The sequence below is a fragment of the Cyprinus carpio genome, chromosome A1 (genome assembly GCF_018340385.1).
Source record: "Cyprinus carpio isolate SPL01 chromosome A1, ASM1834038v1, whole genome shotgun sequence".
Taxonomy (NCBI): Eukaryota; Metazoa; Chordata; class Actinopteri; order Cypriniformes; family Cyprinidae; genus Cyprinus; species Cyprinus carpio.
Window position 1 is genome coordinate 14098745 of NC_056572.1, and position 64585 is coordinate 14163329.

General features: G+C 35.1%; 3 protein-coding genes and 1 long non-coding RNA gene across 6 annotated transcripts; 2 read left to right on the forward strand and 2 right to left on the reverse strand.

Annotated features, from left to right (window-relative positions):
- Positions 1-168: 168 nt before the first annotated feature.
- LOC109073522 lies at positions 169-3129 on the forward strand. The gene is made up of 4 exons (XR_002014873.2): positions 169-302; positions 438-503; positions 2619-2822; positions 2908-3129. It is a non-coding gene; the product is annotated as an uncharacterized LOC109073522 (long non-coding RNA).
- Positions 3130-6109: 2980 nt separating this feature from the next.
- On the reverse strand, positions 6110-32106 carry LOC109073524 (calcipressin-1-like). The gene is made up of 4 exons (XM_042746879.1): positions 31738-32106; positions 18351-18524; positions 9242-9401; positions 6110-8232 (listed from the first exon to the last, which is right to left on the reverse strand). The coding sequence occupies exons 1-4, from the start codon at positions 31855-31857 to the stop codon at positions 8060-8062; spliced, it is 627 nt and encodes a 208-aa protein (XP_042602813.1). The 5' UTR covers positions 31858-32106; the 3' UTR covers positions 6110-8059.
- LOC109078819 (chloride intracellular channel protein 4-like) lies at positions 32066-46096 on the forward strand. 3 transcript variants are annotated; one of them, XM_042746623.1, is made up of 7 exons: positions 32066-32203; positions 32907-34669; positions 41541-41650; positions 43589-43714; positions 43811-43917; positions 44089-44270; positions 45322-46096. In XM_042746623.1, exons 2-7 carry the CDS (start codon positions 32924-32926, stop codon positions 45481-45483), a joined length of 2433 nt encoding a protein of 810 aa, XP_042602557.1. In that variant the 5' UTR covers positions 32066-32203; positions 32907-32923; the 3' UTR covers positions 45484-46096. The 3 variants fall into 3 exon arrangements, with proteins under 3 accessions (XP_042602557.1, XP_042602491.1, XP_042602632.1); XM_042746557.1 differs by lacking the exon at positions 32066-32203 and having other exon boundaries at positions 32723-34669; XM_042746698.1 differs by lacking the exons at positions 32066-32203; positions 32907-34669 and adding an exon at positions 40353-40598.
- Positions 46097-46144: 48 nt separating this feature from the next.
- LOC109078850 lies at positions 46145-52221 on the reverse strand. The gene is made up of 5 exons (XM_042746795.1): positions 51839-52221; positions 47918-48445; positions 47051-47091; positions 46816-46969; positions 46145-46724 (listed from the first exon to the last, which is right to left on the reverse strand). The coding sequence occupies exons 1-5, from the start codon at positions 51954-51956 to the stop codon at positions 46693-46695; spliced, it is 873 nt and encodes a 290-aa protein (XP_042602729.1). The 5' UTR covers positions 51957-52221; the 3' UTR covers positions 46145-46692.
- Positions 52222-64585: the final 12364 nt, after the last annotated feature.

The window sequence follows — 64585 nt, forward strand, 5'->3', positions numbered from 1 at the left end:
CTTAATTTAAATTACTATCTAGTCGTGATAAACATATACTGCAATCACAGTTAGATCCATTTTCACAGCGCTGAGAAAAGTAACATGTACCAAGTGACACGTTGCCATCGCATGATCAACTCCGCCTACATCAGAATTCGTTTTGTTTTCGTTCTACCCTTTAATGTGTTCTCGACACGCCTCCAGACGTCATTTTACTGACCCATGTGGCGAATAACTAGAAGGAACTCGAGTTCAGTTTAGTGTCGGACAAGATTTACCTTCATTGTACAAAATAAATAAACATCATGGTCAATTGGCGGGTAAGTCGCATGGAACATTACGATATATTTGATAATTACAGCGTCAGCTTTTCTAGTTGATAGTATCTCGTTTATAATACAGTCACTACAATAACAATAAATACCCATGATAATACTATGTTTTTGGGCTTTCAGCAATACCATGATACTGCGGGGTACTACTATGGTATTCTCTGATGTAACGTTACTCTGCAGCTCCATGTAAATACCACACAAATACATAAACATACACACGTAAAATGTGTAGCCTGTGTGTGTTAACTGTTATATATTATATGTATGTATGTATGTATGTGTGTAACTACAAACACTTACATATACATATGATGGACCACTAACAAGAATACCATGGTATCCATGGTCCATGTCTAAAAACATGCAAAAACTTGATATTGTGCTTAAAATATGATGCTATTATGGCATATTTGTTAAAAACCAAAGTATTATAATCAGTGCCGGTCAATGAATAAGTCTGCAGTGATTTTATATGTGTGTGTGTGTGTGTGTGTGTGTGTGTGTGTGTGTGTGTGTGTGTGTGTGAGATAAAGCAGCTGCTCTTGTCATAAATCCTGAAACTGGGCCGGATGTGGGGGAAGGAAGGTCTTGCAGGCCAGTCCCATCTGTGAAGTGACAATCATTCTTTCTATAGGCCTGTAGAAGTAATTGCATTATTGTGCCTTACAAACATTTACCACGGTAATTGTATTTGGTTCCTGTTATGCAGAACCTTGAAATTGTAAAGAAAGTAATCATGTCTGTGTTGCCTGAAAAGTATATGGCTGATTTTCTGAAATATGATCTGGTCAAACTATAATATTTCAAGTTTGTCGAAATAATTTAATTCTAATTTACCAAATGTTAATAAAGCGCTGAGTTTCTCATATATAGGCCTATGTCTTACATGAATTTAAAACCCCAAAACATAGCAAAATCCATTGATACTCACTGATTGTTGTGCAGCTGTTCATTTTACTCCAATGAATGATGTCACTTCCTGCAGGATGAAGTTAAGGAAGGTGTTTGATATTTATTTATTTATTTTGATTTGTTAGTTTGGAGAAAGTTACCAAATAATTACCAGCTTGTCATGTTTAGCAAAAACGACAAACTACGGCAAAAAAAAAAAAAAAAAGTACACTACAGTACATGTTCAGAAATAATTTTATTGAATAATAAACCTTACGTTCCATTCTTTATATTATTTTTAAGAAAATTATTAATCAAAATAATAATGATAATAATGAATAATGATAAATTATAGGCATTTTATTTGCTCCATAAACAATTGTACATAGGCTACCTTATTATCCAAAGTTTTTAGAATTTACATCAGCTTGTTTTCCATTCACTGGTTAAAGGGATACTCCACACCAAAATGAAAATTTTGTCATTAATCACTTACCTCCATGTCGTTCCAAACCCGTAAAATCTTTGTTTGTCTTCGGAACACAATTTAAGATATTTTGGATTAAAACCGGGAGGCCTGTGACTGTCCCATAGACTGCCAAGTAAAATACACTGTCAAGGTCCATAAAAGGTATGAAAGTCATCATCAGAATACTCCATCTGCCATCAAACGTGCAATCCGAGTTATATGAAGCGACGGGGACACTTTTTGTAAGCGAAGAAAACAAAAATAATGACTTTATTCAATAATTTGTTTGTCAACAGTCTCCTCTGTGTCTCTCCATATCACCGCATGCTGCGTATGCTCTTCTGTATCATCTGTGCCACAATGATACGATGTTTTTATGTGTATTTAGCTTTGATTTGAAAGAAAACTGCGAATCCTTGTGGCGCGGCTGATACAGAAAAGCATATGCAGCATACGGTGAACAATGAAAAAAAAAATTATCACAAAGAAAAAGTAATCACGGTAATCAAGGCAGTGTTATTTTAGTATTATTTATATACTATTATATTACTTATATTATGAATTAGCTTTTATTTTAATTAGTTTTAGTAATTTTATGTGCTTTTGTAATTCTAATTAGATTTTTTTTAATTATTAGCTAATTAACAAATTTTTCAGTATTCGTTTTAGCATTTCTGATTTTCATTTAGGTTTAAGTTTTTTGTCTTTTTATTTATTTATTCATTTAAATGAACAAACATGATTTTTAATACTTTTGGTGAATGATACAGCATCAAACAGAGAAATAAAACCTGTTCTTCTTAAAATACTTGTGATTTGCATATTCGGTTATAATAATTTTCAGCCGTATCAATAACTTCTAGTACTGATGCGTATGGTATGGTTATGTTAAATTGTAAGGGGTTACTTGTGTTCTTATTGTCATATTCGTGTGTGCTCAGGCTCTGGATAATGTGCCGGTGCTGCTGTACATCCTGGCATTGAAGACGCTTGTGTTGTGTTTGGCGTTTTCTGGAGTGAAAATCTATCAGAGTAAGAAAGCAGAAGCAGCTCTGAAACAGCAGATGGAGATGAAGAGGAAACTCGCACAGCAAACGCAGGCGCTCATTGATAACAAGAAGGACGACTGACATGTGGGAAAACAGGTGAATAAATGAGTGATTGACACATGAAGACAAATGTGAGCAGAGTAAATTGCAGTAAATGTTTACTGGTGTGTTTGTATTGCAGGAGTGCTCTCAGCATGATTCAGCTGTTGAACCGTATGCCTGTCTGCTGGACTGCTGTACAAGTCTTTTTTTTTTTTATACAGAGTTTTTTATTTATTATCTCTGATGTATGTAAATAAAAAAGATTTTATAGCTATGTCAATCCTTGCAGTTTGTTCATAATTCAAATAGTTCAGGATAATAACCAAATCAAAACCGTGTATAATAAACTGGGTAAACAGAATATTTTTCTGTGTGTACTTGCATTAGTTGCATGCATCGCCAGCAGGTGTCGCTGTTAAGATCCTCTTGTTAAATGAATTGATTGTGAGCTGCATAACTGAAATACGAGCAGGACAAGGTTACATCGACCTGTTAACCAACACCTCATTGCTTTCTGGAAGAGCACCTGCCACAACTGACACTTAATATAGATACAGCTGTGTTTAACATGCTTGAGGTCTGAAACTGTATATGATGGAATGGAATGTACATTATGGAATGTACAGTATATGAAAATTCAAAACATAGCAGTGATATTGTACAAAATGGGATAAGTGAAGAGCATATATTACACACAAACACAGCATAAATGAGTACACCCCCCTGAATAAATACAAAAGATGCACTTTCTTAATAATCACTAATATAAACCGAGAAATATATGTCATTAATATCTGTAAAATAGGTAAAAGAGCCAATTTTGTTTAAATGAAGGATTGCAGAAATGAGTACGGTTACAACCCTGTCTAGGGTGAGGCCACAACATAAACTAGAATTGGCAGTCAAATATTCTTTATACATTCATTTAAAAAAAACTAAAGTTGAAGCACAACTTCAGGGTGAGCAGAGACCAAAACAACATCAACAAAAACTAAATTCACTAACAAAAGAAAACAAAATAAAAATACAATAAATTGCTCAAACTCCCTATCTAATGAAAATCAGGAGAAAACAATATTTCTAAATGAAAACTGCACTCACTCCCTACAGCTTCCAAGTGTGGAACATGTATTTACAATACTTTACAAAAAGGAAATTAGATTGACAACAACTTGTCAACTCAAAACCAAAATTCACATTGCACACAACAGGCAGATCAGCACATGTGCAACAGAACAACAGGAAACAACAGGTTGAGCAGAGCTCCCTGCAGATCCTCTTATTGCTGCTCTAGGTCCCATTAGCCCCATTCAGATCTTGAGATCACTTTAGTACTAGGATCCAATCCTGTGAAAGAAAAGGTGGGACAAAGACAGAGAAAGAAAAGACCAGCAAAGCAAGACATATACACAATATGTCTCAAGACGTAACACCCTAGATTTAATTCAATAAATGTATAATATTCTAGTACTTAGTATATCCTCCATAATCTTTAGTATATTGCTCTGACCCTTCTTGGCACTGAGTGTACAAGTTCATGACAAATTGTCACATCTGTCCTGTTTCACTCCTGGATGATGACCTCCTTAAATGCCCTGATCTCTAATGGAGAATGTTGCTCAACTTGTCTCTACAGAATCCCCCGCAGGTGCTCAAGAGTGTTAAGATTGGCTGAAATACATGTCCACTGAAGGATTTTCAGTCATTGTCATGTTGAAAGAAATGCCCAGCGACGCAGGGAATGAGGAGAGTGTAGCATCTTCTGTTCAAGTTTTTGTTTTACATCACACAGTGGTGTGTGAATTCATGACAGCACTGATAAATCACAAATCCCTCACACCTTCAGCACTCATACATCCTTACTACCACTGAACTTCACTGTGGGAACCAGGCACTTCTCACTGTACTCCTCCACTAGCAACACCAAAACATTTAGAATGATTTTAGATCTGAAATGATTGACTTGGTCTCATAAGACCAGAGTATGGATTCCCAGAAGTCCATATTTTGTAAATATGGGCCTTGGAAAAGGCTAAATGAGTTTATTGTGCTTTGGCTACAGGTAGTTCCAGTGTGGACAACAACCATGCATGTCACATCTGATTATTTCAGGGGCCTTGCCACAAGTCCATTGTTTTTGAATTTCTGTTACTTTTACTATATTTTCACACTTAAAACTATTATTAGGTATTCCTCTTGGTCCATTGTCCTCTTTTGTGCAATGAAATAAGTCTCCTGACAGTTCTCTCCCATGTGGTTCCATTGTTTTCAGCATTAAGTCTCAGAATGATTGGGTGGGCTATATAACAGTTTTATTAGGCAAGAAATTACTTCTTTTGCAATTTATCAAGCAAACCTGCTGGAACATTATATCTGTATTAAAATAATAATAATAATAATTCTTAACCATTTCTAAATGAAATTATCTATATATTATTGTATTGTTATATATAGTTTTATATACAGTATTTTAATTAACAATAAATTATAATAATAATAATGATTATATTTGTTGTACTGCCACATAAAAATGTCTAAAAATGTCAATAAAGTCGTCGCTTCATAACGTTACGGTTGAATCACTGATGGCAGATGGACTATTCTGATGATCTCTTTCATACTTTTATGAACCTTGTCAGTGTATTTTACTTGGCAGTCTATGGGACAGTCACAGGCCTCCCGGTTTTCATCCAAAATATCTTAAATTGTGTTCCGAAGACGAATGAAAATTTTATGTGTTTGGAACGACATGGAGGTAAGTGATTAATGACAAAATTTTCATTTTGGGGTGGAGTATCCCTTTAAAGCATCATTGCCTGATGTATTTTGCTGTCCTGACATCATTCAAAAGCAATTATAATTATAAATCAGATCATTCTTAAGCTGCTGATCCTGCATCATCATGCAGAAAATAAGCAACAGTGAACGACAGAGTGACACTGAATCTAATGACATTTGGTTAATATCAGCATTATGCTTAAAGAAATGAGAAATTAAAGCTTGAATCTTGGAAGATTAAAATAAACAAATAAATCTAACATTGCAAGATTAAATGCAACAATTGCATTGCATTTGCATACTAAATTGGATTGGTCTTCGCATTGTTTAGACCTTTGACAAAATATCCAATCAGATGTAGTTTGGATGAATTTTCAAAATAAACAAATACTGAAATGTAGAGTCAAGTATTATTGAGTTTCTTGCAAGACTTTACACAGATCTATGCCAGATCTAAGTAAATGATGTGTATCTTTCAGCTGCTGTATGAGGTTATACAACACAAACCCATCATCTGTCTGTCAAAGATCAGTTCATAGGACAAAAATAGACGCTGGATCCAATTCTTTGGTCAAGATAGTTTTATTAAAGGTAGGTTAATGCTTTCTCTTTCCATATTCTTGCTACCTAATGAATAAGATTTTGTTGTTGTTGTTGATAGAAATCCTCAAGCGTTTTCAAGATATTGCCTACATTCAAATACATCAAATATACACAGTATGATATAGTTGCTTAAAATCACTGGTTGACAGTAGAACTTCTCCTACAGTAATGAAAAAGAGGACAACATCTCCAGAGACAGTAGAACACAACAGAGCGGTTCATTTAACAAGCCAAAGAGCGCAACAGTAGACCTCTACCAGAGAAATCACATTCATTTTCTCCAACGAAGGTTGTTAAGTGATCATGTGTGCTTCTGTGGATTTATTTTTTAAAAATCATTCAGTTCAATTGCTAAATCCTACACCAGATGTACAAAGATTCAATGAAAGTCGCTGGAAAGGAAATGGGAATCACAACGAAACGGATTAAAAGCGACCACTCAGTCCCATGATGCACTGCAAATGACTTCTGAAATCTGTTTGTGTTACTTATCATTGTTTGTTTGTTTTTGTTTTTAACGGTTTGTAATTTGTGTTTTAGCAATTTCTGAGTTAATTTATTTCCATGTATAGCAAATATTTTTATTTATAAATAGAGCCAATAATTTTTATTCAATATTTTATTTTACTTGATTTTATTTCTAAATACATCGAGTGATTTATTTCACTGCAAAAAAAAAAATAAAAAAAAAAAAAAAATAAAAATTATTTTACAAGAAAAACACTTTCCAGTTTTTCTGTCAAAAGTTCACGTTTAATTTAATGTGTTACTTGCGGTTTCTTTATAAATGTTTGCTAACTATACGAGCAATTTCTAAATGAAAATTGTTTATACACCAAATTTGTTCAAAGTATAGTCAATATTTTTTTGTTTTATTTAATTCTATTTTTATTTATACATACAGCCAAATGATTTATATCACTGCAATTTTTTTTTCTCCAAGTTGTAAATAAAGGTTTTTGGAGCAAATTTGATAAGAAAATACCATTTTTAGTTTTTCTACTTCAGAATGCCACATTTAATGTATTATATGTGGTTTCTTTTTAATTGAGAAATTTACTAGGAATTTATGAGTGAAAATGCTTTTTTAAATGTATAGTCAATATTTTTACTTTATTTATAGATGAAACCAATGATATATAGTCAATATTTTATTTTAATACTGACTGTCATTTTTTTTTTTTGTTTATTTGAACATTTATATAATTCACAAATATTCATGGATTGATTAGTTTAACAGAATTTGAGAACACAGGTGTTTTTTAACCAATTTTTAAACACTTTTTTGCATCAGTCGAACGTTGTGAATGATAGAGAAAATAAATGGGAAAAATACTTGCGTTATCAAGGCGGAAAAAGTCAGCAGTCACAGTTGCGCTCTATATACAAAGACAAGTACTTTGTGTTGTTGTCAGTTTACCACATTATAAGGCTCTATTTTTAAAGTGCACAATACTTGGAGGAGCTCGTGAAGAACTTCAGCAACAATAATAATGACTGTATGAGTGCTTAACTGACTAAACGTAGAGACAATACATGATAATGACGATGAGTACATATTAGTGGCCCCGAATGATACACACTTCAGGCAAAAACTCTTTCTGTAAATCAGATATTTCTGTTGCTTTTCTCTCGGATTATTAAAATACACAGATGTGACGTCAAGCAAATAATGACATTCGTAAGACGAGAGAAACTCTCCCAAGACCTCAAAGTCTCTGACTCCATCAGAGATGGATGCTAAGAAATGAAACATGAGTTTATGAGCATGGTCGACCCCCTCACTAACTAGGAAGAGGATTTGATGCTCGCCGATCTCCCCGGTGGTGAGGATGACGAACTGCATGGCTGCATGTATCCTAGTAATTCCCGTGTTGGTCGCGAAGAATAAACGGCCCAGAATTACCCGCTCACTGGTTCACGGATGGGACATAGTCTGGGCGACGGGTCTGGATGATCTTGGGACGCATGCGTTTGCTGCCCTCTGCAGTTTCATCTTCACCGTCTGAGCTGTCGTCCTCACACACATGTACAATCACACTGGGTGTGTTGGTGGTTCCAGTGTGGAGCTCATACTGCTCTCCTAAAAATGCATGCAAGCGTCATGTTACGGAAACACAGCAAGTTCTACTAAGTAATATTGTACAGATACAGATTTCTTTGTGTTTTTGAAAGTTTCTGCTCACCAAAGCTGCATTAATTTGATCAAAAATACAGTAAAACAGTAATACTATAATACAGTTTTCTATTTCAATATATTGTAAAATGTTATTTATTTCTGTGATACAAAGCTGAATTTTCAGCATCATTACTCCAGTCTTACATGATCCTTCAGAAATCATTCTAATATGCTAATTTTAGACTCAAGAAACATTTCTGATTATTATTAATGTTGGAAACAGTTGTGCTGCTTCATATTTTTGTGGAAAATGTAATACACTAACATTGAAAAAAGAAATTACTTTTGTTTAGCAAGGATGCATTAAATTGATCAAAACTGAAAGTAAAAACTAATGTTACAAATGATTTCTTTTTCAATAAATGCTCTTTTGAACTTTCTATTCATCAACCAATCCTGAAAAAATAAAATGCTTTCCACGAAAATACAAAGCAGCACAACTGTTTTCAACATTGATAATAATCAGAAAAGTTTCTTAAGCAGCAAATCAGCATATTAGAAAGATTTCTGAAGGATCATGTGACTCAGAAGTCTGGAGCAATGATGATGACAATGCTGACATTTTACAATATATTCACAGAGAAAACAGGTATTTTAAATTGTAATAATATTAAACTTTTTACCGTATTTTTGTTCAAATAAACAGCCTTGGTTTATTATTCCAAACTTACACTGGTCAACAGTGTAAATGGATTTAATGACACTTTTGTGTAATTTAATTTATCACCAATGCATAAAAGTATTATTAATATATATATATATATATATATATATATATATATATATATATATATATATATATATATATAACTGACCCTTTCAGACTGCATATATTGTTGATATATATAGTTCAGAACTCAAAAAGGTTTTCAGTTTCAAAGTATACCATGGAAATGAGGGAAGTAGGTTATACCTGGTCCTAGTTTAGTCACGGCACACAGCAGGTCATAGTTGAGGACTGGCATAGCATCCTGCGACTGCGCCCAGCCAACAGGGGGTGATGCCGGAGGAGAGATGAGGAACTGCTTCTCTGGTTTAGGAGGCTCAAGGCGATGACTGCCGATATGTACCACCTGTATGGTAGAAGTGAAATAAATGGAGGAAAAAAAAAAAAAAATCAGAAAGAGACAAAACATTTGCATTTATATTTCAGACAGTTTTATAAAAAGTGACTCATACTGCACTCAATATATATATGAGCAATATCACACAAGTAGTCGTGCGATATGGCGTTTATACAACAGTTCAACAGTTTAACAGCTGAGTTCAAGATCCGTTACTAAATCGAAAACGTCACTTTAGATCTAGTAACGCAGGAACATCGAGTTGCTTCACTGAAAGCTTGTATTAAAGTATTAAAAGAGTGTATTATGTGGAGTCGAGTATTATTAGAGAGAGATGGACTGAGCGAGTGTGATTACCTGCAACTGATACAGCATTCATTCTTCAGCTCAATCTCATATTCAGCATAAAACATTAGTTTGAATGTCCGCTGAGGAAAGCGATATCTTTGTCGTACTATCCCTTCATCTGTTAAGGTAGATTTCCGATGACGGCGCTGCTCACTGCATTTGTTGGCTGCATCTTACAAGCTGTTGTAGAAAGTAGAAATAACTTTCTTGTTTACAACTCTGTTTCAGTCTCTTTCAATATAAAATTATTTACTGTTGACTCACTCATTAAAAACTCTTGTCGCCATCTAATGGCAGAATAATGTAAATGAATAATATTTAATAAACAACAACAGCCTTCATAAAAGTTGCTAGGCAATTCAGTCAAAAGCACAAAGTCAGCGCTCTGATATACAACATTAACCCTCTGGAGTCGATTAACGCGTATACGCGTTTTGGGGTATTTTCTCCTGATAACCCCGAAAAGAACTTAAATTACACTTTCAGTTTTGATCGTACAGATAAGTGCAATACATCAATCGAATCTGTAAAGGGTCTACTTTTTTTTGTATACAGACATAATAACAACAAAACTTTGTGCACTTATAAAATAAAGATAACAAACAAGGAGTGCTGTCTGCAGCCTTTGTCTGCGCTGATCTTCAGATACAAATGCGTCATTAAAATGAACTGTAACTGAGTGAATACTCAACGAAGAGACATGAGAGAGATATCTATAGAAAGCCTGACATGTCTACTTTTAAACTAAACAAGTGCTGCTGAAAACAAATATTCTGTGATAAAGTAATCCATATGAAAACAACGCGATGTCCGTTTTTTCACGTCTCCCTTCATTATCTTCTAATGCGACCACGCCCCCGCGCCGAGCTCGCTTTTGAGATTCAAATGTTTCACTGAAGCGCGCGGCTTTTGAATACGCCCACACAACAGAAGACAACGCAGCGAGACTGTTCTTCAAGTTTTTATTATTTTACTGTTTGCTTCGCGATGAGAGGAATAAGACATAATTCACCCCAAAAAGATGTGATGTGGTTGAGGATTTGAGATTTGGATTTCCTCAGAAAAAAGAATGAAGCACTTTATTCAGAAGAGATCATAAACATGAGTAAGTCTCTTTTTATTTATTTATATACTTGTACTAGTTTTCACATAACGTGTAAACATTTTACTAGTTAGACTTTTTCCAAAGACTTTTTCCAAACTATAATTCCTGAATAAATGTATAATCAAGTGAAATATTATGAAGTTTCAATAACAATATACACTACTATACCATTCAAAAGCTTGATGTAAAATAATATAAATGTACAAATAAATGAAACTGTAACAAATGCAACAATCATTGCTGTTCTTTCAATTTATCCCCCCTAAAAAACCTAAAAAAAAATATTCTCAGCTCTTTTCAACATTAATAATAATAATAATAATAATAATAATAATAATAATAATAATAATAATAATAATGATGATGATGATAATAATAACAATAAATGTTTTTTTGTAGAAAATAAGATTGTTAAAAGGATTTCTGAAGGATTGTGTGACTGGAGTAATGATGCAAAAAATTCAGTTTGAAAGTCAGCTTTGATTGTTCCTAATAAACTGTTTAACTGCACTCACAAGTGAATATTAAATTATGTTGTGGGGTAATTAAATATATTCTAAATAAACTACAAACATAAAATTATATACATTTATTTTGTCCTCACATTCTTTCTTGTAACTCATCCCTCTCAGTGACACAGCTGACTGAATGGCTCATTATGCAGCTCATTATGCAGGCCTTTGTCTTCTCAGGTGTGAATTCATGATAGTTGACGCCTACTCGCATATGACTTTTACCAACAAAAAAGTGTCTTAGAAAATTTAAATCAATATATTGTTTTCTGTAAGTGAGTAAACAAGATGATTTTCACATCATTTAGAAAAAAAAAAATTCTAGGCTACAAGCTCCAGTTCTCAAAATTCCTGGGAACCAATTTTCTGTATGTGTTTTATTGCCTTATTCAAGTGATTTAACATTTTTTGTTTTTCACTAACCACGCATAACATTTTTTTTCTCAAAAACACAATCATGTACATACATGCTGCTCACATATTATTATAGCCTAGTTTATGCTGATTACAGTGAGATTAGACTTTAGCCATTTAGATATTTATAAGAAACTGAAAAAAGCACAAATGTCAGGGCATGACAAAACTTCTCCAGGCCCCAAAAATACCCTTAGACTCCAGAGGGTTAAAGGGATAGTTCACCCAAAAATGAAAATTACCCCATGATTTACTCACTCTCAAGGCATCCTAGGTGTATATGACCAGGGGTGCACATAATTTTTTCAGCCTGGTTCTCATAAGAGAACCTGGAGATTTGGTTTGGTCCTCACACTGCATATAGCGTGACCCATTAAATATAACTATAAAAATTAATTAATAACAGTTATAATATTATTGCACTTTATTTAGCTTTTTTTTTAAATAAAATAATAAACTAAATAATAATGTGAGATAATATTATTAAAAATAAAAGGTAGGCCTAGTATTAAATACAAATAAAATGATTTTATAGTAAACTTAAAAATAAAATGCTAATATTTACTACTACTTTCTTTGTTTGGCTCTTTAAGAAGAATCGCTTTATGTATTCCCCAATTGTAAATTGCTTTGGATAAAATTGTCTAAAAATAAATAAATAAATAAAAGCATTTTTATCATTTTTAAACTTAAAATCAGCAGGCTTTTATTTTGGCAGGTTGTCGGCAAGTAAGTATACGCGCTTCCAGATTTAGTACTGCTGCTGATTAAAGAGCGTCAGTGAATGAATGTCACAGTTTTGCATTCTGCATTGAAAACCCCATATTTATGCTTACATTTATACATACAGTTTGAAAAGACATCTTATATAGTACAGTTTGTCGATCTAAAATGGCAATTGTGTATTAACTAGGGCTGTCAAAAAATTTTTTGAATTTCGAATATTCATCGAATTTAAAATAAAGATCCACATTCGAATGCGAAAACGTTGCATTCGAATTTTAGGTGTGCGTTAAGGAGGCTGCTTTAAGGCCCAGCCCGGGTATACTTCATATTCTGCGTTCCGTTCCATCCTGCGCCCAGCAGCATCCGCACAGCTTTCAAAAGGCGGACGAGCTAGACACGCAGTACTACGCAGGACGCGGACGGCCAAAGTATGTTTTGGCCTTTATCAGTGGCCACGAGATGCGATGACAATGTAAGTGTAACTGCATTATAATTTTTCTGTTAGCCTATCCAGCTGAAGCCACTAGATGCAGCGCTGCTGCGATGTTCTTTTAAAATATTGCTGAAAAAAAGAGAACATCAATGTGGAGAAGATCTTGTTTACATCAAAACTGAAACCAAGCCATTCACATAGAACGCATATTTTGCGCATTTTCTAGAGACACATCCATCACTGTTGCACTCGCATCTTGCACAAGAGAACCGCATGTTTAGAAAGCCATGTAAAATTAATGTAAGTTCAACTTTTTAAAAACATATCTCGAGCCTTTATGTTGGATTTTTCCCCATTCCACTGCCTCTCATGTTTTTTAATGAAAAATGTACTCTGTGTGATTGGCTTTCTGCCCTTTGTATTAAACTATGCATGCATACATGATGCTGTTTTGTTTATAGTTGTTTAAGCATCTTAATTATAATTGGTTTATAAACTTTATTTTAAATATTATTCACTTCACAGTCATGTATTCTAATGCTTTGAATAAACGTGCATTAGTAATATATTACTAAACGTGCATTAGTAATATACTCGATACGCCCTCTTGTGGCCTCAGGAGAGAAGCCAAAAGCTTTTCTTCACCCTAACTGAAATTATGCATTTTAAATTTGAATATAATTTGAATTTTGATAAAATATAAGTACAAAATTCGAATATAGTTTTTCAGCCATTTTGACAGCCCTAGTATTAACAGCTGTCAACCATGTCGGTACGCAAATGCTCTGTCAGAACTTACTTATATAGCGCATTTTTTATTTTGGTCATGCATGCGAACCTGCAGACCACTTATGTGCACCCCTGTATATGACTTTCTTCTTTCAGATGAATCCAATTAGAGTTATATTCAAAATGTACTGGCTCTTCTAAGCTTTATAATAGCAGTGAATGGGTGTTATGTTTCAATGGTCCAAAAGAAGTCCAATAAAGTGCATCCATCCATCATAAAAAGTGTCCCACATGGTCTCAAAGGGGTAAATGGGATGATTAAAGGCCTCCTGAAGTCAATCAATGCGTTTTTGTAAGACAAATATCCATATTTAAAACTTCATAAACTATAATCCCTAGCACCCATTCACTGCCATTATAAACTTGGAAGAGCCAGGACATTTTTAATATAACTCCATTTGGATTTGTCTGAAAGAAGAAAGTCATACACACCTAGGATACCTTGAGGGTGAGTAAATCATGGGATAATTTACATTTTTGGGTAAACTATCCCTTTAAAATTACATAACAAATAACGTGATGAGATTTTGCCCTCAGTCAAATCTTAGGGTGACCATATGTCGTCTTTTTCCCCGACATGTCCTCTTTTTGGACCTAAAAAAAGTTAAATTTACATTTCTAAATTGCCCAAAATGTCCGGGATTCACCTTTTGCTTTCTACAGTCACCATTCATTGTGTGAGTTTTTGCAAACTTTATATATTGAAGTTCAATAACATACAGCGGGGAAAATAAGTATTTGACACATCAGCATTTTTATCAGTAAGGGGATTTCTAAGTGGGCTATTGACACAAAATTTTCACCAGATGTAGCCATCAAGCCAAATATTGAATTCATACAAAGAAATCAGAACATTTAAGTATACAAGTTGAGTCATAATAAATAAAGTGAAATGACACAGGGAATAAGTATTGAACACATGAAGATAACAAGGTGCAAAATGGCATAGAAAGCCAGGAGATCACCTGAAATCTGTCAGTATTGAGAGAGAAACCCTGCCCCCTATCAGTACTAATTGATATCAGCTGCTTTAGTCCTAACTGATGGCCTATAAAGGCTTCTCATGACCCAGGAGGTACACAGGAAAGACTTCATGATGGGTAAAAGCAAAGAACTCTCTCAAGATCTTCGTAATCTTATTGTTGAAAAGCATTTTGATGGGAATGGTTATTGGCATATTTCCAGAATGAAAAATGTTACTGTGAGCACTGTGGGGGCCATTATCCGGAAATGGAAAGAGCATCAGTTCACCATAAACCGGCCACGATCAGGTGCTCCACGTAAGATCCCTGTCCAAGGAGTTCAAAGAATAATCAGGAGAGTTCTCCAAGAGAACTTCAGGAAGACCTTGCATCTGCAGGTACTGTTGTTTCAAAGAAAACTATAATATAAGCAATGCACTGAACCGCCATGGCATCCATGCACGCTCACCATGCAAGACTCCATTGCTGAACAAAAAGCATGTTGAGGCTCGGTTAAAGTTTGCGAAAGAGCATTTGGAGAAGCCTGTGGATTATTGGGAGACTATAGTATGGTCAGATGAAAGCAAAATTTAACTTTCTGGCCGTCATTCTACACACCATTTTTGGAGAAGAAATGGCACTGCCCACCACCCCAAGAACACCATACCAACAGTTATGTTTGGGGGTGGAAGCATCATGGTTTGGGGCTGCTTTTCAGCAAGGGGTACTGGCAGACTTCATATTATTGAAGGCAGGATGAATGGAGAAATGTACCGGGACATTCTGGATAAAAATCTGCTGCCATCTAACAGAATGCTGAAAATGAAAAGAGGGTGGACATTTCAGCAAGACAATGATCCCAAACACAAGGCCAAGGAAACAATGAAGTGGTTTCAAAGAAAAAAAAAACAAATTGCTTGAATGGCCCAGTCAATCACCTGACCTAAATCCCATAGAAAATCTATGGAGAGAACTGAAGATCAAAGTTCATAAAAGAGGCCCAAGGAACCTTCAAGATTTAAAGACCATTCGTGTGGAAGAATGGGCCAGAATCACTCCTGAGCAATGCAGATGACTGGTCTCTCCATACAAGAGGCGTATAGAAGCTGTAATCACCAACAAAGGCTTTTCTACAAAGTATTAAATAAAGTGTGTTCAATACTTATTCCCTGTGTCATTTCACTTTATTTATTATGACTCAACTTTTATACTTAAATGTTCTGATTTCTTTGTATTAATTCAATATTTGGCTTGATGGCTACATCTGGTGAAAATTTTGTGTCAATAGCCCACTTAGAAATCCCCTTACTGATAAAAACGCTGATGTGTCAAATACTTATTTTCCCCGCTGTAGTTGCATGGTTGTGAACACAATGGGTACCCTAGCAACTGCTCTAACAACCACCTAGAAACACATTAGCACTAGGTACCCTAGACAAAACTATTTGCTCTGGAACAAATAATAGATTAATGAGACCAACCTACTATAGAAACATAAAATTCTAGAAGAACTGGCCAACGTGAGGCTCTGTGGGTTTATGAGTGTTGAATGGCCACTGATGCCCTGGAACCCACATCTCCGAAAACGATTTTCAAATAGTAGGGATGTAATGATTCACTCAACTCAAGATTCGATTATGATTTCACGATTGGATTCACGTTTTTTTTTTTTTATGATTATTTAAGATAAATTATGAATTAAATGTGTCCTTTTATTATTGCTTAAAATGCTTTACATTTCTTTGTGAAATTCAAATATAACTGTAATAATATACTAATATTGCACTTGCATATTATTGCTCTTTTTTTGTTTTTGATTGCTTCTATTGTCCTATTGTCGCTTTGGATAAAAGCATCTGCTAAATAACAAAATTTAAATAGAATGTAAAAGTAAATAACAAAACTAAATTGACATTTTAAAACAAGCCCCAAATCAAATAAATAACACAAATAAAATAAATCTCCGCATATAAACAAAGTAAATCTTTGTTTGTGCTCTTTCTATTTAAAATTAGAGACAACTACTGCATTTTAATCATGATCCAAACAAAGATGCTGCATACATGCAACATGAGCAGATTTTAATTTAAATTAGATTGTATAATTTCGAAATTTTGAAGCAAAAACAGAATGGTTTGACTTCAGTTTTGTGAAACTATACATAAAAATATCTGCATGAAACAGCGGATGAGCTGAATGAGCAGGTTGTGCTTAAAAGCATTTCCTTGGTTTCTGCTGTAAACAAAGCAGCGCTGCACTTATGAACTTTAATATGCATTATACAGAGGCAAGATGAAAATAAATTATACCATCTAAACTTTTCTAAAGACAGTAAGTTCCCCTCAGACATGCATTCATACAAACTCCTACCCCTAAATTAATCGCGATTTGTTTAGCATCTCAATCGATTTGAATCGTCACATATTTGAATCGATTTTCAACCGGCTCGCGGTTAATCATTATATCCCTATCAAATAGTCATTATCTTTATTAACAAACCGCATATTTGAAGTCTAAACATGTACATTCTCTCGTAAAAACTCTTAAAACTACATTTTGTGACACAAAACAGTATTATTTATTAAATTATAGTGGATTCAGGCATCCTCCATGACACTTGCTGTGAGAAATACCGCAAGCGGAGTGATAAAAATAGTTAAATGGTTGGTGTTCTGATATCACTTGAATATTGCACTCCTCTCAGCCAATCAGATTCGAGAACTAGAAAGAACTGTTGTATAAAAGTTTATAGATCATGCATTCATGAGAATCAAACAATTTTTTTTTAAATGTACTCAACCTCAGACCATCCAAGATGTAGATCAGTTTGTTTCTTCATCTGAAGAGATTTGGAGAAATGTAACATTGCATCAATTGCTCACCAATGGATCCTCTGCAGTGAATGTGTGCCATAAGAATGAGGTTCCAAACAACTGATAACATCATCACAATAATCCACATGACTCCAGTGCATCAATTAATGTCTTGTGAAGTGAAAAGCTGCATGTTTGTAGGAAACAAATCCATCATTATCCATCACTTCTGGCTAAAATATGAGTTCATAATCTATAGTAACAATTCCTCTAATGAAGAAGTCCTTCCCCTGTTGTCCTCTCACATCAAAATTCACCCACATATTTGTTTAGAGCTTTTCTGGACAATTTTGTCTTGTAAATGGTGCTTGATCTGTGCATATTTCTCTTTTGATTGAGACGAGACAACTTTCTCACTGGAGAAAGCATTATTATGGATTATGGACACGAATTATGGACAAAGTTCTAAAGTTAAAACATCATAATTATGGATTTGATTCTTACAAACATGCAGCTTTTTTGGCCTCACAAGATGTTAATTGATGGACTGGAGTCGTGTGGATTTTTGATATATTTTTATCAGCTGTATGGACTTTCATTCTAACGGCAACAATTCTCTGCAGAGGATCCACTGATGAGCAAGTGATGTAATTCTACATTTCTCCAAATCTGATGAAGAAACAAACTCATCTAAATCTTGAACGCCCTAAGGGTGAGTACATTTTCAATTAATTTATTTTTTTTCCGTAAGACTATATAATAAATAAACTGTTTTCATCAATGAACAAAAAGTATCATGCTAATTTTTAGAGCAACTTGGAGTACCATGTAATACTTCTTTGTTAGGGTTATTTACCTGAGCAAAATACAGACGCATCTCCTTTCCATTGAATTCGCTCTTATGGAGTTTGACTCTGGCCTCGGCTGCTGCCAACGCATTGGTGAAGTTGATCCGAACCCGTCTGAAGCTTTTAAAGAACTGGAAGGATGTGTCAGGATCAAACGCACGGAATAAAGCCTCAAACTGCTCCTGATAATTCAAAAAGAGGAAAACCATGTAAAATAACGGGACTGAGATGAAACTAGAAATTCACACTTGCATTTGATGGAGAAATACAGAAAACAACAATTTCCTCCATGAAAAACATTTTACAAGAAGGTTGTGAACATCATGTATAAAAGAAGTAGAACGAGTAGAATGAAAATCATTTGTAAAACTTGTGTAGATTGAACTGAACATGTCACATAACAGTGATTTTATGAAAAAACAAAGAAAAAATCCTATTGAAAAAAAAAAAAAAGCCTGGCCAGGTAAAACCAGCAAACCACCTTAGGCTGGTTTAAGTTGGTTTTCTTCAACAGGGCGCTGCTGAAGCAAGCAAGAAATTCAATATTTATTAAGACATCAACATTTCTGTCAGCTCACTAAATATTGGATTTCTTGCTAGCTACAGATGTATGTGGGATGTTATGTAATGTGAGGACTTTTCATTTAGACAAATTCATTCTGCTTGAATGTCATGAATGAGGTCCAACATACACTACTGTTCAAAAGTTTGGGGTCTGTAAGATTGTTGATGTTTTTGAAAGAAGTCTCTTCTGCTCACCAAAGCTGCATTTATTTGATCAAAAATACAATAAAAGCAGTAGTACTGTGCTATTTTTTTTTTCAATTTAAAATGCTGAATTTAAAAAGCTCAAAGGTGAATTTTCAGCATCATTACTCCAGTCTTCTGAGTCACATGATCCTTCAGAAATCATTCTAATATGCTGATTTGGTGCTCAAGAAACATTTCTGATTATTATAAATACTGAAAACAGTTGTGCTGCTTCATATTTTTGTGGAAACTGTGAATTCATTTTTTTCAGAGCATTCCAAGCATTCTGTTTCAAGCTTCAGGCCTTAAATCCTTTTGTTGCAGGTAGTCTCTATAGCAAACAGGCCATTGAAAACAGGAGAGCTGGAAAAGTAAGAACTGAAGATCAGTAGACCAACATAGCCAGATTATAGTTTAGGCATTAGAGTCCTAAGTATGAAAGAAACCAAACCTTTAAGTTGTGGAAGACCAAATGTAAAAGCAAAAAAAACATGCAAAGCTTAGTTTAATGTAAATTAGCACCAGAACCGGAAAGAGAAATGCATCCGAATCACGTCATTAATGAACAGTAATGAACAGTCGGCCACCAGGCAGTGGCTGTTGCACTTTGTAGTCTTAAGATGCATAATTCAGTTTCAGTAGAACAAGAAACTCTGCAATGAAGGCTGTGCAAATTACATGCGATTACTCCACCTCACTCGCCAGCAGAAGTTTCTAGCGTGCAATCAGCAGTGCTGTGAGGTCACGGCTTTACTCGCAGGTTTATCTGCTGCTGCTTATAGCAGAGCTGATAGTGTTGAGCACCGCCTTTCTCTTTAAGTTCCTAACCTTCAGCCCCTCCCTTCATTCCTCTCCGTCTCTCTGTCTCTCACTCTTCATTGCTGACTAATCCTAATGAGGAACTGGAAACTCATGACATCATTCATTTATGGGCCACAATCCAACATCATCATCTCTCCCTTCAGCATGTTTCCACAAGGCCTGGGCAATCCTATTGTCTCTCACTTTCCATTAATATGTAATTTAAACATTTTTTAACATCATTCATTACCATTCTTTGACAATGTGACATTCCTACTTCACAAAGTCTCACCTGTTTCACCTGACACCAAAACTATTTCACTATAACCTGACTACAGTAGTCAGATTATTGTGAAATAGTTTTGGTATCAGGTGCAGTTCCTGGTTTCCAAACTGTAAAAATATTTGTAACCTTACCATACATGGCGAAAAACTGTAAATGTTTAACATGACATTATATGTCATTTTACTTATTAAACACTGTCAAATTTATGGTTTTTCAAAGTGAATTACCATATAATTTACAGTAAAAACAGTATTAGCATTAGGCATTAGCAGAGAAAATGGTAAAAACTTGTTAAAAACCTGTTAATTGGTTAACCATAAGTAAGCGTATCATATATGGTGAAAATCAGTAAACTGTTCAACATGACATTATATGTAATTTGTTATTATATGTAAAATACTGTGAAATGTATGTTTTTTTTTGTTTTTTTTTTTAACAAGTGAATTACTATATAATTTACAATGAAAAGCAGTAAAAGGACATTCGCAGAAATAAAAAAAACCCTGCCAACTGGTTAATTGTAAGGAACCTAACCATAAAAACTGTAAATGGTTTAGCATTGTATTATATGCAGTTCTACTGTAAAATACTATCAAATTTATTTAGTTTTTAGTTTTTTGCCCCAAGTGAACTATAATATAATTACATATAATTTACAGTGAAACAAAGTAAAATAACATTCCTAGAAATCCCTGGGTTTAATGCAACTGTTGCATTATATGGTGTTGTGTGTTAATGGTGTATTGTCTTTGCATGTATGCCACCCAAAATACTTTAGCAACCACACAGCAACCATTCAGAACACCCTAGCAACTTCCTAGCTGTGCACAATCTACGATGAACTCTGATTCATCATATGGCTTTCTATTACCACCTGTAATACTTTTATGGTGGTTATCAGAAGTACTACTAATATATATATATATATATATATATATATATATATATATATATATATATATATATATATATATATATATATATATATATATATATATATATATATATATATATGTTAACATTTTTCATGATTTTCCAGGCCTGGACAAGAAAGTTTTAAAAGTCCCTGCCATTTCTCTGTTTTCAATGACCGTGGGAACCATTTACACCAAACAGCAACAAAAAACAACTTACTGTTGTGAACTCATTCTTGTTTGCGTATGTAAATGTGTTGATGATCAAGACTGCATGGCTAGACACAAATCTTGTTTAAAGATTACACTGATCAGCGGTTTGAGTACATGCTCTGTGTGTTCACTGTGGAAGGATGGTGCATCTCTGACTCAATGGAAAAATGGAAATATGAAACCGAAATAAGTTGATGGAAAAAAATGCAAAGGGAAGGACACAGTAGATGGGTGTTACGCAAAGACAAGTGGAGGTGAGGCAGTGGATAGTTGTGCTGATATGTGACCAGTGGTACACATAAGCCCTCAGATGATATTTATATCAAGCTGCTACACAAAAGAGCATGATGAAGCAACACATGAGCTATCTTCATTGTAACACTGTAGCAACCACACAGCAAAATCCTAGTAATTACCTAGCAACCACTCAAAACACCTTTGCAACCACATAGCAACAACCTAGCAACCACCCAGAATACCTTAACAAATGCATAGCAACATAGTAGGATAAACAGCTCAATAAACAGATTTTTAGAGGAAACAGCTTATCATTTAATGAATTGACAGCCTATTGGCTAATCTTCAACATGTTTTAAACAAAACAATACTTTTGGATTTAACTATTTTTAGAGCTTGCACCAAAAAAAAAAAAAAGAAAAAAATGCAGTTTTATAAGATAAGCCTATCTATCTGTCTTGAGAAACTTTTTGTCTAATGCTTAATTTACACTGTAAAGGTTGCACAGAAGTGATTCTGAAGTGACGTTCAGGCATCTTTACACAGACTGTTTATTACTGCTTATAGGTGGCATAAATGCATTTACACATAGCTATACTTTGATATAGGGGATGAGGTGGGTCAGAACATGCATGATTTAGTCTGGCTTTGTGTTTTTACACTGAATTCTGAGCAGGCACAGAGCAGCCTTGGCTCAGCTGTGTAATGATGCCTAACATTTTGTATAAAATGTGCAACTCACTTATAGTGTATTATCCTGTATTTATTGTACTAAATGAGTAAATATATATTATGTGTACTGTAGGCTTCTAATGCATCAACTTAAGAAGTATTTCATGTTATCTGCCCTGTGGTACACATCACATCAGACATATATATTCACCTGGTATGAAAGGCAACAGAGAAAATGCAGAACCAAGAGGTTTATGTTGCCGCACTGGAGGAACAGACGGAGAGCACTCATGCATACGGGACTGAGTCAATCCCGGGACAAAAGCAGAGTCACGTGTGCAGCCATAGTGCAGGGCAGCTTAAACATTTCCCCATGCTGAATGGCAATGGTATTCTCATTTGCACTATGTTTTCTGTCTCTTTAATAATGATTAAGATGTGGCTTTGGCTGAGGCAGAGTTCAGTGCTAGTGGTCAAATATCAGCCAGGCAGACATTTCCACTACAGACACAGAAACAGGCAAAGCTTTACATTTCAAAACAAGCTGGTGGAATAAAGTGACCTAAAATGTCTAATACTTAACCATAACACATACACTGCAGTTCAAAAGTTTGATGTCAGTAAGATTTTTTTAATTATTATTTTTTTCTAAAAAAAATAAAAAAAAAATAATGATAATAATAATAATAATAATTCATACTTTTATTCAGCAAGGACTTTTTTTGTATTTCTTTCTTTCTTTTTTATTCAAAAACATTAAATAACATACAGACTCAATTTCAGCCACCTGTCTCTAAAAACAAGGGTTCATTTCTGGCTATCATCATTATTAATACACAGTCATGTAGTTCCAAACTCATGTGACTTTTCATCTATATAATGCAAAAGAACACAAAAAAGCACAATCTTCAAAAAAAATTAATTTCGTACAAAGTGCTCATCGCTTGAGAAGACTTGATTAATTGGCAGGTGCGTGATAATTTGACTATGTGTGAATTCAGTTTCTGTTGTTGCTCTGTTCTGTATCCTGCTGCTGTTTGCACATTAAAAAAAAAAATAAATAAATAAATAAAAAATAATTGTAGGCTATTTGTAATAGGTCACAGACACTCATCCATTCTATTATTTATTAAATACTTATTTAATAATCTAATTGTATCAGTTAACGGTTAATGTTCGGACAACGAGCAACGGTTGTCAGTGGGAAAATTAACCAAAATGAGCATCCCTAAGTTACATGCTATCTTTAAGTCAATTTTTATTTCTGAATGAACTATCCCTTTGAGGACAAGATGTTACGCACAATATTAATCACTACATGGATTCTTTCACTTGTAGAAGATGATTTAACGAGCCAAACATGGTACAAAATGACAAAGATATTAAAAAGGCTTTGTTTACTGTTGAAACAGCTGTAATAGGCTATTTGTAAAATCTGTTTTTGTGAAATGAGCAGCTCGCTCACAAATGTAAAACTGCTAGCCTACTGAGGATCGCGTAGCCTAATGTGTGTGTTTTCAAAGTCTTCATTGAGTAAAGAAAATGCTAATAAATCTGTATGCTGTTTTTAATGAAAACTAGTAGGCTACATCATAGGTCAAAGCATTGCTTTAACTGAGAAAATACATCCTGAAATGCACCTGAAATGTTGAATCATCAAACACCAAATTCATGACATTTAAATATGTCACAATTAAGTCACTCAACAGTATCAGATATATTTAATTATGCTAAAATTAAAGGTAACAGAAATATCTTACAATCATCTCTGCATATAAAACTGAGATATGAAGAAAAAAATGACAGACTTCACCTTCACATCACATTTGGTCAGTGCATTGTCTTATGGAAAAGTGCAGCCTGTTTATTTATAATTAAGTAAGCCAGACAGACACCTGGCCTTCTTGGCTAACATTTTCCATTGTTTTTATGGGATAGTTTCAAATTCCACATTTAATCAAAGTTCCTGCTAAAAATAAACCTCTTTGGAAATGGCGATACTACATAATAAGCCTAATTTTAAACAACAGCGGGATGAAAGTCATGCATAAAAGAGAAAAACAAATGTTTCATAAGTTGCTTCAAGAGATACATATGAGCTACAGTATATAGGACAGCAATCAACCTTTGACCTCAGTGTCAGTAGAAACATGAAAAGCAAAAAATGCTCTTCTTTTCCATGAGAACAGCTGAGGTCAAGGATATTTCTAGGAGGTTGGTTCCTCACTGAATGTCCCTTTGTAGCAGTAAAGCAGGTGTGGAGCTAAAATAAGCCACGGCTTTGTGGAAGCTTCAAACACGCTCACCAAAGAGAGACTCCAACGGGTGATAGTCATATTATTAGAATGGAAAATGAGGGAGAAGTTGGAAAATGGACCGTGTCCATTGGTTACCAAATCACAGCACTAAGGGCTTGTTTACACCTGGTCACTTCATGTGGTTTCGCTGATCGGATAGCTATCTGATTTGTTAAAACATTCCATTTTCCCTTGGCCACATAAATGTGTCTCCGCAAAATGGATATAAATCCGACCTTCACTTCCTGCGATATATGCATGGGCTTTGACATATAGCCTATAACAGGGTTCCTCAAATCTGGACCTCGAGATCAACTTCCCTGCAGAGTTTAGCTCTAACCCTAATCAAACACACCTGAGGAACCCTGGCCTATAAAATGCTCTCACATGTTTATTATTTTAACATTTTGGGAGGAGTAAAATTTACATATGTGGTTTCAACAACCAGATGCATTTACAGTTATTTTGCATTACCGAATGCATCCCATACCATTCCTGAATTGGTTTGAGCGATCAAATTTAAATCTGTCATAAAAGCATTTTGGAGGGCATTTACACCTGGGGTCTCATTTATAAAACCCTTTGTATATTTCATCCTAAAAGTGTTTGTAAGCACAAAAGCTAGATTTTGCATACACACAAATGTTTTCAGATTTATAAAACCATGCGTACGCCAGAACCTGCGCAAAAATCCCTTTATAAATCCCAATCAGGGGAAGATTGTGCGTATGTGCATCTCCACCCCGTTTCCTCCCCGAAATCACCATATATGGAGCTTACAACGCCTAGTTTTACTAAGTCGTGGCCTAGTGGTTAGAGAGTTTAACTCCTAACCCTAAGATTGTGGGTTCGAGTTTCGGGGAAGCAATACCACGACTGAGGTGCCCTTGAGCAAGGCACCAAACCCCCAGCTGCTCCCTGGGCGCTGCAGCAAAAATGGCTGCCCACTGCTCCAGGTGTGTGTTCACGGTGTTTGTGCACTTTGGATGGGTTAAATGCAGAGCACGAATTCTGAGTATGGGTCACCATACTTGGCTATATGTCACGTCACTTTCACTTTTTTTTACTATGCATAACCTCATCTGCATATCTTTCCATGCACATTCCATCCACGTGACACCATGGTTAACACCGTCAAAGGTACAAAACATTAAGGGGATACAGACTATAAATGTAATTTTTTACATATTCATTTGTATTGCTAAAAATCATCCAGTATCCTTATGTTTTAGAATAAATATATAAAAAACCATAAAAACAAAACTGTTTAAAATATTTCCCAGAGAAATATTGTTTTGCTGATAAGGTGAACATCTTTAAGCTTTTTTTTAGCCTATATTTATTGCAGTCTGCAGAGGAGACTGCAGAGTCTCCAGGCCAGGACCAGCAGACTGAGGGACAGCTTCATTCATCAGGCTGTCAGGAAGCTGAACTCCCTCCCGACCTTTGCATTACCTTGCACCCCCCCCCCCCTCTTCTCTTCTGCCCCATGCACCACTGAACTCTGACCCTCAGACACCATACCCCCTGCCCACATCCTCAGGTCCTTCCACTCCCTACTCTCTCTAACACACTGTGACCCACACCAGTCACTTTGTGTAGCATAGGTCTGCTCACTACCTCGTTCAGCATTGAACTGACCTCATTCAACTACCTCTTCTGACAGTTTAAATAAAAAACTCCTCTGATCAACTGATAAGCTCTTTTGCACTACAATCATTACATCTGCACTGTTTGTTTATTTCACTGGTTTACACTTTATCTGCCATGTGCCTTGTGCTACTTTATTATTATTTTTTATTTATTTATTTAAGTCATTATTTGTATATTTGTATAGTTGCATTTTATATATATGATGATATTTTGAAAATATTTTCTCAGTTTAATTTAAAGATGAATCAAGCACATCGTCTTCAAATAGTCTATATCTAAATTCATATCATTTTGATTTAACTTCTGCGTAATGACTTTTTGTAATTTCAGTGCTTATCTCCATTAATGAGAGTGAAATATTTAAGTAAATGTGTATTTTTTTGACATGAAAACAGTTTAAAATCATTGTTCATTTCATTACTTTTCTACGGAGCCCCTCTGGTCCCACTTTGTCAAAAAAAAAAAAAAACTTATCTTGTGGCCTCAAGATACTAACTCGTGGCCTCAAGATACTAACTCGTGGCCTCAAGATAAGTAACTCGTGGCCTCAAGATAAGTAACTCGTGGCCTCAAGATAAGTAACTCGTGGCCTCAAGATACTAACTCGTGGCCTCAAGATAAGAAACTCGTGGCCTCAAGATACTAACTCGTGGCCTCAAGATACTAACTCGTGGCCTCAAGATACTAACTCGTGGCCTCAAGATAAGTAACTCGTGGCCTCAAGATACTAACTCGTGGCCTCAAGATAAGTAACTCGTGGCCTCAAGATACTAGCTCGTGGCCTCAAGATACTAGCTCGTGGCCTCAAGATACTAACTCGTGGCCTCAAGATACTAACTCGTGGCCTCAAGATAAGTAACTCGTGGCCTCAAGATACTAACTCGTGGCCTCAAGATACTAACTCGTGGCCTCAAGATAAGTAACTCGTGGCCTCAAGATACTAACTCGTGGCCTCAAGATACTAACTCGTGGCCTCAAGATACTAACTCGTGGCCTCAAGATAGTGAAGTGTCTGACACATGGACCCTTTGTTATTAAACTGGACCCTGTACTGTAGTGCAATGTAAAACTTCACATTCTGTGCAATATTCTCTGTTTTAATATTCAGTGTAATAAAGTTTGCTGCAGTTCTGCTTCTATTTATTTACTAGTACTGTTCATCACAATCAATTCAATTCTGTTAATACAGTAATGTAAATCTTGTAGGCTGCATATCCATAGTCCTTTATAATTCTTCTTCATATTTTATAGCATATATTTATACTTTTTACATGTATATGGGCTACTTGTTTATTTACCAACTTCTATTATTATTTATATTCCTTTAAATGTCTCGATGTGCACATCAACTGTGACACAAGAACTGTCCCCCAAATTATCAATATCAATAAAGATCAATAAAGTATTTCTGATTCTGATTTTAAGTTAGCCTATAGTAGTGTGCAGACTGGTTCATTAATTATTGAAGTGTTTCACATTTTGGAAAAGCATGTCCGTGTAGCCTACGATAAAACGTCACCAGAGGGCGTTCTAGGCTTAGGTCATGGTACCTCCGTCTGGCTGTATGTATTTATGTGTATTTCCCGGTATTTCCCAGCCAGTACTTGTGACGTTACAGTACGGGCAAAGTATGAATTAATAGGATCTTGCCAGGACGTTGCCAGTTTTAATATATAAAAGTTGGTGTTTTGAGGTGTAAACAATCGTCGCCTGCATGGCAGATAGTTGTTGTGCGATTGGATGCACACTTGGATGCATTTTGTCAGCGTTTGTTGCACGCCAGGTATCCATGGTAGTCACGTGACTGCAAAGTATGAATTGCGTGTTTACGTTAATCACAACAACAAAATTGTCAGGCGTCTATCTGAGGAGATTTACGTTACAAAGATTAACCGAGTGTTGTATTATGTATCATTGCAATTACTTGGTTTTGTTTAACTCAGAAACATATGCTATAAAATATGAAGAAGAATTATAAAGGACTATGGACATGCAGCCTACAAGATTTACATTACTGTATTAACGGAATTGAATTGATTGTGATGAACAGTACTAGTAAATAAATAGAAGCAGAACTGCAGCAAACTATATTACACTGGATATTAAAACAGAGAATATTGCACAGAATGTGAAGTTTTACATGTGTCAGACACTTCACTATCTTGAGGCCACGAGTTAGTATCTTGAGGCCACGAGTTAGTATCTTGAGGCCACGAGTTAGTATCTTGAGCCCACGAGTTAGTATCTTGAGGCCACGAGTTACTTATCTTGAGGCTACGAGTTAGGTATCTTGAGGCCACGAGTTACTTATCTTGAGGCCACGAGTTACTTATCTTGAGGCCACGAGTTAGTATCTTGAGGCCACGAGTTAGTATCTTGAGGCCACGAGTTAGTATCTTGAGGCCACGAGATAAGTTTTTTTTTTTTTTTTGACAAAGTGGGACCAGAGGGGCTCCGTACTTTTCTCTTTCCAGAAAAAAAAAAAAAAGTCCATACGCATGGGTCAGAGTTTGCATGCAGGTGCGCAAATGTTCCTGTCAAGTTTGTTTTTATAAATCCCACCTTTGTTTAGGAAGTGCTGTACGCATCTTTCAGGGCAGGTTTTGTGTATATGAAACAGTTATAAATCTGGTCTTTTCACGATCAGATAGCTAGCCAATCAGAGAAAATGCATGAAGACACCAGGTGTAAAAAGGTTAAATGAGAAGCACCAACTGAGAGTCTGAGTCAAGCATCAGGATTACTACTGCTCAATCTAATTATACTTCAATGCATAATCATTTGTGCTATGGGCTTGAACACTCTTGGTGAGGAAAAGTGTGCCGTTAGCTTTTGTCAATATTTTTTTCTGAATAAAGATAAACATGTAAAGCAATGAAAGCCAAAATATGAAATGTCATAGATGCATATTTACTGAGTAATCCACAATTTTCACCTGAGATTCAGAGTCAAATTTCAGGGGGGTAAAAATCACTTCAAAAAGGCAGCATTATTAAATTATTTTCACACAGAGATTGGTAGATCTGTTAGAAATATCTGTTGACTTCAGCAATCTTTGTTGCATTATATGCCAATGGTAAACGTTCAAAAATGGGAAAAGCACTTTTCATTTTTTATTCTCTCCAAAGTTTGCAGGCCTGTAACTCAAGAAATATTACAGATATTTTAATGCCCTTTTAGATTTTGGGTTTCCACAACAAATATGCAAATAATAACAGTAACCAAGAATTTAGGAATATATATATATATATATATATATATATATATATATATATATATATATATATATATATATATATATATATATATATATATATATATATATATATTAGGAATACACTGAAATGAAAATTCTTGGCCGAAGCCAAACAAAATGAAACACTGGACCAAAGGCCGAATACTGAACACAGTTTTTTTTTTTTTTCACATTTTACCCCCATGTAGGCCTATGTTGCCTTTTTTTTTTCTTTCACCACTGCATTAATTAAATTTCCAAAATATGCTTTTTACTGTTTTGTCCTGCTTTTCAAATAATAATAAAAAAAAAACAATTACAAAACAACAATTTAAAAGCACTGAACATTTATTTTTTTTTTTTTACATTCTAGCAGACAATATGCCAACAAAGCACAATTTCACTTAAAATGAATAAGTTAGTAAAATATTTTTTTTGGTAATTTTTGAGACTTGGATCAGGCATGTATTTTTTACTGTACAAATAAAGGCAGCCTTGCTGAGCAGAAGAGACTTTTAAAACATTTTTTTTTTCACTTAGCTACGCAATATCGCGTTCATTATCGAAGGCGATTCATCTGCGATAATGAACGTGATATTGCGTAGCTTGTCAGTGAACTACGGCTCTGTCTATTAAATGCCGCTCCATCTGAAAGCAGGTGATGGTGATTTAGCGGTAATCAGGGAACCGGCTTTACTGACAAAATGCGCGTGACAATTGGATGCAATATATCTCCCAGTCCTATGTAGTTCACATTGATGCATTACGTTAGACTAGTAGATACTAGTAGATAATTGCATATTATTTGCTCTTTACAGATGCAGAAATGAAAGCTCTCAAACAAAGATGTCACCGGAATAAGAAGTGGAGAAACATGTTAACCCACAGCAACCATAAATCCTGAACGATTTGAAATTTGGCAATAACCAAAGAAAAGTACACTGTAAAAAAAAAAAAAAATAATAATCTGACATTTACGGTAAAATACCGGCAGCTGCAGTTGCCAGAATTTTACCGTTAAAAATATGGTAGCAAAATTTTTTTTTTTTTTCACTTCCAAAAACCATAATTTTAACAGTATTTTACTGTAAAATTGCATTAAATGTAATTAAAGTTATTCACCGTTTATAGTATGGAAACTTATTGATAACCAATTAACAGGTTTTTACTGTAGCATTTTTACAGTCTTTTACTGTTAAAATCACAATCATTTTGTTTCACTGTTTTCTAAATGTTTTTAATTTTAAAACTTTGCCATTTACTAATGTGTTTTTCAAAACACTAAGTTTTGGTGCCTCTTTACAAGGTATCATTAGTTAACATTAGTAAATGTTGAAATTAACATTAAATAACAATGAGCAATACACTTGTTACAATATGCATTAATCTTTGATACTGTTAAAAAAACAACTGTTCTTTTAGTTCATGTTAGCTCTGATCCATAAAATAATGTTAACAGGCACAGCTTTTGCTGATAAAAACATCACAATAATCCACGACTCCAGTTCATTAGTGAAAATCTTGTAAAGAGAAAAGCTGTGTGTTTGTAAGAAACAAATCCATCTTTACATTTTTAACATTTTTAATTTCTCCAGTAAAAAAAGTAATTTGGTCTGAATCAGGAGAGAAATATGCACAGATCAATCATTTACAAGTCAAAACAGTTTTACACAAATATATGGGTGGGTTTTGATGTAAGAGGACAACAGGGGATGGACTTTTTCATTGGAGGAAGCATTATGGACTCAAAATATTAGCTGGAAGCAATGGTTTCTTCATGGATTTGTTTCTTGCAAATATACAACTTTTGGCTTCACTAGATGTTTTTTTGTTTTTATTTTTTTGTTCTTTACCAATCTGAAATGAGTAATTTTTCATTTTCTGGACTGAGACTAGGACATGAGCATTGCACAAACAAAAATGACTGTTTTTTTAATATGTATCACGGTAATACTGTAGTTTTAGTCATGTATCCGGGTAATACCATTTTTACATGTAGCTACCTTGGTAATGCCGTCAGAATGAGTCCAAACAATTGATGGTACATGACTAAAACTACAGTATTACCGTGATATATATATATATATATATATATATATATATATATATATATATATATATATATATATATAATATATATATATATACAGTCATTTTTGTTTGTGCAATGCTCATGTCCTAGTGAAAAATTACTCATTTCAAATTGGTAAAGAACAACAATTTAGTTATTGTACCTATACGGCTTTGTTGGAACACTCTTTCTTCCGCGAGGTCAGGTCTCACTGCTGTGGTAAAGAGGGTAATAATCGGGGTAAAGCAGAGCGAGTGCACGCCTACCTTTAACTGCTGCTCATTAAAAACCTCTTCGGGCACTTTACACGCGATGAGCGCGTTGGACTGGTCGTTGAGCTGGACTTCAGAAGTCGCCGCCCCTCCGCCGCTCTCTGACTGCTGCATGGCAACAGATGTAACCGCGGCGTCCGGTGCCTCTGAACTTAACTGCGGTGCCTTTGATCTCAAACGTTTCAGAGCTCAGCTCATGGCGTCATGCTCTGCTTTCTACTTTCTGCAAAAGCAGCGTCTCCAAACAAAGCACCGCGAACCCTCAAGTTGACACGCTACTGTTCATGCAATGCTAGTACACATGAAATGAGCTGCATAATGATACTAGTAAAGCCGTGATGTATTCCTGAAACGAAAATGACGTCTACAGTTGCGACAGACTGCACTGGAGGCCAAACAGCTGATATGACGTCATGATTTCCGCGTACGCACGAGCGCTGTGCATGAAGCATTGGTTGATGTAAGTATCATTGTGAAAATTATTTACAAAAATCTAAATGTAACAAGAAGCATGGAAGTCACTGAAGACACGGTTAGGTTTGTGTAAAGTGTGCAATGCATTCTTTTTAAATGTGATTATGACAGAGATTTTCACTGTTAAGTGGTCTTTGAGCGCCCTCTTTTGGTCAGATTTGTTGCAATGCAGCCACATGGAAGAGCTGTGGACAAACTGGACATTGAATGAATTGCAAGTATTCTGAAGTTACAGTTATAGTTATCCTATATACCATTTTTTCTGTTCTTAAAACCTGAATACTTTATGATCTTTCCCAAATAATATATATATATAATATAAATATTTCAGTTCATTTGAGGTAGCACACAGGATGGAGAATTCCAAATCACTTTAAATACATTCTCTACCCTTCCAATCATCTTGAGCTGACCAGGCTCCCAAGGAGCGGATTTGAGCGGGCAGGCAAGTCATGAGGGGATCAGGGGTGGGGGGTTGGTTGGGGGGTGGAGAATAATTCGTACATACCTCTACAGAACACATACTGGAGAGGTAGACAGAACAGCTTTAGTGTGCTAGTTATACAACAAGGTCTACAGAGTTATAGCAAAATCTAAACAGTTTTCTAGCTTTTGAATTATGGCCCAGCCCAAAAGTGATATGACAGTCAACATGGAGATTTCTAACGGAGCTGTCATCCACTGTCCAGTAGGGTCATGCATAGAAATGGAAGATCGGCGGACTGGGGAGGAAGAGGAAGATGAGGTTGAACTGGCCGAAGAGGTAGACGAAGATATCCACAATGGAGATGATAATGATGAAGAAGGCAATGCAATGCCTTCAACAGGTGTGGTCATCTTAGAGGAGGGGGATATTGTGGAAGATGTGGAGAGAGCAGTTCTTCAAAACAAAACTACAAAAGAGCTAAATGCTGGAGAGATGGAGGAAGAAGTGGACATAACTGCCAAATTAACAATGCCTGAGCTGCAGGTAATGGTTGAACTGGCAACAACAACGCAAACACAAATTTCAGAACTTCTAAATGAAGCTCAAGCTCAAGCTGAAGAGTTTGCAGGAGTGTTCAAAGAAGTGGACAAGTATCAAGCAGATCACAAGCTGCTGGCAAAGCTGTACGAAGAAGAAAAGGAAAGTGATGAACCACAAGTGCAGACCTTGAGTGAAAGGAAGACAGAAATGCAGGAATGCCAGGAGCTGCTCCACTCTGGCCTCCTTGAGAAAATAAAAACGTCCAGAGAGGATAAAATTCAGCAGGTGAAAAGTGACATACTTTTGCAAGAAGAGGTAGAGGTGAAGGTGGAGAGCTGGGATGATGAGGGTGTAAAAAACAATGTAGATGAAAAGCCAAGGACAGTTTTCACAAGTGAAGCAGAATCATTTGAAGACTTTCAGAGTCTTTGTGAAAAGGAAGAACCAGCAAAATCTGATAATGTTGGCGAAGAACAGTCTACAACCAAGATGTCTCTATCCAAGATGTCTCTATTGGAGGACTGTAAAGCAGGGGGAGAGCCAAAGCACAAAGATGCCTTAGCGACAAATAAAGATGAGGAGACGTCCACCACTTACAATGCAGCAGAAGAAAAGGCAATTGACTGGACTGCACCAGAGCAACCATCAAATGATATGATTGGTGAAACCATAGAGGAGATGGTCCAGAATTCAGATCAAATAGTGGAAAGCATTGTGCAAAAATGTGAAACACTAGAGCGAATGCAACAGGTGGTGGGGGACACAGATCTGGAAAACTTTGAGAGAATAGTAGCGGATATCCAATCAGCCATTGTCAATGGACCCGAGGAGACAAGAGGAGCTGATAAAAAGAGCATTGAAAGGATTCAAAATGAGTCACAAAGATTTGTAGAGATTTCTGAGAAGCCAAAGCAGGTGAAGAAGGAGGAGCTTTCTGCAGAGGAGGGAAGCTGTACAGAGATAGAACAGCCACTTGATAAACCTGAGGTTGTAGAAGAGGGGGTGTGCAAGAAGCAAGAACAAATCGGCAATGACAAACGGGAGGTTGCAGTGGAAGATGATGCTGTAAAGGAACAGCCAAAACAAGTCAACCAAGAAGTGCCAACATCTATAGAGGAGGGGGCGGGGAACTGGCTAGAAGAGCTCAAGGGTGTCATTGAAGATGAGCCCAGGAGGAAAGCCCAGGGGGGATGTAAAGTGACCATACCGGCCTGGTCGAAGGCCAGTGAGAGCTCGGATGACCATTTCCAAGAGCCACCGAAGCCCCTTGGCTGTCAGATCAGAACTGTAAGTGGGGGCAGTGAAAAGGAAGTGAATCTCAAGGCCAAAGTTCAAGAGGTCACCATGGTGAATGGATTCCCTGGGCTACCAGCTGCTGTAGTTCAACAGGAAGAGGAAAAAACCCTGGTGAAGGAGACAAGGATGGCAGCTCCAGCTCAACAGAAGGGCAATCCTCATGGCCAGCAGATCTCCCTCTATGTGAAGGTAAATTTAATGTCACTTCTAGGCATATGGTGATCAAGATTTATCTGTATAATGGACAATTAGAAGGCAATAAGTGTCACAAACACATAGGTTTTCTTTTTTTTATTGTGGCTACAGGTTCTGCTTAAATACTGTAGGCCTACAAAGTCATTATGCAACCTGGAAACTTAAAAAAAATAAATATTTAATTTGATTTCAGTGATGGCTAATACCAAGCTATAGCAATAAATTTAAATTAAATGTTTCTTCAGTAGCAAATCAGCATAATTATATTAGTGTAATATCTGAAGGATCATGTGACACTGAAGAATGGCGCAGTAGCTACTGAAAATTCAGCTTTACATCACAGAAATAAATTACACTTTCAAATATATTCAAATAGAAATCAGTTATTTTAAATTGTACTAATATTTTAAAATGTATACTGTTTTCTTAAATAAGCTACTGCAGTTTTACTGTAGTGATAATCAGTGTTGTTTTTGTTAGCTAAAGCTAAAATTATTAATAACAGTTTTTGCAAAGATTCTATAACAATATATAAATAATACTAAAATAACACTGGTCATAATAATAATAATAATAATATTATATATATATATATATATAATATATATATATAATATATATATATATATATATAATTTTTTATTTTTTTGGTGGGAACTATGATTACCATGGTAATTACCATCGAGGCTGGATGTTACGTATAATCAGTCAAAAAGCAAATAAATTAATGAATAAAGACACTGACATAAATAATGAAGTAAGTATTGTAAAGTCTCAGTTTTAGGAATGACAATGACGAGGCTGTCTTGTTAGCACTGTTAGCTAAATTAGCATATAGTTTCTTACAATGACAGCATGTCCTGCTCAGCAGATGGTGATACTATCATCTAAACTTATTGCATTAGTGTCTTTGCTCTACTGGTCAGTTGGTCATCTGTCATCCTGCTTCTAGAAAACCAGACTGTAATACCAAGTCCACAGCAATGTAACTGGAACAAGTTGGTTAAGCTGGTTGTTGTTGCAGGTGCACCAACTCTGTATTGTTGCTGGGCGACCTGCCAAAATTAGCATGAAAGTGCCAAAAACATGCCTTATACTGGTAACTAATGCATTTTAACTGGTCTTTTAAGCTAATCATGAGCTGAACCTGCTTAGGTCTAGACTGTTATTATTCAGCAGCCACTGACCTGACGAAAAACTTCAAATAGCTTAGACTAAGTCGTAAACAAAATAAAAGTATACACTCACCAGCCACTTTATTAGGTACACCTGTTCAATTGTTTGGTAACACAAATTGCTAATCAGCCAATCACATGGCAGCAACTTAGGCATTTAGATGTGGTGAAGACGACTTGCTGAAGTTCAAACCAAGCATCATAATGGGGAAGAAAGGGGATTTAAGTGACTTTGAACGTGGAATGGTTGTTGGTGCAGGACCCGCAAAATCGCTAGCCTGACGTCCTGGGGCTATTGTGTTTTCCAGTTGGGGTACCAAAATGTATCAGCACTCTGCTGACCTGCTATCTTATATACGGATCTCCCGTGGGTCCTTAAATGGATACTCCATCCCAAAATGAAAATTTTGTCATTAATCACTTACCTCCATGTCGTTCCAAACCCGTAAAAGCTTAGTTCGTCTTCAGAACACAATTTAAGATATTTTGGATGAAAACCGGTAGACTTGAGACTGTCCCATAGACTGCCAAATAAATAACAGTGTCAAGGTCCAGGAAAGTATGGAAAGCTTCATCAGAATAGTCCATCTGCCATCAGTGATTCAACCGTAACATTACAAAGCGACGAGAATACTTTTTGCACACGAAGAAAACAAAAATAAAGACTTTATTCAACAATTCCTCTCCTATGTGTCTCTCCAAATCAGCTTAGCATCATTTTGGCAAATCTGAGCAGTACGCAGGCGGCGTACGCTCTTCTGTATCAGATACGTTTTTACGTGTATTTACGCTTTGGTTTGAAAGAAAACAGCGCATCGGCGCAATGCAGCTGACACAGAAGAGCGTACGCTGCCTGCGTACAGCTCAGATTTGGCAAAATGGCGCTACGCTGATTTGGAGAGACACAGAGGAGAGGAATTGTTGAATAAAGTCGTTATTTTTGTTTTCTTCAAATACAAACACAAAATACAAATACAAATACAAAAAGTAAAACGTTATGGTTGAATCACTTGACACTGTTATTTATTTGGCAGTCTATGGGACAATCTTAAGCGGTTTTCATCCAAAATATCTTAAATTGTGTTCCGAAGACAAACAAAGCTTTAACGGGTTTGGAACATCATGGCGGTAAGTGATTAATTACAAAATTTTCATTTTGAGGTGGAGTAACCCTTTCAAAACTCCTAATATGAGTAGTGTCAAACTTAAGGCCATAAAAAAATGTAAATACGTTAAATGGAATAAGGAATGTCTTAATTATAATTTCAAGAGGTCTTACAGTTGGGGACGGAAAGACGAGAATCATGATACGGCTGGATTAAACTTCAAAAGGCAATGATGTCATTGAATAAATATGAGCGCTGCACATTTCAAGTCAAACAGCGGCGCGGATGTCTTTATTTGAATGTATCTGAAGGGAACCGACTGTCCACAGAAACGTGTCGTTGGCATTTTTATTTGATTTCACCTATAATTGCTGATAAAGCAGCGTTTATGAGCGAGAGCTGCTTTGTGTTCCACCGTTACTGGGAAAACCGCGATATTGCAGTGCTCCTAAAGCGCCACTTCGTGGAGAATGAATTTGCATTTCCAAGAAGCCTTTCTTGCTGTTTATGGTCAGATCAATGCAAATATCAACAATGTTTTTACGCACCAAACACATAGGCCTGGTTTCGCAGACAGACTAAACCAAGATTAAGCCATAGTTCAGTTAGGACACTTAAGTAATTTTTATAAACGTGCTTTAGAAAAAAACATTAATGATGTGCTTTTTGAGATAAAATAAAGGCACTGATATATTTTAAGATCAGTCAGAGCAAGTTTCTTTCAGTTGAAATGGCTCAATCTTACATTTTAGTCTGGGACTAGTTTTAAGCCTTGTCGTGAAACCAGGGGATAGAGTTGTTAATGAGAAAGAAGTTAATGTGCCTTCTAAAAATATAAACAATTAATACAAATAACATTTATACGTTTTAAACTGACATAATAATTTATATGCTCGATTTACCCCTTTTCTTAAAAAAGTTTTAAAGGCTGAAATGCTGTTGTATATGATTTTTGTTTTTGTGAAAACTGAAATTGAAAATTCCTTCCTTCATATTTGTTGATATTTGTGTATTAAAAATATTTTTCATTGACTTTTAAACTCCTATCTGATTTTATATATATATATATAATATATATATATATATATATATATATATATATATATATATATATATATATAAATGTTGGAATGTATTCCATACACCTTGTTGAATATCTATATGCCACAAAGAAATGTAACACCTTGCAATAACAAAGGGTGGCCAAAAAGGGTGTCCAACCCGGTACTAGCAACGTGTACCTAATAAAGTGGCCCGTTAGTGTATATGAAGTAATATATTAAGAATTAAGGTTCAAGACAAAAGTTCAAGAAATAAGGTTCAAATCATAATTCCCACCCTGTTTGTGATGTACTTCATAAATGGCTGTTGCTCGTGATATAATGCATTTAGTTAATTGAGATTATTGTCAGCAGGGTTTTGAGCTGATGGATTTATCTGTGAGCTAAAAATGAATCTGACACCACCTGCAGTGTTTCTTTCTTGATTCTAGAACATTCCAGTAGAAAGTGCCATACAAAGTATTCTTTTCAACTAACAATAGGAAAAATCTAACTTATTCAGATGTTGTTTTAACTGAAACATAGATGTGCATTTAATATTTTTATTATGCACATTCAGGTGTTTTAAAAGAACGTTTATTTGTTTATTTATTTATTTATCAGTCTGTCATTTAACTATTATTTAATTTGAATTTTTTATTATGTTATATATTATTATCGCACAAAACCAAACCCTTTAAAAATGACCTAAAATCAACAACTAAAAAAAAATTTGGAACAAAGTGCACACAGCCAAATTCTTGTTCTATGATGGAGGCTGAGCAGCGGGACATTAAGCCTGGTAAAAATGCCCTTAAATCCACCAATAAGTTTTTGCAGAGTGACTCCTGTAACAAAGACGGCCTTTGTGTGTGTTTCAGTAGAGCAAAGTGAGAAAGTGCAACTTCCATATTTTTTTTCTGTACATTTAAGATCACAAACAAATAAAACCAAACCTCATTTAGCATCTGGTCACAGGTTTGTGTTCATTTTGTAGTTTTTCTTTAGTCAGCAGGATCTGAGTGATGGCATTTGCACACAGTTATCTCATTAAAGACGCACCTATGCCTGTTATTCAGTGATAAACGGCAGATTCTTGAGTGTGCGTTTTGCCTCAGTTCTTATATATATAGAGTAATGAGTTTGTGCTGTCATCTCTATATCTCTGTCCTGATAGTGGACTGCATTCCTCCACACACCAGTCTCATTATCGTGTTTGTTGATCTGAGCTTTTGAATGTTTAAGCAGTGAAGTGGACTGACCCTGTTCAGCAAAATTCTTGCATGTGCAAACCTCACCCTCGTGATGCTAGCTAGAGTGTTGTGTGTGGCTGCCAGGATGTAACTAAGGTGTTCTAATGAGTTTAGCCTGTTGCTGTGAGGTTGCTGTTGTGTTCTTAATGGTTGTTAAGATGTTGTAAATGGTATTTAACATTTTGCTATGCAGTTGCCAGGGTGTTCTTAATGGTGTTTAGCTTGGTGCTATGTGGTTGCTAGGACAGCTAGCGTTTTTCTGTGTGGTTGCTAGGGTGTTCTGAGTGGTGATTAGCATGTTGTTGTGTGGTTGCTAGGGTATTCTGGATTGTTGATATGGTGTTCTGGATGATTGCTAGGGTTCTCTGAGTGGTTTTAGCATGTTGCTAGGGTGTTAGGAATAGTGCTTAACATGTTGCTATGCAGTTCCTTTGCTATTCTGGATGGTTGCTGAGCAGTTGTTTATTGCCCCACAGTAAATTTGACATAAAATGTGACCCATTATGCAATTTAATTAATGTAATTGCAATGCAGTTACAGGCATGCTTATATTCAAATTTGGCTTGTTAAATCAGGTTTTAGAGTCTAAACTGACACAGCCTGATTACTGCAGTACTCATTAAAAAGATGATGCTCTGCCCTCTACTGGCGTTACGTTGGTCTGATTTTCCCTCAGCACATGGAAGCCATTTTTAGCCTTTTAATATGGGCAGCTTATGTTCAGGTGACCAGACTTCACATAATCATTCCACAACCTCCAGACTCATGAATGCAGTAATACAGATGTAAATCAATTCAATCCTAAAATCGAAGCTTTTACCAGTAAAGCAGCAGACACATATGTACACCACTGCAAAAATTATTTGTTTTGTAATTACTCTTCATATTGTTATTCATACTCACACAGTTAGAAAGGTATATTGTTTATTTCTAGATTATTGTGCTGGAAATCATAACAGAGATTCCCATCATCATAAAAAATATGTTTTACAATGATGTTCTATAAAACTGTTTCATAACACACATCTCATGAACGGCGTCTCTATAGCTTTTAACAATGAACAAACGTTTCAGTGTCTCGTCCTGCGTGTTTGACCGTTTTTTCCACCCCAAACACCCACAGAACCCGACTCTTACCAAATTAAATCAGTCATTCTGGCTGCACAAAAAACTGAGCAAAAGGCATTTTTATACACGTAGAGTTTTCAGAAAAACATCCAGTGTTATCTGAGACGTTGATTTGATTTGTGAGTCATGTAAAAGCAGCATAGCAGCATTATTTCATGATGGCTTGGTTCGATGTAGCAGCTAAAAAATTGGGATTTCCTAGTATTGAGCTGTTTGTGAAGGTAAGACGTTCTCACATTAAACCTTTGAATAAATAAAACATTTATTCCTATTAGATTAAAAAAGTAGGCTGACACAATATAAATAGTTTTAATTTAATTTCATTATAAATTGAATGTCACAAAGAGACTCTTGATGATTAATTTTCTTATTATGTGCTTTATTCAGCTGTAGTCTCATTTAAGATTAAAGCAATATGCAATCAAATACTTTTCTTATTTAAAAGCATTTTTCCAGATAAAATTAAACAGGAAAATTATGAAAAAATATTAGTAATGGCTTTTCACATAATTACCCATTTGTCCAAACAAGCTGCCTGCTGACAAATAAATTGAATGGCCTTGTTTTTCATATTTTGAGCATATGAATAGGAAACACCAATATTAACGTCTATGCTAGGGTTGAGTATTCACTCAAAGTCTCAAACATTATTGACAGAATTCCTGGTACTGTGCTCTGAATAAACATCTTGTGATGTTGTTTTTTCTGTAGCTGAACAGATTAAGCTTATTTTGCGCCTTAATGGTTTTCCGTAATGTATTGTGGGGTTCGATGAGGCTGAGAGCTCACTTAAAGGGATAGTTCACCCAAAAATGAAAATTCTGCCACCATTTACTCACCCTCTGAAGTTCTTCCAAACCTGTTTGAATTTCTGTTGAACACAAATTAAGACATTTTGAAGAATGTTAGTAAACATACACCAAACGGTAGCCATTTACTTAAAAAATACAAAAAAAATAAAATACTACCGTCAACCCTTTGGCAACCATCACATTACTTACATTCTTCATACTGATGAAAATATATATACTGAATGCACTGTAAGTCGCTTTGGATAAAAGCGTCTGCTAAATGCATAAATGTAAATGTTAAGTAAAATGTGCCTGTTTACTTTTGTCTTATTCTGTGGGACAAGGTGATAAAAGAATCTGTGTGTCTCCCAGGCTGGCAGTGATGGAGAGAGTATCGGCAACTGTCCGTTCTCTCAGAGACTCTTCATGATCCTCTGGCTGAAAGGAGTCATCTTCAATGTCACCACTGTGGACCTCAAGAGGTGAAGCACAATATTCACAGATAAAGACCCGGTGTGCTCATTTAACACAAAGAAGATCTCGGAGAACACATATTTCCATTCGAACATTCTTGTAGCTCAAACCGTAGAGCATGATTCAAGTAATGACAAGGCTGTTGGTTCAGTTCCCATCGACTGTATAAACTGTATGTATACCTTGAATGTGGATGCTTTGGATAAAAGCATCTGGCAAATTCATAAATATAAATGTAGTACAATTATGATTCCTAATAAGATAAAATACGCTCACAGATTTATTTATTTATTTATTTATTATTCTGATGAACAAAATCATGGATAACGGATGAATGATGTATATCAGCATCTTATTTAAGGGGTCATATGACGTTGCTAAAAAGAACATTATTTTGTGTATTTGGTGTAAGGTTTAAGGTTCTAAAAACACATTATTTTCCACATAATGTACATTATTGTTACTCTTCTATGCTTCTGAAATGCGTTGATTTTTACAAAGCTCATCATTCTGAAAAGCGAGGTGTGCTCTGATTGTCCAGCTATCCAGTGCATTGTGATTGGCCGAATTTCTTAAGTGTGTGATGAAAATGTTACGCCCTTTACTATACTGCGATGCCGTGTCCCGGCGCGACAAGACAAAAACAATAAAACCCATTGCAAATGAACATTTGTTGCATCCAGTGGGGACATAATTACTGATTATAATGACTTATACTGTCTTACACATTGCGTATCGTGCTGCGTAAACATAAAACCATTTCTGCATTTGTGATCGGAGAAACAAGCACTACTCTACACTGCTCAAAACTCGTGTTTGAATCATTATTGGCAAATTCTTTAAATATGAAAATGTACTTACAGACTGTGAGTCAGAAGTGCCAGACTGTCCTTGCAAAGTTGGAACTGCCCCACTTTATAGAAACACAGACGGCATTGTAGTCTACTCTCCCAGGATCAGGAAACAGTCCTCATCCTCCATAAAATGTGCTGCACACATCTGAATATTTGGGTTGAACTGTTCTGGAACAGTGTTGTAAATACAACTTAACCTCTGATTTCTAGTTGTGTCCTCTTTTGGAAGGCCAAACAAAGTAGTTTCGCTTTAACAACAAAACACACAGCGTCTCCACAACATGGCAGCGGCGGCGACAGTGAGAATAGAAGTTACGCCTTATTTTTTTTGTGTGAACATTTGGGTGGCGCAAATCTTCCCACATCGTGACGTAGAGATGTGGGGGCATGTTAGAATGAGCCGTTTTGGGGGGTGTGGTTGACTCTTAACTTTTATAAAGAATATCTTTGGATTTGAGAATTTAGTGTTTGCAACTTTACAGATCTTCTTTATGCACCAAGAGCTTGTAACACTCCAAAGAGAAAGGAAAAGTTGAAATCGCATCATATGACCCCTTTAAATTCTATTGAGTTACTTTTTGCTTACAAAATAATGATAGGAATTTCATTTGCAATCCTATAACTATTGCTTTAGGACTTTTTGACTACGGTTACTGAGGATAGTGTAGTGTTGTTTTGTATTATTTATATATAATTATAATATTTATTAATTAGTTTTTAATAGTTTTCATTTTAATTTGAGTTTTTAGCAATTTCAGTTAACAAAAAAATATTTTTAATAGCTTTCGTTCAGCGGTGCCCAAACTTTTTAATGTAAAGGGCTAAAAAATTTGATTTAGGGGCGTGGGCCATAAGTAAATGTTGCACTATATCCAGCTATATTATATTAAAATGTATTAAATAAATAAAAAAAATACAACAGTAATTTAAAAAATGGCATGTTTTTTCCCTCTTCTTGTGATATGGCATGGCAGGCTAAATCAAATGTTATTATGAGCCAAGTTTGGCCCCCGGGCCATGGTTTGGGCATCTCTGCTTTAGTTAACAATAACAACACTGATGATGGCAGGTTTGTTGATCTGTGTTCCACAGGAAACCAGCGGATTTGCAGGATCTTGCTCCAGGAACCAATCCGCCATTCATGACCTTCAATGGAGAGGTGCTGGTGGACGTCAACAAGATTGAGGAGTTTCTTGAGGACCGACTGGTCCCACCACGGTACTTACACTTCACTTGTCATAGCTTCAGATACGTTACATTTCTTTAAATAACTTTATTTACATTTTATATTTAACCTTGGTACATTTTTTTAAGATACCCAAAGTTGGCTGCAAAGCATCCAGAATCCAACACAGCCGGAATAGATGTGTTTGCCAAGTTTTCTGCCTTCATCAAGAACCCTCGTAAAGAAGCTAATGAGGGTGAGTTTAATTGGTTTTTATTAAAGATATTCCCTGCTGGTTGTGAAATTAAACTTTTCTTCTGTAATTCTGTTTTGATTTGGTGTTGCATATTGGTCTGCAAATAGTTGACTTACTACCTCATCATCACCATAGTTACCTCTAACTTTGAGCTTTGACCTTTGCCTATAGGTCTGAAGAAGGCTCTTCTGAAGTCTCTAAAGAGGTTGGATGAGTATTTGCAGACGCCGCTGCCTGAGGAAATAGCTGCAAACAGCGTAGAAGATCCTTGTGCATCTACACGCAGTTTTTTGGATGGACCAGATCTCACACTGGCTGACTGCAATCTGTTGCCCAAATTGCACATCATAAAGGTGTGTCTTTCCTTTCCTTCACATTCTATCTCGCATTTTGTCTATAAATCTTCCTCTTTCTGAAAGCCCAAGACCTTTTAAAAGATTTATAAATGTAATTTAATCGAATCTAATGAATCAAATTTAGATTTTAATCTCAATGAAAAGTTTAATTGAAAAATTTACCTAAATACATACATTTGATAATATGAGTGTAACCCTTTTGCTTTATTACTGACAGAACTAAATATGATGGTCATATTATCTAGCATCACTAATAGTGCAGAATCTAAAATATTTTATTCATTATATACTGATTTTACACAATAACATTGTTTTAATTTTTATGCATTTAGATTTTTCACAGTTTGAATGATGTATTTTTCCAAGTTTGAATGATTGAAATATTAAATTATTATATATAAAATACTATATGTGGTCTCAAACTGTTATAATTAACTAAAACTAAAACCAAAACTAAAATTAATACCATTAAAAAATACAATTTGAAATACATGAAATAAAATAAATGTTAACTGAAATAAAATAAAATAAGACTTTTTATTTCAGCTAGTTTCCAAGACAACATTTGTTATTTTATTTAATATAACCTACTAAAATAACTAAAACGACAAAAACACAGCAAAATTACTAGTTAACTTTAAAATAAAAAAAATAATAATTGGAAAATATAAAAACTAATTATATATATATATATATATATATATATATATATATATATATATATATATAATAGTATAAAAAATAACAGTCAGACTCTCTCTCTATGTTTTTTAATAAATAATATGTTTAATATTTATGTAATTTATATAAATAATAATTTGAAATAATGAATATATATTTTTACATTTTCACACACACACACAACACACACACACACACACACACACACACATACACACACACACACACACACACACACATATCACATATATATATATATATATATATATATATATATATTTTGCATGCACAAATGCACCAGTTAAAATGCATATGCTGGATTTTAAATTACCAACCAGTTTTACCAGCTCAGTACTCTGTGTTGTAGATTGTTGCCAGGAAGTACAGAGGTTTTGAGATTCCTGCTGATATGACTGGGATTTGGCGGTATTTGAACAACGCCTACCAGAGGGAGGAGTTCATGAACACCTGCCCTGCTGAGCGCGAGATCGAGTTTGCTTACCTGGACGTCGCCAAAAAGATCAAATAGCTCAGGATGATGAGACAAGCTCTGCTAGCTCCATCACATGCTTGTGTGTGTGTGTGTGTGTGTGTGTGTGTGTGTGTGTGTGTGTGTGTGTGTGTGTGTCGTATATATGTGTGTATGTGTGTGCGCTCACTGGTGGAGATGCATTAATACTGTGGTATATTGATCCTGAATCAGTAGATTGGCACCCATTTTCTTTCAATCAATGGCAGGACCAGAAAAAAAAAAAAAAAACATCTGTTATTATTAACAGCTTTGTAAGTATCTATCTGTCTTCATGAATGATATAGATAGACTAGATATGTTTTATTCATGAAGTTCACCAAGGCCTTGACCAAATTCCTTCGTTTATTTTGCAATATGTTTAATGAAACCATCCTTTTGTATCATCACATGAGACTATTTTCCACACGTTTACTAATTACATTTCTAGGTCATTGTTTTTTATCTTTTGTCTAGGATGCTTCTTCGTTTATTTTTGATAGTTTTTTTTTTTGTGTTTGTTTTTTATCTGTGCACAGAACTTATTGAAATGTGCCATTTATGCAACTATGTAACCCTGCATAAACGCTTTATGAAGCTCTGACGAGACTTTAATTAAACTAATCAGATTTCATCAAGTCTTTATGTTTTTTTAATTTCCTATTCCCATCATGAACGAGGGTTGTGTGAAGAATGAGATTTTGATATGCGAGTCATTGAGGATGGTTTGGCTTGTTCTCTTGCATTTTTTTAGGGTCTCATTAAACGTCCCCCAAGCAACAGCAGCTCTTTGAGCAATCAGATCAATTTAGAAGGCATAACGGCAACATCCTGTCTTTCTAGTCGACTTGCTACCTCATCATCACCATAGTGACCTCTAACTTTGAGCTTTGAGAACTTGTGCAAACACTAGTACAGTGACCCCAATCACAGTAATGCACGTCACTCTTAAATACTGTCTTATATTGCAATGATCACCGAGAGAGATATCTATAGAAAAATAAAGTTCTCTCTTTATTATCACAGTATTTTTTGAATGCTTTGTCATTTTTATTGGTGCTTGCAACAACAAAGATGTTGTAGATCGAAAATTAAGAGCATTTCGTGCACAAAGTCAAAGGTACACACGTCACAGGTCAGAGGGGTCAGTGATGTTATTGATGGTCTGCATCTATGTTTGAGAACAGGATTTGTGGCTGGGTGAAATGATGGCTAAATGGGTTGCTCAACTCAGTTCTGAGAGCAGTACTTCCAGAAGCACACTGTTTTTGGGGAAAGATAAACAGTTTATTTTATTATTTTATCATGCACTCAGCATTGTTTGTTATCCAGAACAATTGGTTTGCATCATACCTCTCTTGTTGGTTTTCTTAGCTGATGGAAGAGACTTTTTAAGGGCTTTTCCGTTGAGTTTGGGATCCATTTGGTCAGTGCTGGCCTTCGGTGAAATCCAACCGCTGTCTATAGTGGTCGCAGTGGTGGATTTCAGGTTTCCATCTGTCACTACCTGAAGGTTAACAAACAAGATTTCTAGCATAAAGCACAAACTGAACTTTTTTATATATATTTATATACAATTTGAACATACCATTTTGTTCTTCTTCCCGGTACTTCGTCCATTGCCATTTCCTTTAAAGAAAGAAACAACACAACAAGAGGCAAGATTTAATTCAATTAAATTGAATTAAATTTTATATTTTTCAAAAGTTTGGGGTTGATTTTTTAAATCTCTTCTGCTCACCAAGGCTGCATTTGTCTGATCAAAAATATTAGTGTTATTTTATTATTTTTGTGACATTTTTTATTTAGCTTTATTTTTTATCTCAGCTTAATATCAGTTAGCCACAAAGACCACTTTTTTTTTCATCTATTATTTCTATAACATTTCAGCTTTATTTCAAATAGCAAAAATATTATTAATAGTTTTAGTTTTGTTTACAACTACACCGATTTTATACCAAAAAACAAAGAAAAAAAAAAAAAACCTTTGAAAATGTGAAAGATTATTGCAACTTCAAATAACTCTTTTCTATGTGAATATATTTTAAAATGTAATTTATTCCTGTGATGCATCATTACTCAAATTTTCAGTGTCACATGATCCTTCAGAAATCATTTTGTGATATGCTGATTTGCTGCTCAAAATAATAATAATAATAATAATAATAATAATAATAATAAAGAAATAAATAAATAATAATAAAAAAAAAATTATTAACAATGCTGAAAAAAGTTGTGGTGCTTCATATTTTTTGTAGAAACAATGATAGATTTTATTTCATGTTTTTTTTTGAGGAATAGAAAGTTCAAAAACTTTTGGAATTATTTTAAATGTACTACTTTGGATCAATTTAAGTTTTAATCTAATCAAAAAAAAAAAAAAAAAAAAAAAAAAAAATCGGAAGTACGCCTATACAGTATATCATTTGTAAAAGTATTTGAGGTTTTGGCTCACCTCTGGTCATGATGGTGATTCGATGGCTCAGTGTGCTGTTCATTAACTTGTGAAGCTCTTCAAGTGCACTCAGCATCTTCAGCAGCTCCTCTCGAGCACCCGGCTCCCCCGTGATGGGATCAGATCGTTCAGCTGCTGATGGAGTGTCGTCGTACTTGTTTGAATCAATCACCTTTGACAGTCTGAACAGTCCGCTCTTCTCCGTTTGCCGCTGGGAATCAGGTGAACTGATTATACGGTCAATCCTCAGAGATCCATCACTGCTGCCCGGCACTGGCGGAATCTCCTCGTGACCATCAGAAAGGAGTGTTAGTGTCTTTAATGGATTATTGACACCCGTGTCTAAGGTTTTGTCTCTGATATTTGGGTTACTTGTAGCTGTAATTATTTCGTCTAACGCTCTCATCACTACGGTCTTTCCATCTCCATCGGGAAATGTCGTCATTGGTCTGGTCTTCAGTATTTTCTCAAAAATCCTTGTCACTCGTGCTGCATTATCCTGAATATCCGCGACAGTTCTCCTTGTACCTGGAGAGAAATACTTGCATTTTAGGGGACGTTTAAATCTGTTAAAGCAACTTGTGTGGTTTTGCCTATTTTTAAGACTTTTGAGCCCCTTTCAAGTATTTATTTCCGCTATTTGTTGATCGCGGTATTTCGTACTACTCGATCATCACGTTTGGCGGGAAAGGTGCGAAAGAACGAAGCAATTCGAGAAACAAACCTTTTGGAAGCATTGAATCAATTGAACCGATTAATAAAAGAACACACATCGATTCACTCGAAACTCAACACACTGGTGATGACTGCTGGTCAGGAAATGCAACAAAACCTCAGGCCAAAACATTTATAAAAACAGCTTTTACAAACTCATTGCAAATGTTCTACTGAAAATTTTAAATGCAATTAACAAATAACCAAATACCAATTAATCACATTAATTAAACATGAAGTGTAATGTGTGTTCTTTTTTTTTATTAATTTTGCAGGGCTTGTTTTGTTTGCTTTATGGAGGAATTGTCTAAACAGGCCAGTAAACGACTATTAACTACTACTCTTCCTTTTAGTTAGTCTACACAAATGTATTACAGAACTACTGCTTTGAAACAAATGATTCGCAAAGGATTCAAGATTCGTAAAGCAGCTGCTTTAAAAGTTTAGTTCCCCCCAAAATTAAAATGTATTCATCAATTACTCTCCCTTATGTCATTCCTAACCTGAATTTTGGTTCCCATTGTCTTCCATTATATAGACAAAAATTACAATGGAAGTCAATGGGAACTGACCAACTTTCTTCAAAACATCTTATTTTGTGTTCCTTTAGTGCTCACTGGAATGCAATTTAATTCGTTTCAGCTACAGAAAAGTTTATGCATGTCTTTAAAATTCCAGTTTATGGTTGGTACCAGAGTGATGCATCCCCTCTGTTCTGTGAAAGGGTTTGTCTTATTTAGTGGTGTACCGTTGAAATGGAATTGTTCCCATACCCATAGAAACAAGTCAGTGGGAATGTCAGTGCACTGAAACATCCTGAGAACCTTGAAAAGAGAGACATCCCGAACTTCAAACATCCCCTTAACAGGCATATTCTTGACTTGGACAAACATACACAACATAACAGATGATAAATGCCTTTTGTCTGAGGAACTTTCCTCATCATCATTCTGATCTTAGAGGCGGATGCTGACAAATGGCTTGTTCACACTCATGTACAAACACATGTGGAGCCGCTCACTGCCTGCAGCCATGTTGACAGAAGTCTTGAGGAAGTCAAGGAGTTGTTAGGACGACCACAGGGCATCTCAGTGATGTCATAGGCAGGGTTTTTGGTCTCATAGAAATACAAAAAAAGACGTTTGCAAACACTGAACTTGCCATCACTCCATTAAAAACTTTTTGAAGGGTCTCTTGATAAGATAATAGTGGTATTATCATCAAGCAATCATGACCATTGTTGGAAAGAAAAAGTGCACTACAACACCAGAATCAATTTATGCATATAGTACTAAATTAGCATGACATGAATTGTAGTAATTATTTTATCAGTTTAAGAACTGTTTGTGCATGTGCATTTACTTTGATAGTCCACAGCTAAACAAAAATGTTCTAAGAACGTTTTGCTAAATATATATATATATATATATATGAGTGTGTGTGTGTGTGTGTGTGTGTCTTTTTCTTTTTTTTTTCTTTTTCTTGTTTATGCAATGTTAAGGGAACATTCCATTTCATGTTTTGAGAACATTATTAAGGCCAGATAACTTCAAATGAACATTCTATTAATGATGCTGAAAGAACATTTGTTCATAATCTTGCCAGAACGTTCTGAGAACATTCAATATTAGCTGGGTTATTGTTGTATGCTGAGATCCAGGTCAAAATATTAATCAGAATTAACCTAAATGAAATCCACTGAGACTTAAAACCTAATTCAAGCATTATGTAACCCTACTTGAAACCCCTGAGCCAATTTTAGCATGAAACCTAAATGCGAAATGACAGATTTAGGGTTTGCACTCACTGGAAGTGTGGACAGCACAAGACCAATAGAAGACCACAAGAGCCGGCGCCACTGTACTAATTACTTTGGTTCAGCGCCATCTCTGAGTCTGTAGGCTTGACAACAGTGAAATAACATCTCACAGGACAGAGAAATCACAAATGAGATCTCTTTAATATTGCAAATGCCTCTTCTACACTCTTAAAAATAAAGGTTCTGTACTGGCATCTATGCTTCCACAAAGAACATTTAACATCATGGAAACTTTTCATTGCACAAAAGTTTTTTTTTGTTAGTGGAAAAAGGTTTTTCAGATTATTAAAATGTTCTTCACACTAAGAAAAAAAAAAAAAAGTTATTTTAACAACTGTTCACCAGAATGATCTTTGGGGAACCAAAAAATGGTCCTTCAATGGTATCTCTTGCCTCTCAGATGTTTCTTATGAGAAAAATATATGTGAGTTTCAGAACAGATCCCAACAATGTCACAAACTGTGCTCATATGTGTGTGCAATCAAAATACAGATATCTCATTACGAAGTTAAGCATGTTCTGAGCTGCTATCCACATTTTTGCAGCTCTTAAACTCTATATATGACAACTGTTGAATCATTTTTATCTGTTTTTATTTCTCTGAAGGAATTTTAGGAGGCAGTTTATTCTTGAAACATTTATAATCCATTGAATCTTTTCGATTTGTTTGCAGGTTGGGACCATATGGTTAGAAATCGGTGTTCCTTTATAGCTGAAATTGAATTTGTTTAATAATTTATGAATTTTACAACATTAACACTGCTATTTTCTTGTTTATTACTGTAAAAAAAATGTGTATTGTACAAAGCGGAATATAAATGAATGGAGTCAAATATAGGGTATGGCACTATACTGCAAAAAAAATTCTTAGTTTTTCCATTAATATCGAATATCTAAATATTCTTTTATTTAAGAAGGAAAATGACTTAACATGTTAGGTCTTGTTTTCTGAAGAATATATCAAAATTAAGTGAATTTATGCTTATAACAAGAACAAATATGTCAGTGGGGCAAGAAAATAATCTTGTTTTCCTTTTAAATTAAGTATTTTTTTCTTACCACACTGACAGATATTTTTTATTTATTTAAAAATAAACATAATTTTGGTCGATTTTTCAGAAAAACAAGACTTAATAGGCTATCTATCAGACCTCAGAATCATTGTAAATGTATCTTGATTTAAAAATGTTTAGACGTTTGTACTGGAAAACTGGAATAATACTGAGTTCGAAAATCATTTTTTTGCAGGGTAATGCCAAGGTCACGGGTTCATTTCCCAGGAAGTGCATGAACTAATTAAATGTAAACATTGAATGCAATGTAAGTCTTTAGATAAAAGAATCTGCTAAATGCATGAATGTAAGCTGTGAGCTGGTTTGGGTTTTTACCTGTCTCACCTCCATCAGCTGGTTCTTCAAAGGCATCTGGTTGTCCAGGCATCAACGGAGCAGCATCCGACACTGAAGTGACAGTCAGCAGAGCAACTGTGGTCAATAGTTTCAACATATCTCAGTGACCTGAAAGTGAGACTGTCAAGCTATGAATGAGAGCTAAATGAACGTTTTAGAGACTTTTAGATCAATCTTCTGTCTTTAAATGGCAAATCTGTACACCTGCCACACTCTTTTACACTGATGCACCTCTAAGATGAGAAGGCTTGTCAAGTGTGTTTTACCTAACAGTATTTTACACCGCGATGCTTCTACCGTCACGCCACATCCACTGGCCCTTTTAAAACGGACGCCCACACTGACACTGTCCAATCAGACTGCTCATCCCTCCCTGCCACGTCCAGGTGCTGTGTGACATTTGGGGCCGTGTTTGGTGTCGGGGTCTTCATTGTGAAGGTGGCAGCAGGCTGTGGGCCCTTCTGCGTCAGAGGCCCTTTTTACTCTGGCCACTGTGCAAACACATTAAGAAGTGCCTTATCACTGCTTACACAGCAGTGCACCCGATGACTTTGAATTTGATTTGAGTTTGATGTGTGCGCCAATGCAAATAGCCTTCATGCATATGAGAAGAAATTAACATGACTTCTAGTGCAAGATGCATTTGACAATAAAAAATAAAGAAAATAAATGCACTGGTCACCACTATTTCATGTAATCTCATGTGTAAATATTAATATAGAGCATTAATTAATTTAATGACATAATTAATTTATATTTCAGCTTTATTTTTTATAATTTTAGTACTTTAACTTAAAATTATTTCATTATTAGTTTTTTTTTTGTTGTTGAATATATGCATTTTGAGGTCTATATGGCCAGTTGTGAAGTTCTATTTAAAATATTTATAATAAGTATTAACATAACTTTGTTGTGATAAAATCTGTATGAGTTTTCTCTAATGACAGGTCAACAGATCAACAGACATTTTTATGAAAAAAATAAAATAAATCATGAGTCCATGAGATTTGATGTCATCACACCACTTTCTTTTTTTTTTTTTTTTTTACATGATCTCAGTGTTTTTTTAGTATTATTTCTATTTATATGAAATTTTTTAATTGAATATATTTTTAAAATATTTCATTGTATATATTATTTTAAATATTTCAATTAAATATCCCCCTCCCTCCAAGTTTTTGATGAAATAATTTTTAAGTTCTAATTTATTTATTTATTTTTTTCATTTTGGCCCATTTTATAGTCACACGATTTGAGGAATCATTCATGTCTAGAACCCTAAATATGAGCTATAGTTCTTCAGCAAGCATCTCTAATTAAAGCCAATTACTGTAGGATGCAAGTAATAAAAACTGTAACATACACTCTCTCCCAAAACTCTGGAAAGTCTGGATGTGTCTGGATGTGTTACTGCTGGAAGTGTTTGCTCTGACAGTGATGTCAGGACAGAGGGACGGGAATGCGGTCAGAGACAGAGGAACGGAGTGGACGGGCCTCAGTGGAGGTTGCTGGGAAGGGACAAGTTAAACCAAGAGCATCCAGCAATTCATTACCCTTTCAGCCTGAATACAGTCACCACTTCTGTGAGGAAGCGTCAAAACTCGTGTCCGTCAGACAATAAACACCCACCATCTCTTCCTGTCTCTCGAAAGTAAATTTTTTCCTGCTGTAACCTTTTCTTGTTTGTTTGTATATCAGTGTCGGAGTCAAAACCAGATTCTGTAAGAGCCAGAACAAAACCCAAGACACAAACTGCTCAGTTCAATGAACTTTTTGCATCATTCTTGTTCCTTGCAGAGATCAGAGCATTCTGAACCTTCTGAAATCCTTCACTAGAGGGCAGTGTTGGATCTTGTCTTGCGTATGATGCCAATGTGAGAGATGAAAACGATCAGTTGTTTAATCTTAATCTTAATTTGATGTTTTTCCTGCAGTATTCTAGACTACTAAACATAGCCTATTAGACTACTGAAAACACATCTGTTTACTTGTGTATTCATACTGTGCTGCATTGCACTACATTAAGTGTATGCCATTAATGTGTATCAGGATTTCAACAAGAAAACGAAGCAGCGCAACCGTTTCCAACACTGATAATAAATAGACATGTTTCTTGAGCAGCAAATCAGCATATCAGAATGATTTCTGAAGGATCATGTGACACTGAAGACTGCAGTAATGATGCTGAACATTCAGCTTCGATCACAGCAATAAATTACATGTTACAATATATTCAAACAGAAAAAAACTTATTTTAAAGTGTAACATTTCACAACATTACTGATGTTATTGTATTTTTTTTAATCGAATAATTGCAGCCTTGGTGAGCAAAAGAGATCTCTTTCAAAAACATTACAGAGTATTGTGGACCCCAAATTTTGAATGGTAGTCACATTCTTGAATTATTTATTTATGAGGAATACAATTACACAATATTACAACTGAATAGGACAACTAAAATATTTCCATTAAAAAACTTAAGTAACATGTGATGCTAAGGATGAGAGAGTGAGCACTGAGCAGGAGGAAATACAGACGAGTGTGAGGTCTGGACAGAGAAGGCAAGGGAAGAGAAGGTCAGGCCGCAGAAAAGAGCGATTTGTTTTCAGTGAAACTGGAGATCCTCCCCCACTTACCGCCGGCGCAACCTACAGCGGAATCAATTACCACTTGTCAGGATGAAACCAAAGCCATGCAACACAATAAGGGCACGACCTAAGAATTTTGTGTTAGCAGCCGTGTGTGATTGTGATTTTATTTGTCTTTTATATATTTGTTTGTTTGCTCGTACAGAGCAAGGCCCTGGTTCAATAACAGTATAAATTTATTTTCTTTTGAAAATAATATTTTGGCTTATTTTTCAATTTTTTAGGTCCTTGTTGTACATAGGCCTAAGTACAGTAAGGTTTTCGGGCATATAGCCTATTATACAGCATACTAAATATATATTTGCAACTGCTAACAGCCAACTAATTAACCATATGATTCGGCGAAAGAATTGTTTATTGTTCATAAGCATTATTCATAAATATTATATTTTCTAATCATATGTGTATTTTATCATATTGCTGTTTGCCGCTGTTTTATAAGTACAAGTCAATCTATAGGTTGGTTACAGTGATTTTAGCACATTAAAAAAATATTTTGTAACATGCATCAATATCATACACTGTAAAATTCACAAACACACACACACACACACACACACACACACACACACACACACACACACACACACACACACACACACACACACACACACACACACACGTTTAAATCAATGTGTTACTTGCTGTTTACTTATAATTAGTTGTTAAATTTACCAACAATTTCTGTATATTTCAGAAATATATTTAAAGTTTCAACCTTCATAGACCAAAATGTATTTATAGGGCAAGAAAATACATTTCCAGTCTTACAGTAGCCAACATTTAGACTTTATTCATTATATATTTTTATACAAACATGCCATATGTTCTTACATGTTACAGACAAAAAATAAAGATTTTCTTCAAATGTGAAATATGTGAATGTATTTTCTTGGATTGAAATATGAAGGGCAAAATATATTTTGAAATTATATTTTCAAAAATCTGTAAAAATGGCAAAAAAGAAAAGAAAACAAAAAGAAAAATATATGTTGGCATAATACATACATATATATATATATATATATATATATATATATATATATATATGGCATAATACATACATACATATATATATATATTCTATATATATATATATATATATATATATATATATATAATATATATATATATATATATATATATATATATATATATATATATATATATATATATATATATATATATATATAGAAATATTAGCAAATAAACAAACACACTCACACACACACACACAAAAACACAAACACAAAAAAAAAAAAAAAAAACACACACACGCACACGCGCACACACACACACACACACACACACACACACACACACACACACACACACACACACACACACATATATATACATATATATATTCTGTATATATTTGCTGTATGGCTATTATCTGCTTCATTTTACTTTTACTTGAAGTTTACTTAATCTACTTAATTTTTTCCTGGCCTATTTGTTTTCTTTTACAGTGGTAAAAGAAAAAAAATACAAGTGGTAAAAAAAAAATTGTCTTTGGTGTGTTGAATGATGCTGAATGAAGTGCAATGTGTGAATGTGTGTGTGTGTGTGTGTGTTGCACGCCCGTCTGCTGTCACTCTACACCTCACGGACGCTGTGGCTCACCAGAGGCCAGTGTGGTTCAGGGAAGGTTTGGAAACGTCTGAAACCTCTAACCACAGGAGCAGGCCGGCCACCCAAGCCGACAGTCTGTGGGCGAGAGCCAATATCTGCTGCACTGGTGCCACCCGCCGCTATGCCACAGACCAAAGACACTCACCGCAAACATCATTGTGTTACAACAGACAGACCCAAAAAATATCACAGTTAAATATCAATATATGTTCATATTCTGCATACCGTTAGGGTGTATAATCTAAATGGATGCTTTGCCAATATTATGTGTACAACAAATCCTGTCAATACCAAGATACACACACACACACACACACACACACACACACACACACACACACACACACACACACACACACACACACACACACACACACACACACACACACACACACAAATTTTAAGTATTATATTTTATTATAATGACTGTAGAACATAAAATATCCTGTCTGTTAAAGATAATATTACACACAATTAGGTTTCTTTTGTTCACCAAGGCTATAATTATTTGATAAAATACAGTAAAAACATCAGCATCATTACTCCAGTCTTTAGTGTCATATGATCCTTGAAATCATTCTTATATGCTGATTTGCTGCTCAAGAAACATTTTTGATTATTAAGTGTTGAAAAGAGTTCTGCTGCTTCATATTTTGTGGAAACCATGATACATTTAATTTTTCATGATTCTTTGATGAAAAGAATGTTCAAAAGAACAGCATTTATTTTAAGTAGAAATCTTTTGCAACATTATAAATGTAAGCTATTTCCTTTTATTTTCGATTAACTTTATGTTCCTTTCCTGAATAAAAGTATGAATGTCTTTCAAAAAATATAGAAAGGGTGACATGCAAAAATCTCAAGTGTTTTTGACTAAATAAATAAATAAAATGAATAAAATTACAATGTATAAAATATATGTGACAACTTGCCCCAACCTGACATTTATGAAAAATACTATTGTTCACAGATTCAAATCTACCTTTATTACATAACTGACTCCTGTCTTCACAAAAATTACTCTGATTTGAAACAGTTTTAAACTAGATGTTTCAAACCAATGCTTGACAACTTGTGTATTTAAACTAAATCTGACATAAAGACATTGAGACACATGGTCTACATGGTGGCCAGGGGTGGCACCGGCCCCTACAGAAATCTGGTTGGCCACCCCAGGTGCCCATCCCAGGTTGCAGTTTTTTAGGCTTCAAAAACAGGGGCACCATTCACTTATTTTATTAATTAATACTTATTTGAGTTAAGTGATTATTGTAAATATGCATTTAATATTAGTTTATCTAGTGCATTTGTATTTTGTTGTTTTGAATATAATTATACAATAAAAGCTTATAAACCATCACAGAGTGTGCTTCTGAAATTAGTGAGGGTGCTTAAGTCTTAATGCACATTTTCACATATTTTGTCCAATCCATTGCTATAGATATCACTATGTCAATCACTGCTGTGTCAAGAGTGAATCCTGTATAAATATGCAGATGTCATTCACAAAAATTTGCAACGTGTGTGTGGCCTAAAAATTCTGCATTTTGAATGGATTATAGCCTAGATAGGTTAGAACTCAGTATGACATCTTGATCTAAAACATTATAGCCAGTAACAGCACTGTATAATATCACAGAGACCACAATGTGTCAGACACAAGATTGCAGCTTGACAGTTCTGAGGAACGCTAACAGATCGGAAAATAAATGAAAGGAAAGAACAGGATGAGTCACGGTTAGGAGCATTTCCAAGTGTCCTGAAGGAAATTGAGGACGACGCTGCGAGTGATTGGTTACTATTAGGAGACACTAATGGGTGTGACATTGATAAGGACCGTAACCTGATCGCATGTTTTTTAGTGCTAACTTCTGCACTCCCGTCCAGCCATCAATCATTATTGCACCCCGGGCGAACTCCCTCGGCTCTCTAAATATTTAATCAGCTTTAAAAAAGATTACGGGCCAAAAAGGAGAGAAAATGATCATGTTCTTTCCCTTTTCTCTCTCTAGGTCTTTTTCTCTTTTCATATTGTATTTGAACATAAAAGTACACTATCAGAAAAAAAAAAAATGCGCAAAAATGGTATCTTTAACATCTTGTAACTGGGGCTATTTTAGTAATATTAAAATACTATTATCATTTTTTAATGTTTTTCTATTCTGTTTTCATTTGAACTTTAGTTAAGGTTTTAGTAAATTTCTTGTGTATTTTTGTTATCTTTTATTTATTTATTTAAATGTCTATATAGTTTTTATTCATTTTTTTATTTTTGTTTTAGTACCTTAACTTAAATTAAATTAAAATGACAAATGTTGCCTTGGCAACTAGCTTAAAATATACATTTTTTTATGAATTTTATTTTATTTCAGTAACAAATGTTTCTCATAGTTTTAGTTATTATAACCCAGCTAAGAAGGAACGTTCTCAGAACTTTGTCTAATGTTCTGGCAAGGTTCTCTCAAAATTATATATAAAAAAAAAAAAACATTCTTCCAGTGATGTTAATAGAGGATTTGTTCAGTTATCTGGTCTTTTCTCAAAACAATAGCCAAAAAACATTTTTTATACATTGTTATAGAACTTTTTATTTCGGTTTTATTTCTATTTCTATTTTAGTTGGCCATTCATCTAACAATTTTTGAATTTTACTACTTGCTTCAGAACATTCAAAAGTGACATTCTCATAACGTTCCCTTAACATTCGCATAAAATAATGTTTTTAAAACATTTAAAACACTGAATGTTTTGAATATTCAGAGAACATTAAGAAATAGCATTTTCATGACATAATGGAAATGTTTGCAAAACATTCTGGCAAGGTTCTCAAAGTAGTGAACAAACATAACATTAGTTTAGACATTTGTTCAAGATCTTTAAGTTTTCAAAACATTAGCACAAAAACATTTTTTATACATATTTTCTGAAATGTTTTAATTGGATGTTTATTTTTACTACTTGTTTAGAATGTTCAGAGAACATTAATGGGACATTTTCATAACTTAATAGAAATGTTAGTAAAACATTTGTAGACCAAATTTTGTTGGTTGTACAAGTCCAAAAAAAAAAATATATATTATTATTATTATTATTATTATTATTATTATTATTATTATTATTTTTATTTTTTTTTACGTAATGCCACATTTCTACCTACAAATGTTTTGACTGACTTCCTCCAGAACAGATGCAGTATTTTAGTGGAGAATTTTTAACTCACACCTTCCCTATCCACACATATTCAGCACTCACAGCTGTCATCCAGGGCAACTGACACATTCCCAAAGTCACCGGACACCTGAGCCCGTGCTGCTTCCATCAGAGCCATAATTAAAGTATACATTACTGCATACAGCATGGTGTCCGGTGACCAGAGCAGAGATCCGATACCTGAGGCTCTGGCTCTACAGCACCGGGCCCCCATTAGCAGGTATGAATTATACATTCAGTATTATAGTACTTATAGCACAGAGAAAGCAAGAAGGACGACAAGAGAGAAAACAAGTGACAAAAGAGAGTGAATGATCAGTGAGGAACAGGTGGGCATTGAATGAGGAAGGTTGTCAGAAAGATAGACTTTAACCTTGACTCAATGTAAAATTTGTCATAATGATGAGTTTATTTCTTTTCTGCGTATAATTCAGTTATTTGCAGTGGTGTAGTGGTGCACTGAGAAGTGGGTATACTGCACTGCATTATTCTGATGCTTTTTATTACCTGGAGATGACTTGAATACACACATAAACCATATTTTGTCTTATTGTCTTCATGTTTCATCACTCGAAACTTTATTTTTTATTCAGCTTAGCTGAGATTGCTTTGGCTACGATAGCTGGATGCCTTTATCCACATTAGGGATTTTCTTGAACATCATAAGTTATTACTTCTACGAGTCAGTTTTGGACTTTCTGCGTGAAAGTATGAAATGAAACACACTGCAGAGTGTTTATGCCTCGGTTCTAGTCTTGCATAGTCAGACCTTCAGACTGACAGCAGAAGCTCTGGGAACCTTGGCCACTTTGAATGGCGAGGACCGTCCAAGAAAGTGAAAGTGACAGTGACGTGACATACAGCCAAGTATGGTGACCCATACTCAGAATTCGTGCTCTGCATTTAATCCATCTAAAGTGCACACACAGCAGTGAACACACACACACACACACACACCATGAACACACACCCAGAGCAGTGGGCAGGCATTTATGCTGTGGTGCACTGGGAGCAGTTGGGGGTTCGGTGCCTTGCTCAAGGGCACCTCAGTAATGGTATTGCTGGCCCGAGACTCGAACCCACAACCTTAGGGTTAAGAGTTAAACTCTCTAACCATTAGGCCATGACTTCCCCGGCCTAAAGAGGCTATATGACTGACAGGTAAAGCAACCAATCACGTTTCGTTTTGTGCCGCGTCATGTTTAGGGGCGTGGAAATGTCCCCACAATAACAGACTGGTGTGTAAAACTCTTGGACTTATTTGAAAGATTCTATGCTGCAAACTTTAAGTATTTCACATACTTTTAAAAATCCAGTATTTAGTTGAACCTGATAAGTGCTCATTGTCACAGTTGTAAACATATGATGGCTTTCTTCTAACATGAGGGGGTTTGGCATCACAGCATCTTTGTTTCCAGGCGGAATGTTAAAGAATGCAGCTCACAAGTCTCCCGGAAATCCTGTATATTTCATCTGATCTAATTACAACTTTGCCGAATACCTGCGTATATCCTGCATTACACCGCTGGTTATTCGTAACAACTTTAGAAAATCATCTTATAAAGATCGCACTCACAAAGATACATTTTTATTTACATTTAAGATTTTCTTTTTTTAAGATTTAATTTCAGTGACTTTTTGATTTCCTTTTTATGTTTGGAAATGACAATCTACAGGAATTTTAAAATGTGTGTTTTTACGTTCTTGGCACCAAACTGCGTTAGGGTTGGTCGGTAACCATAGCAACAATACTCAGCTCGACATTTCTGTTACATGCGAGGACTGACGTTTGACAAAACCTAACAAAATATAGGTATTGTTATCATTTATCATGCTATTCAAGAAATCACAGTTATGTCCTTTAAAATAGTATGAGCGATTTGCTTTACTTTGATAATGCTAGATAACGTAAAGTTTTGGTTGGACAAGACCAACCTCAACTGACTGCGCCTCAAAAATAAAAATGCTTTTTAAAAAGATGACTCTCCAAAGCCCCTTCCACACTGTGATTCCAGATAATACACGGGTAATGTCCCGGAATAGGCTATGTGCGTGCGGTCACACACAACCCGTAATGACACGTGACATCAGGATGTGTAATGTCTGAGTGGAAAACTCTAGGCATGTTAACTTTTTAAGTTAACTTGTTAAGCTAGTGAACGATCTCATAGCTTCATAGTGGATAGTGAGTAGCTAACTGATCTCTGCTTCATTACAGTTTGCACATATTTTTTCGTCGTGAACGTTGATCTGCCTTCAAAACACTTGGTAAAAGAGTCGCACGACCTTTATGGCATTGATTCTGGCTTTTGTTCACACAGAGCTCGTTCCGGGACTGAACCCGGCAATGTTACTAGGTCCCCAACCCGGGACCGATCCCGTAATCAATCCCAGGACGTCTTTGCGTTCACACAGAAGGGGATCCGGCAATTTTCTTGGACCAACGTGCAGTGTGAAAGGGGTTCATTAGTCACGTTATAATAAACTCAATGCACAATCACTTCCGCCTTTTGCCTCAGCCAGCTCAGTTACATCCAGTCCAGCTTCGTAAGCCATTTTTACTTTTGGCATTAACTGTGGAGACATCGCAGGAGAGGTTGATATTCTACACCCGCTGTTTAAAAGAGTTTCCTGGGATTACTGTTTACCATGTTAGTCGTATTGTGAGGCAGTCAGCTGTCACTTCTAACAATAAGAAGGAGAAGTTTTGAGTCACATTGACACTTTGAGGGTGATATTCTCATCCAACTAACGAATCTAGCTAAGTCCCAGTTTCTTACAGTTCATTCCTGTCTTTTCATCTATCCAGATAACGTGTTTACTTATATTGTATTCATTATGACTGATGTGCTTGTTTATGCAACATATACGATTTTTGGACTATTAATATTAACTGAATAATTTCTCAATTTTCAACAAGAATCAGGTGACAATGAGAGAGAAGCGTGAGGGTGTTGTGTTTAGGCTGGTGAGAAAGGCAAGATATAAGTCAGAATTAAATGCTTGTTTTAAACAGCTCATTTTTGAGGTTTCGGTGCAAAGATACTATTCCGTAAAAAGGTTCGTAGAGCCTGCAATTTTAAATTTGGGTATAGTACTCACCGTAAATGGATATGTAAATCTAATATTTAAGTATTAAACATAAATTATTTTGATACTGATTATAGATGAGATAGAACAGAACACAACCTCTGCTCTGTGTGATACATACAGTAGGATTTCTGGATGAACAGTGAGTAATACAGTATTTCTGTGGACAATAGTCATTATTCAGAAAAAAAAATGACTGCTGAATTTACCTAATATAATCAGTAAACTCATAAACAACATTTTTTTGCCTACTGTAACTCATATTTTATAAAAAAAAATACCTACTGTATGAGTTTAGGCCTAGATATAAATGCATTTTTATTCTCAGTACTTCAAGTAGCCTTTTATCACCACAATCAGGATGTTAAGTGAGGATTCACTGGTGGATTCCGCCTTTGGAAAAGTTTAGGCTGGAAGTGTGTTGTCATACTATACCAGCAGAAACATTACTCACCATCAAGATGCCCCATCGCTGCCACTTGTTGATTACAGCCTTGACCTATCTGTCTGCTTGTTTGTCCATAGCAAACATAGAGGTTTTTGTATATACACAGCAATGTTATACAGAAATTGTTTAATACTTTGTCAAAGTTACTTAAATGTACGTGTTATATGTTTGCATTAGTGCAGGTAACAAAGTCATTCATATTTACATGTTTGCATTACTGCAATTTAGGTAACACTGTATCAAAGTTTATATTTATGTTCACATTATGACATTGCAAATAACACCATAGTATCAAAGTTATTTATATTTACATGTATTAATACATTGCCCTGTTCTATTGTATTGTTGTGAAGAGTGTGAGTTGCGAAGGGTATAAATGAAGTCTGTCTCTAGTGTTAACTCTTCAATACTTTGCTTGTATTAAGGACACTGTGCTAAAAAGGAGTAGCTTGGCGACGCAGCGTTTGGGGAAACTACTGTCTTCAACCGTTAATATTTAAACTTACAGAAAGCAATAACTAGAATGAGATGTTATATATATATTTATGTTTATAATATTTAGAAAATACTAATGTTGTTGTTTACAATACATCAAAAAAGAGTTCAGCTTTATACGGAGGTGAAGTAGCTGGCTGATATTCTACCAGGAACCTATAAGCAGAGTTTGTGTTAAGAGTCTATTTACAGACAAACCTAAACACATTCCATCTATACAGCATTCTTTTTACACCAGAAAAACTGACCCACCACAATCAGCAGCTGATTTTTTATCGCCTCTCAACTAGCTGAAGAAACTGGAACTGATCAGCACTTAAAAAGAGAAAACCTCCAACGAGCATCTCTTAGCGGTGACTAATACCAAAATAGGCTCGGGAATAGCTTTTTCACGGCACATTTTCTATCAGTTATGTCTGTGATCCAGCCCAGAGGAAAATATTAGGTATTTCCTGATAGATTTTATTGCAGTGCAAGCATTCCTGAAGTTCAAACAGTAACGCATGGCAGTAACAACATCAGGGTCATGGGTTCGATTCCCGGTGAATATGTAAACTAATAACATGAAAAATTTGAATGCAATGGAAGGCATTTAACCATAAATGTAACTTTGACTCAGGCATTTATTCTCAATTTCCTTAGGAAAAATTAACATAAACTTTTTTTTTTATGAAATGTTCTTATAACTTTATTAATATTTGATATATTCTCATAATGTTGAGAGAAATCCTTCTTAGAAAAACATTCTTGAAACATCCTCATTATGTTATTTTGATGAACGTTCTCATGATGTTGAGATGTTTTAACATTTGTAGAATATTAAAAATAAACATTCAGTAGTAGAATGTAGGAAATGTTTTAGGAACTTTTAAATAATTTTGTAATCATGGCAAGAAAATTTGACATTTCATCATTTTTAGAATATAAAAAATAATCATACAAATAATGTAACATTTTGGGTGAAAATAAAGTTAGTAGACCATAGTAATGTTCTAATCACAGTAAGAAAACTGGACATTTTAATGTTCTTAGAATCTTAAAATTAAATAATTTAAACTTTTAATAAGTTTTATTTTGGACAAAAATAAAGTAAAATTTAATGTATTTGTAACCTTTAAATAACATTATAACCATCACAATAAAACTGGACAGGTCAGCATTTTAGAAACATTTCAAAACAATGTTCCCACAACGTTTTAT

Coding starts and splice junctions, on each gene's coding strand:
- LOC109073524 (XM_042746879.1), bottom strand. CDS start 31,857: ATGCAGCAGTCAGAGAGCGGCGGAGGGGCGGCGACTTCTGAAGTCCAG. Junction 18,525..31,737: donor TTAATGAGCAGCAGTTAAAG/GTAGGCGTGCAC, acceptor TTGAATTATCAG/GAGCAGTTTGAGGCTTTATT. Junction 8,233..9,241: donor CGTGACTAAACTAGGACCAG/GTATAACCTACT, acceptor ATGCATTTTTAG/GAGAGCAGTATGAGCTCCAC.
- LOC109078819 (XM_042746557.1), top strand. CDS start 32,837: ATGGCCCAGCCCAAAAGTGATATGACAGTCAACATGGAGATTTCTAAC. Junction 41,651..43,588: donor ACCACTGTGGACCTCAAGAG/GTGAAGCACAAT, acceptor TGTGTTCCACAG/GAAACCAGCGGATTTGCAGG. Junction 43,715..43,810: donor GACCGACTGGTCCCACCACG/GTACTTACACTT, acceptor CATTTTTTTAAG/ATACCCAAAGTTGGCTGCAA.
- LOC109078850 (XM_042746795.1), bottom strand. CDS start 51,956: ATGTTGAAACTATTGACCACAGTTGCTCTGCTGACTGTCACTTCAGTG. Junction 46,970..47,050: donor CCGGGAAGAAGAACAAAATG/GTATGTTCAAAT, acceptor GTTAACCTTCAG/GTAGTGACAGATGGAAACCT. Junction 46,725..46,815: donor TAAGAAAACCAACAAGAGAG/GTATGATGCAAA, acceptor CCCCAAAAACAG/TGTGCTTCTGGAAGTACTGC.